Source organism: Muscardinus avellanarius (genome assembly GCF_963383645.1).
Source record: "Muscardinus avellanarius genome assembly, chromosome: 1".
Taxonomy (NCBI): Eukaryota; Metazoa; Chordata; class Mammalia; order Rodentia; family Gliridae; genus Muscardinus; species Muscardinus avellanarius.
In genome coordinates, this window is record NC_137786.1 from 176675906 (window position 1) to 176747203 (window position 71298).

Here is a 71298-nt window from a genome sequence, read left to right on the forward strand (position 1 = left end):
CCACCTCTAGCCGTGCCCCCCGGGCCCCACCAGCACCGCTCCAGGCTCACTGCCACTCTGAAGGATGGAGAATGGCATTGAGGCAGGATCCAGGGCCCAGAGCGCAGGAAGAGCGGGCTCTGCTCAGCAGATAGAGAGGAGCCAGCTGTGCCACCAGGGACAGATGCCAGGAGCGAGTGTCAGATGGGGCCCCTGCAGAGTCCCACCACCACTGGCCGCGTGTCCTAGGGCAATGGACACGCTGCCCCGTCTGTGCATGGGGAGAGCTTGAAGAAAACCTCCCTTGGCTGTTCCCACAGTGCGGCCCAGAGAACTCACTTTCCTACCTCTGCAGGCTTGCTCAGGAAGGCCCCTGTCCACATTGCATTCTGGTAAAATCCGCCCTGTGTCCCACCCCTCGGGACGCTGCCTCCAGGAAGCCTTCCCGGTGCACCCATGGGCTTCGTGCCTGTCTTGTGGAGGTTCCCCCTTCCTTGTTCCTGGAGCGGCCGCTGCTGCTCGCACAGGCCTTCTAGGTTCAAATGTGAGCCAGCTGCAGGGCAGATAGGTGAGGTGAGGGAAAGATCCAGCAGCCCTACATCCAAATCCCAGCTCGGCATCATTGGCTTTATGAGAATTCAGTGAAACGTTCTCACCTTTTTAGTAGGTGAGAGAGCAGATGCTCAGAGAGGGCAGGTGACTTGACCAAGGTCACCCAGCAAGTAAGCATCAGAGCGGGGGTCGGAACTCAGATCCACCTGATGCCAAAGCTCTTTCGTCTCCCTGCCATTGCCTTGGGATTTCTCTTCCTTTCACAGACCCTACACTGGTAAGCCTCTGCCCCCTTTGGGCACTTCTCCACTGGCTCCAGACAAAGCAAGCTGTCCTTTGGGTCCGAGTGACTGGGGAGTGGTCAGAGATAGGAGAGTATTTTACTCCCAGACTGCACTGGGCCTTTCCTGTGCCAAGATCTCAGGGTGCCAAGAACCAGATGTGAGCTGGCCTAGACTCTATCATAGGGTGCCAGGCATTTGATGCTCAGTCTGGTCCTGCCCCTTTCTGGGACTCAGTTTCTCCATCTAAGCAGTAGCTGGAGGAGTTGGCCCAGGTCACTTGATCCAAAGGGATCAAGTTGGGGCTGATAAGCCTGGTCTCTGGAGGGAGCAGTTGAGCAGAGGCCTCTCTGCCAGTCCTGGGCCTCCGGTCAGTACTGCAGAGTGGCTGTCTCCAGGGTGCCTGTGGGGTGGCGCTGCTGCCCCTCACTGGCTGCAGCCCAGGACCTAAGCATGATGCTTGAAATGATAGCGAGTAATGCCCACCTGGGTGCTCCCTGGGGATAGGACCTGATTTCATCCATTCCCGGGGACCCCAAGCCCAGCCTAGGGACCAGCAGAGAGGGGGTGGTGGGAAAGACTCCATGCATGAACTGTCCTCCCGCTTCTCCATGACCCTCCCTCCCTCCTTCCAACCTTTCCTGAAGGGAGGGGCCCCTCCCTCTAAGAGCTTCCAGGAAAACCAGAGAGCCACAAACACACATCCCGCAGATGACAAAGCCGAAGCTGGAAGCAGTTGGCCAGCACAGAGCAAGGGGCGGCCCTGGCTGCCCCGCTTGGGGTGGGGGTGGGGCGGGGCGACGCACATTCCCGGAAGGCAGAGGACACTGCGCATGCATGCAACAGCGACTGGAGCTGGCAGGTCTGTGGGGACAATGAGCTGCCTGGTGCCTGTTCATCTGAACAGAGGAGGTCACTGGGCAATATTGCTGAAAATTAAGCCAAAGATGCTGACAGGTTCATCACAAAGAACTTGTAGGCCAAGTTAGGCATACGGACTTGTTTGGGGAGCTATAGAAGGTATGTGAGGAGAACAGAGACCATGCTCTGGTAACCCAGAGAATCTGTGTCTTGGGAGCACTCATCGTAACCTGCTCGTGTAAGCAACTGGCATGAGTACAGAGATCCCCATGTCCACTTTACAGGTAAGGAAAATAAGACCCGGAGGAGCCGTGTCCTGGCCCAGGCCACATGGCCAGTCAGCACAGAGCGGGGGCTCACCCCACGCCCCTGCGGGAGCCTGGGCTCTCCGGCTCTCTCTCCTGAGGAATCTGTGCTGAAGGCTCCTGTGTGTCCAGCCTGTGCCCGGTGGACACGAGCTCCCTCCCCAGATCCCAGGGCTTGTAGACATTTTCTTGGGTGACCTTGTGTCTGGGAGCTAAGTCTTACCCAGGACTGGACACTCCTGATACAGAGCGAGGTTGGATGATGAGGCCCCTTAAGGAGTCAGTTTAAGCCCACTGAGCCAGGAGCTGGGTCATGGGGCAGAGGGACCGGCATGACCTTTGGCCCTCTCGCCTCCTATCTCTGAGGCTCGGCTCCTTGTTTTAGGGCTAAGGAAACTGGCTGGGTGCTCTGTAGACTCAAGGTTCACCCTCCCCTGACCCTGATCCCTGTGTTTAAGGTCATCATGGGTCTAGATAGAGTAGCCGGGGCCAGAACTGGGAACAGAAAGTCCCAGTGCAGGGTCTCTGACCCAGCTCGGAAACCACCAGAAAGTGTCTCCCCCCCCCCTATCCTGCTGGATCTCCCTCAAAAGGCAACAGCTGGACCTCAGACATGCTGTTGTCCTCTTTGGCGGACCACCCAAGGGTTCTGCCAGAACGAATTTCCCCAAAATGATAGCCAAGCTCAAGGCCCTCCCGGAGACACCCTCCCCTCACCCCCACCTTCGACTCTCTCCTCCACAATGCTATGGGCCCTGTTAAACTGGAGCCCTTGGGGCCCCACTGCCCGTGCACCCCATGCCCACCACGCAGCCCTCACCTCTAGCCCACGCTCCGGCCTTCTCATCTCCCTCATTGCAGGTTAGCTCAGTTTGACCACCAGCTTCCCGTCTGGCCCAGGCCTTGGAAGATAAGTGGTTTGCTGGGGAGATGGGACGTGCAGGCCATGGGTACAACATGTGCAGAGGCTTAGAAGTGGGGGAGAATATGATGAATTCAGGGAACGGCATGAATCTCTTAAGGCCAGAGGATAATATTCTCTGGGGGTGGGTAGTTGAAGCCCCAGTATCAAGATCCCCAGATCTTGAGTCTGGGGTGTCAGGGCTCCATGTGGCACAGGGGCGGGGGAAGGAGGGGCAGTAGGCCTGCAGTGTACCAGGCTGTGCATTCTCCTTCAGTCCTATCCAGACCACTATGAGCAGGAGGGGGTTAAAAGGCTGCATGAGCTCCCAAGGACTCAAGGCTCAACCTGGTAAAACAAATAATTGGTTCCAAAGTCTTCTGACCCTGAAGGTTTGGGCAGGACCTGACCTAATCCATCAGGATAGGTGGACCAGGTGGACAGGACAGTCCCAGCCCTGGAGGAGTTTGCCACCTTATCAGGCCCATAAGAGAAGGACGGAAACAGCAAGAGAGTGGCCCATTGCAGCCTAGGAGAAAGGCTGCAGGAAATGGCCTGGGAGGGGCGTGTTATAGAAAGAGAGGTAACTGAGCAGCCGCAGAAGCTAGGCAGGGAGGGGGCTGCAGGCCCAGCCAACATAGGAGATGGGGCTCAGGGAGCCCTGCTGGGAGTGCGTCCCTTCCCAGGCTCATGTTAGGGCTGGCAACTTTTCAGAGACTCGGCCCCCTCTCCAACCTTGGCACCCGAACTACATCCTCAGCCTATTTTTATTTTGAAACAGGGTCTCACTAAGACATTGTACTCTGGCCTCAAACCTGCAATCCTCCATTCTCAGCCTCCCAAGTACTGGGATCATAGACATATGCCACCATGTCTGGCTACACTCTTTATACTTCCATAGTTCTGCCCTTTTCTCTGATGTTTCTTCTTCCAGGAATCCTCCAATCCAGAGTAGGATCTTTCTGCTGTGTGTCCATAATAGCCTTGACATACCCAGAGTCACAGCGCCGAGTATCTCTCACTGATTTTACTCTCCTCCCACCCCAGCACACACTAGAAGCTCCCCCAGAGCAGGGGCCAGGCTGCTGGGCTCTGGGGGCTGTCAGTGTATGTGGAATGAATCTTCACCCCCACTTTTAGAACCAGCCCAAGCGTCAGGTCTGTCCCTGCTGTGGTGATATGGCGCAAGTTATGGGACTGGAGCAAGTTATTTTGAAACAGTGTCTCGCTAAATGGGCCTCTTTAGCCCTCTTTCTTTACCTTTCTACGTGGTCATCCCAGCCTGGATTCCTGTCCAGGAGACTCTCCAAGCCCTGCGGGTGGCAGTCAGGGAAGCCGGCAGGCAGGTGAAGAGGGAAAACAGTGGGCAGTCACTCCTGCCAAGAACAGTCCCAGCACCTCGGGCCAGCCGAGAATTGACATATGCGAATGCAGACCCAGGGCTGCCAGACTGCTCATCTTTGAAGTAAAAAAAAAAAAAAAAAAAAAATGAAGTTTTATGTGAAATTTCCTGTTTTGTTTTAAATGCTGGCAACCAACTTAAAAACACTCAGCAAAGCTGGGCGTGGTGGCGCACGCTTGTAATCCCAGCATTTGGGAGACTGAAACAAGAGGATGGCAGTTCGCAGACAGCCTCAAATACTGAGGCCCTCTGCAACTCAGTGAGACCCTGTTTCAAAAATAAATAATAAAAAAAAATAAGTCTGGGGGTATAGCTTGGAGGTAGAATGCTCCCGGGTTCCAACCCCAGTACCTCAAAAACAAACACAAACAAAAAACACTCAGTGAGCCAGCATTGGGCAAGCCCCCCAAACAGATCAAGGGCCAGATGTGTTCTCTGGGGGGACGATCCCAGAGGCGCCGCACACTGTGAGGTGTACAGCCCTGGTACACTGAGGCCGGGGCAGAGGGCTTGGACCAGAGTCTCTCTCAGGTCCCGTTGATGGCCTGGCACAGAGTGGGAGGGACGGGTTGGGGAGAGGCCTTTTGTCTTCTTGCACAGGAAAATTAGGAAAAAACAAAGAAGTCCTGGAATGCAGCTGCTGAGGACCAGGCAGGGACTGGGATGGAGTCAGGACCAGAAGGGAAAGGTGGGGAGGAACCAGGAGCCGGCAGAAGGAGGCCTTCCGGACCGGGGCTGTGAGAGCCACGCTGTGCCTGAGCCCCCCACAGGAAGGAAAATCAGTTATTCTGAGGTCTGTTGGCAAGACCTGCAAACAAATGCCCTGGTGAGTTTGGGGCAAAGGCTGACAAAGCTTGTCAAAGGTGCCTTGGAGTTGACCAAGGCATCCTTCACGAGCCGTGGGTGGCGAGGCTCGCTATTCCTCATTTAGGCTCAGAGGGCTAATTGCTCTCCCCACGGCATGCCAGGTCTGAGGTCCTAGGTCCTGCTCTCTAGGCTGGGACATTCTGGAGAGAATGTCCCAGAATGTCCCTGAATGCCCTCCTTGGCTCTAGTCCTCCCTCTCCAGGGGCTGACCTGGGGTCATCCTCACATTCTCTCTACACTCTGTCTTGCCATTTCTCAGCACCTATTGCCCCATTTCTCCTAAAGGTTCAAATCCTGGCCTGGGCTGGGAGTCCTGGGCACCCTTCCATCGTGGTCCCCGCGCCTGGGGGCCACATGTCCTTCTTGCCACCTTTTCCCTCTCAGTACTTTCTGACAGCGCTCTCTCAGGCCGTGAGAAGAGTGTTGACTGACTGGTGAGTGGAGATGCTAGCTGGATGGTGGGTTCCCAGGCCATCACTGTGATGATTCACAGGTAGGAAACTGGAGCAGAGTGAGAAATGGCCACTCAGGGATTCTCTTTACATTTGTTCTTTGGTCACCGGTGCAGCCAGAACCTCGTGGTTGCCATTAGGGGCCCAGAAGTCAGACAGAACTGAGTTCCAGTCTAAGCTTTGCCATTAACCAGCCCTGGGACCCTGCGAAAGCCTCTTCCTCCCTCTGATCCTTGTTGACTCATAGGATCGGAGGGTCACAAAGTCTCAGCAGCACCCTCAAAGGAGTGCTAGGAGGTCAGGCTTGGTGACACACAATAACAGTACCTGTGAGGCTGAGACAGGAGGGTCACAGGTTTGTGGTCAGCCTCAGCAATTTAGTGAGATCTGGTTTCAAAATAAAAAATAAAAAGACTAGGAGTGTAGCTCAGAGGTAGAATGTTAGTGGGTTCAATCCCTACCTCTATTCCCCTCCCCAAAACAGAGCTCTGAGAAGATGTGTGTGTGCCCAGCCTCGCCCTGCACACAGTGACCCTGGATCTATGGCGGTGGCCCCCACTTCTCCTCAGATCCAGATGCCAGGACCAACCTCCCCATCTGGCCTGCTGTTGGGGACACTACTGTAGGGGTGAAGGAAGCCAGGAGTGCTGCTCTCGGCCAGCGCCTTCCTTGACTTCCCTCCCCTTTCATGGCTCATGGCTGATGTACTTTTGCCCAATTTTCTGGTTCTAGATGTGGCAATGTTTGCTGATGCCACAAAGCTCATGTGGAAGCAGGTGTAGACAGCTAACAGAAGTCCTGGCTGCCTGACAGGAAAGGGGACGATATTTAGTGGACACCTGCGGTGCCTCGTGCTGCTCAGATGTGACCAACCAACCTGCTGACCGGGCAGAGTTGATTGCTTGCCGTAACCAGTCACTGCCCACTGCCCACAGCACTAGTGGTGTCTCAGCCTGGAGGTAAGGTCAGTATTTATGGAGAATTGGAAGTGTGTTTTGAAGTCTTTCAGTACAGCAGGAAAGAGGTAGAGGAGTCTTGGTTACAAAGACTTTTGAGATAAGAATCTCAAAAGGGCAGTTTGGAATTGGTGGAAACTACAGCCAGGGGAAGCTTTTGCAGGGAGGAACTCAGAATCTGAAGGCCAACACTCTATTGATGGTTTCCTTGAAGAGTCTGTCTGTCTTTTATGAAACTCCCTGAGCAAGTTGGACTGGAAAGAGACAAAAATACTAATGAAAGCGGTAGGATAGCAATGCCATGTTAATGTGGATGGTAAGGAGCAGTTCAGGGGCCCTTGCCGAGGCCAAATGCCAGGGTGATGGTTTCAGTCTGGGTGGATGCTCTGCACTGGAGAGGAGGGATGACAGGCCCCGCGTAGCAGGTGAGCAACCTAAGGTGTCACCCATTCGGCTAACCAAGGCCGCACACCAGGGCTGCCACTGGGTCCTGGCCCTGAGAGCTGGGGAGTGTGCTTGGAGGAGAGGCTTGGGTCCTTGGATCCCAAGGTTGACTGGGGCTTGGATGAGAGAAATGATATCAGAACAAAAGAGTTCCCTTGGAGGAGGACCACGTGTGTGTGGAAGGGGATGGCTACTGTTGGACAGTGTTACCTGGGGGGCGCTTGAAGATTTCTCAGAAAGGGGAGAGAGATGGGGTCCCCTCTATGCGCCAGGTGCCCTGCCTGCTTCGCCCCCTTAAGGCAATGCAGAAGGGGAGAGAGTTCCTGTCCTCCTCCCCTGCTAGCTTCATGGCTGAGGCATCTATATCAAAAGATAAATTGCCAAGGGAAAAGTATACACAGTTATTTAGTATAAATTTTACATGATATTCTCTCTGTATTTCCTCCCTTGGTGTTGAATACCTGAAGAAACAGGGATATCCGTATATTTTACTGGATTTCATAAAAAGTATATAATTGTGGAAAAATAGGATTGGACAAAGAGATGATGTAATGGTTATGACTTGAAGAAAACTTAGTAAAACTTGTTTGTTTGGGTTCTATGGTGACTTCAAAGATAAGAACATTCCTTTTCCTGTCTATAGGAAAGATATCTTTCTTCCTTTTTTTTTTCTGGTGTGGTATTGAGAATTGAACTCAGAGGCAGTCTACTACTGAGCTATGGTCCATCCCTTTCTTATTTTTTTTATTTTAAAAAAGGTCTTGCTAAGCTACTGCAAGTGCTGGCCTCAAACCTGTGATCTTCCTATACTGGGTGGATCCAGCTTCCCAAGCACTGGGATTCAGGCATGCGCCACCATACTCAGCTGGGTGAGCACTTTTCAAATGAGGGTTTTATGCTTTAAAGGAGAAGGACAGGAGAAGGGCAGAGAGTGACCTTCATAGGTTTTATGACCTGCTAGAGGAGAGAACAAAGAGAAGAAGAATAAATATTCTGCCCCTACTCTTTTCTCAAATGCCAAGATGCCCTATTTGGAGTAGTGTGTCTTATATTCCATCAGTAGATCTTGTCATCCTCACCTTACAGGTGAGGAAACTGAGGCTGAGAAGGACCAAGGGGCAAATCCAGGCTCACACAGTGAAGCTAGGAGTCCAACAGTGCCTGAGGACAGAATGCCTATGCTCAGCTTTATTTTTCCCAGGGAGTCATCTTTTGTAGCCAGGAGGTAGATGGGAAGATAAGGTCCTGCGCCTTCTCAGCAGAGAACAGTCAAAGCAGAGAGGTCCACCCTGTCAGGCTGGTCTCTAAACATTGCCCCTCATCACCTGGGCCCAGATGGAATGAAACACACCGACCACTGCTTGAGGGGCTGCCTTGTGGAGGACTCTGACAGCCCAGGAAGCCAGTTTGCCGCTGGCAGAAGCTTGGGTGATCTCTGCCCAGTGCCTCCTCCCCTTCCCAGAAGCTTCCGCTGTGGACTTTGTTTTCAGAAACAGCCATGTCTCTAAAGGAGAGAGGAAGCCTTTGAACCTTAACAGAAGAAGCTGAAGTAGGAGCCTCAGGAAGGCCAGGAGTGAGCCAGGGAGAGGGTGGGGAGGGGTGGCCATGACTGGGGCTCAACAGGAGAGAGCACAGGGAGGGTGGTCTCCGGTGAGCCCTGGTGACCGCATGTGCCTGCCTGGCCCATTCCTCCTCCCACTACCATCCATTCCCTGAATTTGCTCAGAACTGCTGCTTCAGGTCATAGACCTCTGTGCTCTCGGTGCCAGCTCCAGGCCCGTCATCTGGTTGGCCTGGCCCGTTGGTGGGCTGGCACTGCTGCCTACGGAGTGACCTGGTTAGGTTTGCATGGGGCAAGACAGAGAAGAGCACTGTGCTTCTTTCCCCACAAAACCTGTACTAGGAACGTTGAGGGATGTTGAACTTAACACCCGGGCTTGCGCCCCTGGACAGTGTTAACGAGCAGAGGGAGGCTCCTCTGAGCCTGGCTGTCCTTATCAGCATAGAGATGATATAATAAACTGCACAAGGGTTGGAGCTGTGAAGAAGGTTCATGCATGTAAAGCATGTGGCGTGGATCTTAGATGGTAGTGGGTGACCAGTCTCTGCCAGCAAGAGGACCTGAAGCTCGGAAAGGTCCCCTCAGCCTCTCTAGGAGCGCTTGCTTCCAGCTCCCTTACCTTCTCTTCTCCCTCAAGTGACCTCCACAATTCTCTTCCCCAGGCCAGCCCCTTATGTCCCCGCCAGTGTCTGTGTCCCTTGATTCCTTTCAATACTGATGGAATTCTTCCCTACTCATAGGCTCTTTCATTTCTTCCCTCAAATCCCTAGAGCTACTTGGCAAGACATGGTGACAGAGAGTTACACAAGTAGCCAGTAAGCACATGAAAAGATAACTGAAGGTCTGGGAGGGGGAAAGAGGGAAACTCTAAAGCACATGTTGTACTTAAACAAACATATCAAAGTCATCACTAAGCCAAGCATGGGAAGGAGGGAATGGGGTGGGGATTGGGTAAGGGCTAATTGGGTGTGTGTACATGTATGTCTCCACCATATTTTATCCCATTAAGATGTATGACTACAATGCGCTAACAAAAAATTTTAAAAATAACAATAAAAAAAGAAAAGATACCCTCATCTTTAGTCCAAATACACTAAGATACCACGTCACACTGTCACCAGAATGAGGTCCTAAGGAAGTCCCCAAAAGAGAGGTGGACCTCAACTCAGGCTATGAGGGTCTTTGATGTCATCACAGAAAGGAATTTCAGGATGTGTCGGGTGAGGTACAGACTGATTTTATTAAGAGAAGGAAAGATGTACACACTCAGAGACAGGGCTAAAGGAGAATACACTGGCCACATCTTAATGAGACACATTCATACATGTAAAATCTATACTCTAGGGACATGTTCTAAAAGGACGTACTCAGAGTTCCTGGATGCTGGATATATTATTATCTACTAAGGGTTGTTTTCATTAGTGTTCTTGTTGAAAAATATCTAGCGCTTTTCCCATCTGGGTGTTTTGTTGTTTGCTTTTTGTGAACTTGGTAGTACATTGATTTATTATTTTTTTCTTTTTTTGTGGTACTGAGGATGAAACCCAGGGGCATTCTACCTTCAAGCTACACCCCCACCCCAATTTTTTTACTCTTATTTTGAAACAGGTTGTCCGTGAACTGTGATCCTCCTGTTTCAGCCTCCCAAACCCTGAGATCGCAAGAATGCGCCACCACACTTGGACAGTAGTATATTGACTTAACATGGACTGTTTGATCAAAGGTAAAACACACAGGTGCAATAATCACATAATCGATGAATAAATTCTAATAACTAATTTAATTGTGATTTTTGTGACCAGAGTAAACTGTGTGTGAAAGTGAACTTTGAATCTGGACTTTGAATCATGGCCGTTCTTGTTTCAACCCTCTTGTGTCTTTTCTATCTATCCTATGTCTTTTATCTTACCTCACACCTACTAGGGTGACTACTAGACAGACAGTAAAAATATTAGCAAAGGTGTAGAGAAACTGAAACCAACATAAATTTCTGGTGAGTAAAATAGTGTAGTCACTGTGGAAAACAGTTTGGCAGGTTCTCAAAGAGTTGAAATAGAGAACTACCACTGATACAGCAATTCCACTCCTAGTTATAAACCCAAGAGAATAAAAAGCATGTCACATAAAAGTGTGTACGTGAGCCAGATATGGTGGTGCACACTTAAACCCTAGTAAGTGGGAGACTGAGATAGGAGGATTGAGGACAGCTTCAGCAATTTAGAGAGGCTCTCAGCAACTTACAGAGACTTTGTTTCTAAATAAAATATAAAATAGGGCCGGGAATACAGCTCAGAAATAGAATGCCCCCAGTTTTTATCTCTAGTAACACACACATACACACACACACACACACACACACACACACACACCACATACACACACACCTCACCACACCACACACCACACACACACACACACACACACACACACACACACACACACACACACTGTGTACTGAAATAATACCTGAAATGACCCAAATGTTCATCGACTGGTGAATGACTAAACTAAATGTAATCTAACCATACGGTGAAGTATTATTCAGCCATAAAAAGGAATGAGGTTGTTTTGGTCAACATTTTCACTTTTCCCTGCTGTAATCCAAAAGACCTGACCACATACAACTTAAAGGAAGGAATTTTTATTTGCTCACAGTTTTGGGATACTTCAGAGGCTGGGTCTGTGGAAATCAGGGAAGCAGAAAGGAGAGCATAAGGGCTCTGCTCTCACAGAGAGGCTGGACGCAAGAGAGAGAGCCGGGGAAGGAAGGACCTCAGATAATCTCCTAAGCCACATCTCCGAGGACTCCTCCTTTAGCAACGAAACCCCACTTCCAACATTGTTGCCTTGTTTCCAGGAGAGCTAGGGGGACATTCTAAATCCAAGCTAGTACAGAGGTGTTGATCCGTGTTACAAAAAGCACGAACCTTGAAGACATGCTAAGTGACAGAAGCCAGACATAAAAGAGGACACACAAAATATGATTTCATATTTGAAAAGTCAGAATAGGTAAATCTATAGAGACAAAACATGGATTAGTGGTCCCCAGGGCTGTAGGGAAGAGGAAGAGAAGTGATTGCTAATGATATGGTACTTCTTCCGAGGGTAACGGAAATGTTCTGGAATTAGATAGTGGTGATGGTTGTACAACTTCACTTTACTAAAAACCAGTAGATTGTGAACTTTTATTTTTATTTTTTATTTATAGCTTCTGTCAAATTTGGAAATGCTTTTTAAAATTTTTTTATTGGTACATTGTAGTCCTGCATCTTAATGGGGTACAAGATGGTAGAGGCACACATGCACACATCACCCCATTAGCCCTTACCCAATTTCCTCCGCTTTTCCTCCTTCTCATGTTTGGCTTAGTGATTGACTTTGATATTTTTGTGAATGTACATCATGTGTATTAAGGAATTTCCCTCTTCTCCCCTTCTATCCCTTCAGTTTGGTCACCTTATTTGCTCATCTATAGTATCTCCTTCTCCGTTTAGAGTTCCTCCAATGACCCATTTTCTCCCTATTAGGGAGAAAATTTCTCATATTAGGGAGAGCATCTGATTTCTTATTTTTTGTGACTGACTAATCTCACTTAGCATAATGTTCTCCAGTTCCATCTATTTCCCCAGCTGTGAACTTTTAAATGCATTTTATGGTATGTAGATTGTATCTCAATTTTTTAAAATAGTCCTCAGGCTCCCAGGTACCTTGCGTGAAGGACACAAAGCCTGGGTTTGCATGGTTTCTGGGCCTCGGTGTCCCTCCCCGATTGCCTTCCGAGGCTGAAGAGAGCGTAGGAATGTGTCCCTGGGGCCAGTGGTGTCCTCAGGTCGGTTTTCAGGCCCAGAAGCACTGTTGAATGAGGGGAAACTCCAGCCTGTCGTGAGGGGGCGGGACACAATGGAAGAAGCAGGCCACAGGAAGTGCAGCCTCAGAGGGAGGAAGGCCCAGAGTCTCAAGAGGCAGGTGGTCTCTGTGTAAACCAGCAGGCTGAGCCTCCCAAGGCTGGACTTCCAGGCTCCCCATGGGGAGTCAGCGCCAGGAGACCCTAGGAGATGCCTCTGAAGCTCCATCTCCTCTCACTGCAGAAAGAGAAATAGTGACTAGTTACCTTGGAGACTCTGCCGTGTGTGTGTGTGTGTGTGTGTGTGTGTGTGTGTGTGTGTGTGTGTTATTGGGAATGGAACTCAGGGGCATTCTACCTCTGAACTAGCTACACCCTTAGCCCTATTTTATTCCTTTATTTTGAAACTGGGTCTCACTGGATTGTGGAGGACCTCACTAAGTTGCCGAGGCTGGCTGTGAACCTGAGATCCTCCTGCCTCAGCCTCCCAAATACTGGGATTACAAATGTGCGCCACCATGCCTGGTAGCAGTTCTGCCTTCTAAATGCTCATCCCACTTGGGTCTCTTTTGCCTAGAAGGAGGTTGAACGGGATGGGCTCCAGGGTCTCTTTCGGCACTGACCGATCTTGGGAGTGGACTGATTGGCTCTGTGACGACACACAGAATGATGCCCTATTCCGGGGAAAGGAATGGGGTACATCTGTCCCAAAATACACCCAGAAAAAGCCTTCACTCCCTGATTCTGGCCCTAGAATTGACACCACACCTGGCCCCAGACTCCTGATCCTAGAGCCAGACAGACCCAGGGCCAGACTTAGTCTCCAAGAACTCAGAGGACCTCACAGCTGGAGTGCCAAGGCTGAGAGACTGGGCGGTTCATCCCTGTGCTGGGGCCTGGCTCCAGGGTCTGCTGTGTGAAGGGCAGCAGCTTCTCCTTAGGAGGGAGCTTTGTGCTGGGAATGGAGCCAAGGTCCCCGGTGGGATCTGGCCAGTAGCACATGGAACATGCCCTTCTTAGGTAGGTCCCTCCAGCACTGGGGCCTAGGGCCAGGATGGCTGAGGGGGCGTGATCCTCAGATGTTCACCAACCACCAAGGCCCCTGCCCCTGAAACACCTAGGTTCTGAGGCCACCTAGGTTAGGAGCGCTCTAAGATTTTGCCTCACTTCCTGGCTGGCTGTCCTGCAGGACCGGCAGGAGAGGGGCCCCAAATGCTCGACAAGGACACCAAGGCCACTGTGGGCATGGAAGACTCGCCTGGAGGCGAAGCCAGTTCAGAGCCCAAGAGCTCACGGCCGCGCGTGTTCCACAGCCTCAAGGTACCTCCGGGGCCAGGCAGGGCGGGGGCTTCAGAGCCAGAGAGCAGCGGCATGGTGCCAGGCAGGCGTCTGCCCCCTCTGTTTTGGGGCATACAGAAGGTGTCCAGGACACATTCCTTCCTAAAAAGATGAAAGACGGGGGCTGTTCTATGGGCAGAAGAGGACGAGGCCCCCTGCTTCCCATTTCCCTAAAGACTGCAGAAGTGCCCAAGGATTCTAAACCTATATGAACACCGGAACCCCTGCTCCACACCCTAATCACCCATCATCCCCAGCACTCACGCCTGCTGGGCGCCAGCCCTGCACCACCTGCTGCTCATACGTGATTTTATTCTTCTTTTATTTTTGTGGTTCTGGGGCTGAAATCCAGGGACTATCTCCATGTGCTAGGCACGCACCCCGCCCTGAGCTGCATCCCCTGCTTCCACGATCTACTAGTTACAAAACCCTAGGAGTTAGGGAGAGCCTCTATTCTTACACGGATGAGGAAACGGAGACTCCAAAGAACAATGGGAACATATTAAGTTCTGACATAAGCACTCTATTTTTTTTTAATTATTTGCAGCAAGTTTTCTTGGGAATCCTGCCAGTTTTTCAGGAGGAGGACCACAAGCTGGCTAGGATGCTTGGGGTGGGGTGGGTCTGGAAAGCTTGGTGATTAGGGGGTCTTGGGGGCAGCTCTAGGAGAAAAGTAGGATGGAATGGGGTGGGGGAGAAGTTGGGTGAATCTGAGAGAGCTTCCTGTACACGGGGGGGCGGGGGGGCAGGGTAATGGAACTGGGAGGAAGGTCCAGGCCAGTCCCCGGGAACGCTGAGGATCAGAAGGGGCTTCCTCCATGGCTAGCCCCATGAAGACCTACTCTCAGTCATGTCTCTGGTAGCCCTAGACCCTTGGGGAGTGCCCAGGAAGCTTTTCTGGTGTTTAGGCTTCTGCCAGGAGCCATGGGCTACTCCAGTAACTAACCTCCAGCCCCTCTTTGTTCCCGGTGGCTCTGTTTTTCTATTTTTCCCCCTCTCTCTTCTTCCACCCATGTGTCCACCTCCTCTGACTCTGTTTCCCTCCCATCCAAATGCCCTGCTCTTCCTGCAACCTCGCTGTCCCTCCATTCCTGACTTGATCTGTCTCCTCCACCACCACCCACCTCCGGCCATGTCCTCCTCCATCCACCTGTCCCTCCACCCACGGCCACCACCATGTTCCTCCCGCAGTTCTTCGTCCTGTGCCACTGCCTGCTGCAGCTGTCACAGCTCATGATCTCCGGCTACCTAAAAAGCTCCATCTCCACCGTGGAGAAGCGCTTTGGCCTCTCCAGCCAGATCTCAGGGCTGCTGGCCTCCTTCAATGAGGTATGGGTCCCTGCCCAGCCACGGGGGTGGGTGCCGAGGGAGACGCCCCCTGCCTTCCACCATGCTCCTCTCTCACTACCCCACCACGACCCCTCCCTTCTCAGCCCCCAACACCCCCTCCCCAAGCCTCCTTAGCAGCTCCTCCAAGTGTCCTGGAAGCCACATGCTCAGGGCGGAGGCACAGAGAAGACCCTCCCTTCCTGGATCCTCAGTGTTTGCAGCTGTCTTGTTGCTCCCCGGGTTCTGCCTTTGGGAGCACTTTGGGGGACATAGGACATCCTTAGAAGGGGGTCCCCATGTGCGTCTGCTCTCCTTTGTCTCCTTGGCCTTTTCAGACACCTAGCTATCGGCTGTCTCAGGAAGGAATCAGAGATTCCTTCCACTGTCTCCACTGTCTCAAGAGAGGCTTAAATTGCACCCAGGGCACTCTCTGACCTTGGATGTGGGGGTGATATCTTGGAGAGTGTGTCCTCACAGTGGCTCTGGGATCTGCATGCCTCAGCCTGCAGCCCGCAGCCAGACAGGGAGGAGTGGAGGAGTCCCTTTGGGAGGATGTGGAGATCAGATTCCAGCTGTGCCCCTCCTGCCCCCCCCCAGATGTTTTCACCCTCAGAAAAGGAAGCTCTCTCTTTCTCCCCCTGCCCTGGCAGATTTCTGTGAAATTCTCTCCCCTTGGGTAATACGTCACATTCCTCCAGACCCCAGGCCAGCCAGGCAGCCGACCAAACAGTGTCCCAGATGAGCCCCGGCACTCCACTGCCAAATCTCAGAAGGGAAAGGCAATCCATCTATCCAGTGGGGAGCGGCTGTCTTTCTCAAGATCAGTCCCCCCACCAGCCCTCTGATATAGCCCCAGAGCCCCACCAGAGCCAGCCAGGAAGCAGAAGAGCAGAGGCATCCTGCCCCACAGGCTCCCAAGTCCCTGATGCCACCTGGACCCCAGGATGGCGATTCCAAGGTGTGACATTCCAAGTCTTAATCCTCTGGCTTCAGATGTCTCCATTTGTGCCTCTCATGCGTGACATCCCTGAATCCCCAAATCCCTTTCCTCCGCTGCCCATGCGACTCCATGATCCAAAATGAAATTGACCCTCCAGCTTTGTCCTCGTTTCTCTTTCCTAAAAAGACAATGAGAATCTTCCTAGAAGGACCCAGAATCTGTATTAATCGGAGAGGCGTAGATGGTTCTTAGGCAGCCATCCGTTACACAGATGGGAACGCTGAGGTTATCGATAAAGAAAGGATGGTACAGGCCCTTGGCCCTGGGCTTTGCTCCACCTCAGTGGGTCACCGCATCCCCTTGCAGGTGGGGAACACAGCCTTGATCCTGTTCGTGAGCTATTTCGGCAGCCGAGTACACCGGCCCCGTATGATCGGCTGTGGGGCTATCCTGGTGGCCCTGGGAGGCCTGCTCATGACTCTCCCGCACTTCATCTCAGAGCCGTACCACTATGACCACAGCAGCACCGGTAAGAGCAGGAGAAGCTGGGCAGGACACTAACCTGGGGCATTGCGGGCTGCGACTGGGGCCCAGCGCAGGCTTGTGTTGTTAGGATGGGTCTTGCTTCCCAGGTCCTAGTCCTCCCATTCCACCCACTCTCTCTCCGAGCCCAGCCCAGGTGGGTCTTTCTAGAGGAGGGACAGTGCCAGGAGAGAGGGGTGAAGCCTTCTAGGCCTCTCTCGCTCATGGGCCACTGTGGTTTCCTTGAGGAGGAGGTGGTCTGTGTGACAAACCTTCAGTGCTTCCTTCTCTGTGCCTGGACCCTCTCAGGGAATTCAGTCCTTGCCTTCAAGGAGCTCCCAGGCTGAGGAAGGAAACAGGCAAGCAAACATAAAAAGCCCGTGCGTCAGCGGTACAAGGAGGGAAGCACAGGGGTGAAAGGAGCCCAGGGAAGGAGCACAGGCCCCAGCCCAGCATCAACAAAGGTTTCCAGGAAAGAAGGACTCAGAAAGCATCCTTCCAGCCGGGTGTGGGGCGCACACTTGTAATCCCAGCATTCAGGAGGCTGAGACAGGAGGATCGGGTTTCCAGCCAGCCTCAGCTACTTAGTGAGGCCCTTTGCAGCTCAGTAAGACCCTGTTTCAAAATAAAGAATAAAAAATTGGGCGAGGGTAGAGGTAGAATACCCAGGTATTGGAGGTAGAATGCCCCTGGGTTCCATTCCCGATACTGAAAAAAAAAAAAAAAAAGAAAGAAAGAAAAAGAAAGGAAGGAAGGAAGGAAAGAAGGAAGGAAGGAAGGAAGGATCCTTTCTACACTGAACATGGTGGCACATGCTTGTAATTCCAGTACTTAGGAGGCTGAAATAGGAGGATCTCAGGTTTGAGGCCAGCTCTGCACGTAGTAAGACTTTCATCAAGTTAGTGAGACCCTGATTCAAAATAAAATAAAACAAGTATGGGAATGTAGCTTGGAGATAGAATGTCTCTGGGTTCAATCTCCAGTACAAAGAAAGAAAGAAAGAAAGAAAGAAAGAAAGAAAGAAAGAAAGCCTTTCTTTTTTACCCTCCACCCCAACAGCTTCCACCTCTGAAACTGCTTAAGGCCAGGGATGGAAAAATAAATCAGATATGCCCCAGTAAGGTGGGGGTTAGAGTGAGCACGGGCGATTCTGCAGCAAGTTATAGAGCCCAGCGCCTTGGAGATGGCAGAAGGAAGTGTTAGGGGCCTGGGTAGCAGCTGGATGGAGCTGCAGATGTTGGAGGCGGCGGTGGAGAAAAGGTGGGCATCCCAGGTGGAGGAGTGGGGTACAGGCAGAGCCAGAGAACCGGGGAAGTGCTGAGCGTGCTTGAAGGAGACAGAGACCGAGGACAGCTGTCAACAGGACTTCTTGGAATGCTGAACGACAATACTTCCTCACATTTCTTTGCCCAGAATTTCCACTTTAACAGATCTTTTCTGTGCAGAGGCCACATGTCCTGCTCTGTCCTCACTGCCAACCCTGAGCCAAGCCCTTTTCACCAATCCACGTTCACAGCCCCACAGGGCAGGTGCCAGCATTATTTCTTCACTGGTGAGGACGCTGAGCTTCAGAGAGGAGGAGCTTCCTCAGGCCCACAGCTCCAAAGCCACGCTAGCACCCTGCTCTGAACTGCGGAATCGCTCTGCTTCTGAATTCCTCATTTCCAGAGTCCCTCGTTTCTAGATCTGTTGGAGAGGTGGGGTCAGAGGGGCTGGGGCTTGTGTCCAAGTCACACAGCGGGGCCTGGCCAGTCTTGTCAGAGGCTACTAAATCCACACTCCTGGCCTTGTTTCCCATGGCTCTCTGCAGTCCAAGGGAGTGGCTCTCTGGGCTGGGTTGGCACCCAGAGTCCCAGTCCCACAAGGAAACACTGCAGAGAGGCCACTTCTGTACCCACATTTGGGATAATAATAGTGCAAGGGTCTCCTCAAGTTTGCTCACCAAATATCGGCAAGCTAAAGAAATGAACCTCTAGTACTAAATTAAGAACTACTCCTTTCCTGCACACTGTCTGTGTCTTGAGATGACAGGGTTCCCTTACCAAAATAAAAACCAAGGGCACCAGAGACCTCCACTGTTCAGCTCCCACATCCCTCCTTTGCCTGACCCACCATTCTGAATTTATTCTGCTAACAGTGTTCCCTTTTGAGGCCCTGAGGTTTGCCTGTACTGTGACCTCTCCCTGGAGCACCCCTCCTTCTATCTCTTTCTGGAAAATCTTGTTTGTTTTTCTGGAGTTCAAACTCTACCTCTTTTGGCCACCTCCCCCCCACCACCATCGCATAGCACTTCTAATGCCTCTGCTCAGAAAGGCGGTGGCACAGGGCAGTTTAATGGCACAGTGGTACACACTGGTAAGCCCAGGACTTGGGAGGCTGAGATGGGAGGATCGCAGGTTTGAGGACAGCCTCAGCAACCTGGTGAGTCCTTGCTGCAAAACAAAAATAATCAAATAGGGCTGGGGGTGTAGCTCAGAGGTAGAATGCCCTGGCTTCAATCCCCAGTACTGTGTGTGTGCTCACACACACACACACACACACACACACACACACACACAGCCAGATGGCCTGGGGTGCAGTCCTGCCTCTGCCCCTTGCTGGCTGCTGGCTGGATTTCAGTTTCCTCATCTGAGATGGGGTAATGAGAGTGTCCATCCCTCGGGTTCATCGGGTCTCACATGATTGCGATCCACAGCACTCCTAGAGCAGCGCCACGCATCTGGTCAGTGCTATGTCTTAACTAGGATCATGGTTTCAATATCATTTCAGAGGATGTGCAGCAGAACTTCGAAGCTTCCCTGTGCCTGCCCAGCAGCTCAGCCCCAGGGCCCGCTCCAAATGACAGCTGCTCCCGCTCCACAGAAACCCAGCACCTGACCGTGGTGGGCATCATGTTCACAGCGCAGACGCTGCTGGGCGTGGGAGGCGTGCCCATTCAGCCTTTCGGCATCTCCTACATCGATGACTTTGCCCACCACAGCAACTCTCCCCTGTACCTCGGTGAGGACCAGCCCACCCCTGGGGCCCTGAGGCTCAGGCCAGGCTCAAAGAAGAGGAAGAGAGGAGGGTGGGGGCTGGGAGTTGAGTCTTGACCTCTGCCCTATCTGGCCAGTAAAGGTCCAGAAAAGCCCTGAAGAGTTCCCCAGCCTGTTAGGGGAGAGGAACAGCTCTTGCCTGTTGAAGACGGGACCGGCTCTGATCTGCCGAGCAAAGCCGGGACCTCAGGATCCTAACGAGGCTCTGTGTTGCAGGCTTCCTCTTTGCAGTGACCCTGATGGGTCCCGGCATTGCCTATGGGATGGGCAGCCTCATGCTACGCCTTTATGTGGACATCAATCGGATGCCAGAAGGTGAGCCTCTGAGTGTGTGCACAGATGCTAGCTCACTGACTGCTGTGCTGGCCCTGACACTGAGGCAGGGGATCTAAGCTCAAACCCAGCAGCATCACTGACCCTGGACCAGCCTCTTATCCTCTCTGGGCATCTGCTTCCTCATCCTTGAGATACTCCTGTCCTGTCTCTCTCCCAAGGCTGCACCCAGAACCCAGTGAGGGAGGGAGACAATTGTAAAGTGCCATTAGATGAGGGCTTGAGCTTGTCACGACCTTTACTGCAAGTCTTCGCCCTGTTGCACACCCACCCTCCCAGGGGCAGGCAGGAGAGCACACTCGCTTGGCTGTAGGGATTCCTGTGTGTAGTGCAAGACAAGCCTCAGGCAGAACAGAAGAGACAGTGGCACACTGGGGAGAACGTGGAGCAGGACTTCATGACTCCTGTGTCACTGTAGGCCTCTCGCAGGTGGGACGTGTACTGGGGGACCTCATGGCTCCTCCTGGCCCTCACCATCTCAGGGTCTGGAAAGCTCCTGGAGGCACCATTTGGAGAGTGGTGGTCTCTGATCCAGCTAGAAGTCAGAGCAGGCTGGGGAGTGGGCCAGAAGCTTGGTCTGAAGATGGCCAGGATGGGGGAGTGTTGGGGCCCAGAGCTCTGGAGTCCTGGAGGGGGAGGGGAGAGAGAGGACTCTCATTAGAGCATGTCACTGAGGCTTCTCAGCTGCCTACTTGTCACCTGGGCAGCTGTGAGCCCCAGATGTGCCTCCCAGCTCCTGCGACTCAGAAGTCCTGTCCTCCACCTGGAGATTTTCCAGCAAGTCCTAGAAGGCTTCATGCATGGCTGGATGGACATTCTCCAGCTTTTGCTTATATGGGTGCCTCAACCAGGCAAGGTCTGGGGACCTCTACAACAGTCACTAGGGACAGCCCTGTCCAACCTCCCTGAACGCTGGGCCCTGAAGCCATACCTGGGCTCTGGCGCCAACCCCTCTCTTCCCTGGAAGCCAGATACTTCTCTGGTTTTCCAGACACGCCTCCACTGTGGTGAAATGGATGTGTTTTCTGACGATGTTCACATCACTCTTTCTGCAGACTAGCATGCCCCCTTCCGAATTCTTTTTTTTATGGGGGATTTTATAGAGTGGGCAGGCTCTACCTGCTGTAGGCACAGACTACGATGTGTGACCAGAGAATCAGGGGGATGCATGTGTGAATTCTCATCAGCCTGACACGGAGGCAAGGCGGATGACGAGCCAGGAGAGAAACCAGCCCTGTCAGTGCAAAAGCCACGCCTCCCCCTGGCTTTGCAGAGACATTAGCTGGGTGCCAGACGGTGTGTGCTGGCCCCAGCCCAGGGGCAGCTCAGGATGAAGCTCTGGGAACCAGCTACCCGCACTGGTGGTTGGTGCTATCATGCATTTATATTTTTAGAAAATACAAATGCTATGGAGATTAAAAGAGGAAGTCCTCGACTCCACCTTGGGCTTCAGATGTCTTAGGGCCTGTACATGTACAAATAAGTAACAACGAGTCCCACTATTATGTATAAAATCATAAAGTACTGAGAAGAAATAATGATGATAAAAAAAGAAGTTTCAGGTCAGATTTGTGCACTGCAGCCAGGGGGTATATACAAATTAAACCTGGTGTGGGATTAAAATCACCAGGGGAACTTGTTAAAGGTACACATTCCTTGGGCACCTTCCCACCCCACTCTGTGGTCATTCTGAGCGGGTTTTCAGTGAGGCCAGGTTTTTTGACGAGCACCCCTGGTGATTTTCACCCTCATGCAGATCCGAGGACCACAGCAGCAGTCCTGAACACTCTTTAGTTTAATACTAATAGTCCAATATAATAATCACAACAGTAGTCATAATGGAAGAAGAAAAGGAGGAGAAGGAAAAGGAACAAATGCCTATATAATGCATATGCTTGTCAGTGCTTGGCAGGTGTCACTTTCTTTTGGGGTAGCTTTTTTTTTTTTTTGGTGTATTGTAGTCACACATCTTGATGAAGTCCAGGGTGGTAGACACCTGTGCACACAGTGCTCCTCGAGCCCTCCCCAGTGCCTGCCCCATCCCCCCCCCCAGTGCTCAGCGCAGTGACTTAGGTGAGTTTGAGTAATGTACATCCCGTCCCCTGAGGTGTGTCCCTCTTCCTCCTCCCTTCTCCTCACTTAGGTCGCCTTCTTTACTCATCTCAAGTTTCTCCTCCTTTGTCTAGAGTTTCTCCTATGTTCCGTTTTCTCCCTAACTTCCTCATATTAAAGAGAACATCTGACTTTTCACTTTCTCTGACTGGCTAATCTCACTTAGCATCATGTTCTCCAGTTTCATCCATTTCCCTGCAAATGACATAACTTTGTAGGGTTGTTGTAGGAATCTTAGGAACTAATACACATATAGCTAAAAACTAAACATCCTTATAATATAAAACACTATGATATAAAAAACTACTATACCCAGCACTCTCCCTCCCAACTATTAATATTTGTATGTCACAGTGGAAAAACAGAGGCACAAAAAGATTATGTAGCTTGCCCAAGGTGGTAAGTTAGTAATAGAATCCAAAGTCCATGACCTTGACCACTACACTACATTGCCTTAGTAGTTGAAGAGCTAAGGCCCAGAAATGCTCAGGCCTTTCCCAAGACCACACAGGACACAAGTGGCTATCAAGACCAGAACTCATGTCTCCTGACTCCAAGTTCAGACTGCTTCATGTCTCAAAGGCTGGTCCCAAGGTGGTGGCCTAGAAGTGATGTCCACCTTAACCCTAAAATCACCATGGTTTTCTCTTCCAGGTGGCATCAGACTGACGCCGAAGGACCCCCGGTGGGTGGGTGCCTGGTGGCTGGGCTTCCTCGTCGCTGCAGGCATGGTGTTGCTGGCTGCCATCCCCTACTTCTTCTTCCCCAGGGAGATGTCCAAAGAGAAGCATGAGTTTAAGTTCTGCAGAAAGTTCTTGACAGGTGCGGCCTCACCTGTCAGCAAGGTAAGTCCTCCCCAGGTCTCCTGCCCAGCCCAAGCTCCAGCCCCACCCAGGTGTCTTCCTTGGGAACACTGAACTTCATCCCTCTGGGCCTTACACTTCACCACCTACCAAGCTCATTCTTGTCTGGGCTCTGTTGTGTCCTTCCCAGCATCCCATCTGGTTAATATCATTGGCCCCTTCCATAGCTGAGGACATCTAGGGCTGGAGATGGCCTGAAATGAAGGGACTTACCCAAAAAATGGCAGATCCAGCAAAGGAGTGCTAGGATAAGAACGCAGGCCTGAGTCCACGCCCTTCTACGCTAGGCATGTGGAATCTTGTAAAGCTGGGCGTGGTGACACAAAGACCTGTGATCCTAGTACTTGGGAGGCTGAGACAGGAGGATCTGAGGCTCGAGGCTAGCCTCGGCAGAAACTTAGCAAGACCCTGTCTCAAATAATAAAATTTGAGCCGGGCGTGGTGGCGCACGCTTGTAATCCCCGCTCTTGGGAGGCTGAGACGGGAGGATCGCACAGGTTCGAAGCCAGCCTTAGCTACTTAGTGGGGCTCTCAGAAACTTAGTGAGACCCTGTTTCCAAATAAAATATAAAATAGGTCTGGGAGTATAGCCCAGAGGTTGAAAACCTCTGGGTTCTACCCCCAGTACCACTAAATAAATAAATAAATAAATTTTAAAAAGGGCTGGGGAATATAGCTCAGAGGTAGAATGCCCGTGGGTTCAATCATCATTACTAAATAAGAAAAGAGTTTTGTAAATTCTGAGCAGACTATAGGAGTGCTAAGCACACAGCGGCTGTGAGTGGGAGCCCCAGGGATAGCTATAGGATGCCCTGCTCAGCTCCAGAGCAAGTGAGCCTCTTCTCCAAAGACACTGAAATCTAACCCGGAAGAGGTATTTGCTCAAGGTCACAAAGCTATAGAGGAACCTGACCGATGATTCTGAGCCAAAGGCCCCCAGCCTTCCAGGAACCCACAGAATATATGAGGCCTGAAAAACAAATTGACTCCAAATAAAAAAGAAAATGACCCCAAAATGCTCTTTTTCTCCCTAGTACTGAGTATAGAACCATGCTAGGCAAGTGTCCTACCCCTGAGCTACCTCCCCAGCCCTTTTTATTTATTTGTTTACCTTATTTATTCTTAGATATTAGGGATCAAACCCAGGGGCACTTTACCTCTGAGCTGCACCCGCAGCCCTTTTATTCTATTTTGGGACAGGGTTCTGCTAAGTTGCCCAGGCTGGCCTCGAACTTTCAATCCTTTTGCCTCAGCCTCCTGAGTGGCTGGGGTTTCAGGTGTGGACCACCGCGTCCGGCAAAAAAAAAAAAAAAAAAATGCCTTTTAAAAGTTTTATTTTATGTCATTAATGTCAACTTCCTTAAATTTTCTTTAATACTCATGCACATTTCATTCCATCCTGAAAATTTATGCATCAGATTTCCTCTTCTATGACTATGATGAAAAATCACAGTCATAAATTAAGTTACTAGTTGCTAAGTAATTCTAATTTCAAAGGGACAATTTGTAAAAATCTGGTTGGTTGAATATTTTGCAGCAAGAAGAATTCTGCTTAATATGGCGGGTTGGTGCACTGAAATATGTTTGCTCTGGTGTGGCATAGGACCTCCTTCTTAGAGCAAGAAAGTTCGGGCCCCCGGAGAAGAGCTGGAAAAGCTGGGTTTGAGCCCCAGTCTGTCTGCGCCTAGACCCAGCTACCTCAAGGGACCTCATAGGACCCCCCCACCCACCCAGCCTGCCCCAGGCTGGAGAGGTGGGTATAGACCAGGACCAATGAAAACAGCTTGGCCAGGACAGGAAAGGCCGTGACTGTTGGCTTCAAGAGCAGCAGGTAGCCTCGGAAGGAGGGTACGCTGTAAGTTCAGCCCCAGGCACAGGGTAAAGGAGGCAGGGAATGTGGAGGTCCAGGAGGTGGAGGAGGCAGCTGGGCAGTGGTGCGGGCAGGAAGCAGAGCAGGGACCGTGAGGGGTGGGCATGGAGGAGACTGCTTCCATGTAGCCGAGAGACGAGAGGGTTGGCACTGGTACTGGGTGCACTAGCCCAACGGCAGGAGAAGCAGGTGTGGCGAGGGCTCAGTTTTAGGGCAAGAGGATAACTTGGAACCTCAGATTTTTCTTCCTGCTTCTGGCTAGCTCAGGCCCCAATTCAGAGGAAATGGGATTCACGGAAGCTGGGGAGTGGACGTGGATGACGAGAGGCCGGGTTGCTGGTTTCAGATACTCTGAGTGGGGCCCTACATTTGAACAGAGGGCACAAGTAGGCGAGGGGGTGGGCAGGCAACGTGTGTGCTGGGCCTGGTCACCTGTCAGCCCAGTGACTGGAGCAAGTTGCTTGGCATTCTGCGGTGCGGCTCCAGGTGCACGTGAGGTGTGGAGGTCGGATTCCCGGAGCGGCCTCCGCGGCCTCAGATTCTGAGAACGTACGATTCCCGCGTGGAAGCCGCTGTGATCTGAGAGTCGGGTTGTAAGCGCTGTGTGCTCTGATGCTTTGCAAGCCTGGCTCCCCGCCTGTGAACCTGTCTGGCTGTCTGCATTTCTCCTGTCAGCACATTAGCATTGGGGAATGGGGAGGGTAGGGGGTGAGAGTTTCTTAAAAGGAACTGAAGCCTGAGAACATGATGATCTGCTTCCAGCAGCTCTCCGGCAATAAATATTGATGTGGGAGGGAGCGTTCCTCTGCCTCCTCAAGGCTGCCTTGGCCCCGGCTTGCAGTGACGCTGGCTCGCCTGGCCTGACCCACTAGGGCTGCCGATGGGGAGGGCATGGAGCAGGAGGAAAGCCCCAAAGAGACAGAAGTGGCTGCCAGAAAGTCCAGGTCCCCAGAAGAGGGACGTGTCTCTTCTGCAGGGAAAAGGGAAAGGCGATGGGCAAGGAGAGAAAGGGGGGCTGTTTTGGAAACCCTCTAAGCATCCCCTCCCAGGCTCAGGAGCCAAATGCCCTCCCAGAAATAGATGCAGTTTAAAAAGGTATCCAGGAGATAGAGATACATACATAAGGCTTATGTGTCCCAGAGAGGGTGTCTGGCCTCAGTCTGAATAAAAAGCAGATTTGACAAGGTCCGCCAGCTCTGCCAGGTTTGAGGTCGTCTCCGCTAAGTGGCTTGATGACTCTGGAGCAGCACCTGAGCGTTTTTGTGGGGAGCAGAGGAGTGCATCCCACATTCCCTGCCCCGAGGAGCTCTGAGGTAGTGAAGGGGATGCCTGATCCGAGCTCAGGTTTCAGGTCCTTTGCCTGGGAGAGGACTCTGTAGAGTCTGTGGTGCAGGGGCGGTGTCCTGGGGGCTCCTGACGGATCCTCCTTTCCCATCTGCCCCTGTGGGGTGGTGTTCCCGTTTAGCCGGCACCCCTTCTGAGCTACCTGGTTCTTCTGAGAGCCTGCTCTTGAGGCTGGGCCATGGGCTGGGAGGGGGCCCACCAGCTGCTTCCCAACTGGCAGGCTCTGTGTGGAGGACCCCAGCCCTGCCCCACCTCTGAGCACCGCTGAGACCTTCCCTTAGGTCATGTTTACCAGGACTTTACGTGTCTGTTATTTCTGGACACCTCTGAGAGCCTGGGATTCTAAAATTATACAGTTAAATGTTCTGTGTGTTTATTTATTTGTTTTTGCAATAGGAATTGAACTTAGGGGCATTCTACCTCCAAGTTCTCTACCCTCGGCCTATTTTATTTTATTTTGTTTTATTTTTGCAGTAACTGGGGATTGAACCCAAGGGTATTCTACCTCTGAGCTACACCCCCAGTCCTACTTTTTTTATTCTTTATTTTGAAACAGGATCTCACTAAGTCGCAAAAGGTCTCAGTAACTGCGGTTGGCTGCAAACCTGCGATCCTCCTGTCTCAGCCTCCCAATTACTGAAATAACAAGTGTGTGCCACCACACCTAGCTATTTTATTTTTGAAACAGGGTCTCACTAGGTTGCTGAGGGCCTTGCTAAGTTGCTAAGGCTGGCCTCAAACCTGCAATCCTCCTGTCTAAGCCTCCCAATCACTGGGATTGTAGATGTGTGCTGTGTTCTATTATTCTGACATTCTATGTCTAAAATAGTCTGTGGCTCCCCGAAATTCATATTCCCAAATAGCTACAATTTTAGATAAGAGTCTGCAAGTCAATGAAGCCTGTTGTCTCTCAGTCATTAATCTTGGTGTACTTGATTGGAAGAATGGTCAGGGATGGGGACAGGAGCCAGCAAAGGTGGCAAAGGTCCTTACAACCCGACTTAGCGCTGGCCTACCCGTGTTCCCTCTGTGAGTTCCAAGGTGAGGCAGGCTTCCCTTGTCCCCTGAGCCTCTCCCTTGCAGGCACTGCCTATATACCCCTCCCAGCGGATCTGGGCCCCTTCATGTCTTGCCCACCCCACAGTCCAGGCTGTGGCTCCATCTCAAAGGGGTCGAGGGATCATACAGCTTGGTGGCTCTCTACCTGTCTGTATGAAACCAGATTCTGTCTGTCCCCAAAGGGCTAAGAGGCCTGACCTGGGTACATAGAGCCTCCTCATGCATCAGGGATGGAGGACGCTTTGAGGGTAAACTTCTTGACTGGTTTCCAAACTGTACCCCACAAAACGTCAGGGATGTTAACCATAGGGAGAATGAGGGTGTTCCCAAGCCTTTTACCCCCCCCCAACACACACACACACACACTTCAATCAGAGAAGTTCTGCTTTATGTGTTTTTATACCAGATTTTCTGGGTGTTTTTGTTGGTTGGTTGGTTGGTTTTGTTTTGTTTTCCTGTGCTGAATTGGGATCTCACACGTGCTAGGACAAAGCTCTGTTATTCAGCTACACTGTCAGCTCCCTATACCAGTCTTTAGAACAACACTTAGATTGGGGAAAGAATTCTGCCGCCCAAAATGAGCTGATCTAGTCCAATGAGGCTAGAGAAGGGAGATGAGAGGCCGCGGGTCTCACTGTGCCTGAGGTCCCGGGCAGGAGCAGGCAGGGTCAGCCTGGCGGGGTGGACATACGGCGTCTTCACCGTCCGGCCCACCTCTGCCACTTACTAACTCTGAAATCTGTATCATGGGTATGACCACACATTTGCATCTTGGGAATTTTGTAAAACAAAATGAGACACAGTGTGGAGGTAGGTGGTTCAGTGTCTGACACACAGGCTTGGTCAACAGGAGTGCTCATTCTCAGCATCTTTCTCTGATCAGGCCAGGTGTGTGTGTGTGTGTGTGTGTGTGTGTGTGTGTGTGTGTGTTCGTTCCTGGGGATTGGACCCAGAGGCATTCTACCTCCAAACTACATTCCTAACCCTCCATTATTAGTTTTGTTTTTTTTTTTTTTTTTAAAGAGGGTCTTGGTAGGTTGCTACGAGAGCCTTGCTAAATTGTGGAGGCTATTCTTGAATCTTCCATCCTCCTGTTTCAGCCTCCCAAGTATTAGGATTACAGGTATGCAGCACTACTCTCAGCTCAGGCCAGCTCTTAAAAGGGGAGGGCAGAAAAACTGCCTTTTTCCTCCTAACATTCTTCCTAAGTGCTTTGATTTTTTTAATTTTTAATATAATTGGAAAGTAAAATTACACATATTTATGATATACCAAATGTTGTTTTGATAAATACATACATTGTGGAATGGTTAAATCAAGCTATATAACATATACATTAATAAAGAAAAAACAACAAAAAATAACATATACATTACCTCACATGCCATTTCTTTTTGTGTGTGTGTGGTATGGGGGATTGAACCCAGGGGCATTCTACCTCTGAGCTACACCCCTAGCCCTACTTTTAATTTTTTTGGTTGTTTTTGTTTTGTTTTGTTTTGTTTTGTTGTGGTACTGGGGGTGGAACCTGGGGCTTTTCTACCTCCGGGCTGTACTCCCAGACCTATTTTATACTTTATTTGGAAACAGGGTCTCACTAAGTTGCTGAGAGCCTCACTCAGTAGCTGAGGCTGGCTTCGAACCTGTGCGATCCTCCTGTCTCAGCCTCCCAAGCGTGGGGATTTCAAGCATGCACCACCATACCCGGCTTGTTTTTTATTTTGAAACAGGGTCTCACTAAGTTACAAATGGCCTCCCTAAGTAGCTGAGACTAGCCACAAACCTGTGATCCCCTGGTCTCAGCCTCCCAAGTACTGAGATCACAAGCGTGTGCACCACCACAGCCATCCTTACATACCAGTGTGTGTGTGTGTGTGTGTGTGTGTGTGTGTGTGTGTGTGTGTAGACTTAAAGTCTCTAAGTAGACTTCAAATCTACTCTCTGAGCGGTTTTCAAGTATAGACTATCATGTTAGTAACAGTAGCCACCGCGATGTGCAGTAAAGGGCTTGGACTTCTCCCTCCTGTCTACCTGGGGCCCATTCTCTTTGATGACGTCCCTCCAGCCCCTGGGAAGCACCGCCACTCCCCTCTGCTGCCGCCAGTTCCACTTTCTCAACTTCCACATATAAATGAGATCATGCAATGTTTGTCTCTCCGTGCCTGGCTTATTTCACTCAACATAATGTACTCCAGTTTCATTTGTATGATCACAAATGACAGGACTTGCTCTTTTTTTAAGAACAGCGCTCCATCATATATACAGACTACACTTTCTTTATCCATTTACCTGTTGGTGGACGTAGCTTGGGTCCATCTCTGGTTACTGAAAATAATGCTGAAATAAACAGGCGTGTAGATTCAGTCTCCCGCTCTCTCTGCCTCTGTCTGTCTGTCTTTCTGTCTCTCTCTGCCTCTCTGTCTGTCTCTCTGTGTCTCTCTGTCTCTCTCTGTCTCTGTCTCTCTGTCTCTCTGTCTCTCTCTGTGTCTCTCTGTCTATCTCTCTGTCTCTCTGTCTGTTTCTGTCTCTCTCTCTCTGTCTCTCTCTCTGTCTCTCTGTCTCTCTCTCTCTCCCCCCACCCTTCTCTGGCTTAAACAATAACCATGCATTGCTCACAGTTCTGGGAGTCAGGCCTCAGGGTGCCAGCATGGTCCGTCTCTCTCTGTCTCTGTCTCTCTGTCTCTCTCTCTCTCTGTCTATCTCTCTCTCTGTCTCTCTCTGTCTCTCTCTCTGTCTGTCTCTGTGTCTCTGTCTCTGTCTCTGTCTCTCTCTCTGTCTCTCTGTCTCTCTCTCTCCCCCCACCCTTCTCTGGCTTAAACAACAACCATGCATTGCTCACAGTTCTGGGAGTCAGGCCTCAGGGTGCCAGCATGGTCCGTCCTGGTTCTGATGAGGCTCTTCCTGGCTCACACATGATGCCAGCTCCGTGTCCTCACATGACAGAACCAGATGTCTCTTTAACAAGCTAATTTTGTTTCCTTTGGAAATATACCTAGTAGTAACTGAGATGGCTGGACTATGTGGTTTTATTTTATTATTATTATCTATTTTTTGAGGCATCTGCATACCGTTTGCCATAACAGCTGTGCTGATTCACATCTGTGCTGATTCACATTCCCACCAATGCCACAAAGGTATTCCCTTTTCTCTCCACATTCATCAGCATTTTTGTTGTTGTTGGTGGTGGTATGGGGGCTTGAATCCAGGTACATTCCTTTCTACCTCTGAGCTATACCCCCAGCTCTATTTTATTTATTTATTTATTTTTATTTTTTATTCTTTGGTGGTACTGGGGATAGAACCCTTTTACCTCCGGGCTACACTCCCAGACCTATTTTATATTTTATTTTGGAAACAGAGTCTCTTAAGCCAGTGAGGCTGGCTTCGAACCTGCAGGATCCTCCTGTCTCCACCTCCCAAGCACAGGGATTACAAGCGTGAGCCACCACGCCAGCTAATTTTTTTTATTTTTTAAAGAGGGTCTAACTAAGCCGGATGTGGTGGTACACGCTTGTAATCCCAGCATTCGGGAGGCTGAGACCTGGAGGATCACAGTTCGCGGAGAGCCTCAACTACTTAGTGAGGCCCTCTGCAACTCAGTGAGACCCGGTTTTAAAAAATAGGGCAGGGGGTGTAGCTCGGGGAGGTCAAATGCCCCTGGGTTCGACCCGCAAAAAAAAAAAAAAAAAAAAGGGTCTAACTAAGCTGCTGAGGCTGGCCATGAACCTGCTATTAATCCTCCTATCTCAGCCTCCCAAGCACTGGGATTGCAGGCATATACCACCATGCCCTGATCATCTTTTTTTATAATATCTATTCTAACTTGAGTGAGATGAGGTGTTATTTTACTTCTTATGTGCTTTTCTATATCTTCCACTATATTTCAGAAAGCATGAGAGCAGACACCAAGCACAGGTACAGCATTAGCAAAATAGTATGGATCAGGCTACCATTTATTATTTTCTTCGAACCAGCACTGTTCTAAGACTTTTATATGTAATGTTTTATATCGTCCTCATAACCCACCTATCCAGTAGGTACAGATATTACATCCATTTTACACCTGAGAGAGCTGAGATTCAATCCTAGGAAAACACGTTTCAAGACCCATGCTAAATCAATCTATCAAGACTGAGGAAAAGAAAAACTATAAATAAAAGCCAAAGACTAATGGAATGAGAGAGAGTAATGTAAATGCATAGACTGTAAAGATCAGTCCTGTTGGCATAATTATACCACTTTCCACTTCTGAGCTTGGAGGGGGCAGGTCTGGGACTAGAACCCAGGGCCTCACACATGCTAGGCAAATGCTCTACCACTGAGCTATACCCCCCGGCCCTTTTCACATTATTTCCAAACAGTGTTTCACTAAGTTGCTTAGACTGGGCTCGAACTTGGTTGGCATTTTCCTGCCTCAGCCTCCCAAGTACTGGGATCACAGGTGTGTGCCACCATGCTTGACTGATTCTGAGCTCCCTGATAGCCACAGAGGAAAGTTGCATGAATCTCACTGAAAGAAAGCAGGAGGCTCAGTTCATTTTTCACAGAAATTCAGATCTCCAGTTGCTCTGCTAAAAAACTCTCTCCCCCACAGAGGGCTACAAAGTCTTACAGAGAGCCCCATCCCCCTGGCTGCTTCCCATGGTGACCTGGGGTAGAAGCTGAGAGCTAGTGGGAGGTCCATATCACCTGCCATACCAGCCCAGTTCCATGGGAGCGGAGACCCAGCCCCAGGACAGAGCCTTCTGGGAGCTCAGTTCCCTGCAAGGATAGCCCCAGCACCCCTGGCGGCCCTGCGGCCATAGGACTTGAGTGGGGAAGGGGGAGCACACACACAGCGTGCCGTGTCCACAGTCTTGCAGCAGTCAGCACAGGACCCAAGAGCAGAAGTCCCAACAGGCTGGGCCCAGGCCTGCTGACCTGAGCAAACCGCAGCCCAGCTGGGTCACACTCCGACCCCTGTTCTGAGCAGCAGCACAATGTTTCCTGTTTCTGGGACCCACTATTAGTCAGCAGTCCTCAAAATGGATGAGGGACAAGAGGCAGAAACCTCCTGAGAACATAGGACAGAGCTAGGGACACCTGGGCTCCTGATTCTCACCGAATAAAGCTCCAGTCCCTCAGTCTGACCCCCAAGCCCAGGTCTGGCTCTGGTCCACCTCACATCCCAGCTGCTGTCCTGGTGAGACCCATGCTATAGTCAGCTTGGTGTCCCTCTCCCACAGCCCCTCCTACCAGCCTACAGTAGTTCATGCTGTGACCTGCTTCAAGTCACCTCACCTTGCTGTCAGTCCAACCCTCACTCCTCCCTGACCCCAACCCCTGCAGATCTGCCTCCCAAATAAAACCTTGTGCCCCTTTTTTGGTACTGGTGATTGAACCCAGGAACAGTCTACCTCCAACTCTTTTTCTATTGTTGTCGAGGCCAGCCTGGAACCTGAGATTCTCCAACGCAGCCTCCTGAACACTGAGGTCACAGGCCTGCACCACCACGCCCGGTTCCCGTGCTCTCTTTAACAGTCGGAGACAGGGATATCAGAGAAGCTGGCTTTGAAAGCCCGCACTACCAGTAACTGCTGGGTGGCATTTGCCCTCTGGGGCCTCAAGTCTTTTCTTCTGTAAAATATGTGCAGTGATACCAGGTGTGGTGGCGCACGCTTGTAATCCCTGAGCTTGGGAGGCTGAGACAGGAGGATCACACAGATTCGAAGCCAGCCTCAGCTACTTAGTGAGGCTTTCAGCAAGACCCTGTTTCCAAATAAAATATTTTTAAAAAGGTCTGGGAGTAGAGCCTGAAGGTAGAAAGCCTCTGGGTTCCACCCCTAGTACCACCAAAAAGTGTGTGTGTGTGTGTATATATATATATATATATATAATAACATATTATATATTATTATAATATATTATATATATTATATATTATTATAATATATTATATATTATATATTATTATAATATATTATATATATTATATATTATAATAATATATTATATATATTATTATAATATATAATATATATTTGCAGTGATATTGCCCACATGAGACAGACTGCTGTGGGAATTAAATGGCGGGGGGATGTGAAGGGCAGCGTAGCCCTCATAGGTGAGGAGGGCAAATGACCTTGTGGTTATTTGGACTGTTTACCTGAGAGCAAGGAACTCACAAGATTCTGCTTGTCTCTCAAGGGTGAGCCTGCCCTCCCTGAAATGAAACCTGGGGTAGTTTCCAGGCTGTCTCCAGCCCCTCTTGTTTTCTTCCTAGGGGCAGCACCCTACTCCTAGCACCTTCTTCTTTAGCCACGTAGGCCTCTCAGCCCACTGCAGCATCCCTCCTGGAGCACTCTCCCACGGCCCAGGACTGAGGATGGAGCGAGAAGACTCACTAATTCTCTTTAAGGCAGGATGGCTGAGAGACATATCCTATATGCCCCATAAAAAGTTTCAAAGAGCAACCTTCAAAATCAACAGAAATTAATTTAATAGTATATCTTATTAAACCCACTATATCAGAAATAATTTGAACTTTGGCATATCTAAAAAAACTGATGATGAAATCTTCAACATATTTATACAAAATCTTCAAAATCCAGTGTGTCCTGGTCTCTGATGACACATCTCAGTGTGGACCAGCGTATCTCAGGTGCTCAGTGAGGTGTAAGTGAATCATAGGCAAAGGTGCCTCACCCGAAGAAAACTTAAATGGTGAGCCTTCAGGGTCCTTTGAATCACACTACGAAGGTGCCTCCTAATTCTGCTTATCCTGTGCCAGGGGCGCCAGCTCCTAGGTCTTAGGAGGTAAAGCAGGAGCTTTCTACCCAGGCAAGCTTGAGCCCAGGTCTTAGCTGTGCCCATTCCTAGTTATGTAGTGTTGAACAAGTCATCTGGGTTTGCTCACGAGAAAGCACATAACTCCTTCCTTTGCAGGTCCCAGGCTTATGGACATGGGCCGTAAGCTCACATACCCATGCCTGGCAGGTACTGGAATCTCAGTTCTGCTAACCCCTGGGGCTCTGTGTGAAGCCTTTGCCTGTCTCTGAACATTAGCAACCCGGCAGCTCCCTTGTAACTTGATAGCACCTCCTTTTGATGGTCTCATTTTTCTTCCAGGAGCCTTGCACTGGCTTCTGCCACCACTGGGTAGGAACCCTCTCCTGTACACCTTCTTTTTTCAAGGAAATTGATCAGATACTGACTATTTTGCCCCAGGCCCTGTGCTAGGCATCAGAGTTTCAAGAGAGAATAAAATAAACATGAGTCCTACTCTCCCAGAGCTCAGAGCCCAGAAGGAAAGATAGACACAAAAGAAAGTTGGACTCTAACCTAAATGTATATAAAATACATACATATATATATTTTTTTTCTTTAAGAATCAACTTAATTTCTACTCTGAATGCCCATCCTGCCAAATCATCCAGAAAATGGACCGCAGCCTTTCTCAGGGTCCTCCCACCAGAGTGAAGCCAAGGTCCTGAGGTCTTAAGTTGGGCACCAGGGAGACCCCACCCAGAAGGCGCCAGTATCAGCCCCCCTTGCTCACTACAGCCCTGCTCTCCCTGGCCATTCTGGCCTGTGGAGTGCCCCTTCACATGTGTGTCAGTCTACTATTTCATCGGCCCAAATAACCAACGAGAACAACTGAGAGGAGAAAGAGATTATTTGGCTCATGGTTTCAAGAGTTTAGTCCATAGTTGGCCAACTCTAAAGCAGAAACTATGGCAGCAAGGCGTGGCGGAGAAAGTTCATTAGGACGGTTCATGGTAGCACAAAAACAGAGAGCAAGAGGAGGAGGCTTACAGAGTCCCCGAGGCGCTGCCTCAATGGCCCACCTCCCTCCAGACATACCTCACCTCTGAACCTTGCTGCATTGGGAACGTGAGCTTTCGAGAACATTCCAGAACAAACCCATACAGCATACTTGGAGCAGAGGCGTCTTGGTGTGTCTAGCAACATGGGAGCCCAGCCCCCAAGGCCAGGCTGCAGCCTGTGCAGAGGTGAACTGTCCCCACTGGCCCTATCTGAGAGGTCACATGTTTACAGAACCCACTAACCCAGACACTACCCCAGCCTCATTTCCAATTTTTAGTTGCAAGGAGATGGCATTCTGTTCCCCTCCATCCTCTCAGGCCTCCATCTCCTGTCGAACGCACTTCAACACCCCACGGAATCCCCTCCAGAGCTCAAGCTTTGCCAACCAAAGCTAGAAAGGAAAACCCTGCAACCCATTAGTGTTTTCTACCCTGCCAAAAACCTCCCTTGAGGCCAGGCAACCCAAAGCCTCTTCCCCGATGAAATGAAAGAAGAGAAATGGAAAAGCCCAAGAGAGAGAAACACATATGAATTAATATTTGAATGAATTGCCCTGCAGGAGCAGGACAGGCTTTTAGCCAGCCAGCCCAGGAAGCAGGCGCAAGAAGGCCAGAAGCGAGCATCCTCTGTCATGAGGGTTCTGAAATGCGAGGGACCCCAGCACTTGCTTCACGAGGCTCCCTAGAAAACGAGGTGGGAGGAAGAGGATGTGTCAGGCTCCAACAGAGGGCAGAGCCAAAGAGACCTCGAAGAGAAAACACGGGGAGAGAAAAGGCAGAACCAAAGAAGTTCATCTGCCCTCTCGAGGGACCCGCATCCTGGGCCACACGCCTAGGTAGAGGGAGCTAAGTCTCAGGGCAGCCCCTTCCAAACCGCCCTTCATACTGGCCTTTTGTCTCCTTCCATGGAGTTTGGTGATTCTAATTCTGACCTCAGGCTGCGTAGAAAAATGTAGCAAAATCAGACCCCATGTGGTCACTGATATGCAAATGACCCTACACCAGTAAAGTCTTCTCTTAGGCTTAGTTTCCTCATCTAAATACTGGGTATGGTAAAAAGCACCTGGCCGAGTTTGTGCTGGAGGAACACAGGTAGAACCGCCTGGCACTAGGTAATCTGGGGACCTTCCTCTAGGGAGATCCAGCTCCGTGACCAGGCTCTGGACCCGAACTGCCTGCCAAGGTCCAACCCTAGCAGGCCCACTCACCAGTTGTGTCACTCAAGGAAATTTACTTCCTCTCAATTTTGTCACCTGAATAATAGAGAATTTGTTTTTGGTGCTGGGAGCTGAATCCAGGGGCATTCTATTTCCAAGCTACAGTCCCAGCCCCTTTTATTTTTTTATTTTGAAGCAGGAACTGGCTAAGTTGCCGAGGGTCTCTCTAAATAGCAGAGGATGGTCTCAAACCTGTGATCCTTCTGTCTCAGCCTCCCAAGTACTGAGATTACAAGTGCGCACTACTGTGCCTGGCTCAAAGGGATTTTAACGGTATGAACTCTAGGAGTCGTTGAGAGAGCGCAAAGAGTTATGCACGAGTCATTAGGACAGGGTAGTGAGTATGTCAGCAAATGCGTAGTAGGCATTAACTACTGTTTGTCATCATTTCCTTCCTTCTTTCAGAAGACGGTGATGCGTTCCCTCATATAAGTCTTCTCTTCCCCAAATATCTCCTTCAGGAGTTGCATGGAGGCCATTATTTATTTTTTTTTAAAGCTGGGGACTGAATCTACAAACATTCTACCCCCCCCACACACACACACCTTTTTTTATTTATTTTGAAGCAGGGTCTTGCTAAGTTATCGAGGCTGGCCTTGATCCTGTGACCTTCCTGTCTCAAGAAGCTTCTCAAGAACTGGGATTACAAGCATATGCCACCACTCCCAGTGCATGGATGCCATCCTTACCCAGGTTGGAGGAACACACTTCACCATGTCTGTAGCCATCTTCTTACCATGGAACCAGAGCTAAGCACATTCTCTGGGTGTGGCTGAATTTTCCTAGAGAAAATGGGGGCTGTTGCCTCTTGCCTTCCCCCCAGCTCCCACTCTGTCTCAGCAGACAGTACGAAACAGGATGCACCTGTAGACCCACCTACATCACTCCCGCCTATTGGTAGGCACAGCTCACTGGACACTCCAGGCGATGACAGTCACAGGCGATGGACGTAATAACTGAAGAGAGAGATGTGGTCTTCATCAGGTCGATGATGTAGATGGTGCCAAGAGTAGTAAAGGTGCTGTCACTGGGGACAGGGACTGGTGATGGTGGTTGGGGTGGGGTAGGTGACACTGGTGGTAGTAGGAAGAGTGACATTGGCAATGATGTAGGGAACAGAGATGTTGCCCATGACAGTAGTGATGGTGATAGTATTGTGAGATGGGGAAGTGGTGGTGATAGTGGCAGTGGTGATGGAGATGAGGTTGGCAACACTGATATTGATGGAGATACTGGGGGGGGGGGATGATGATGTTAGATACAGTGATAACCATATTGGTGATTCTGACCATTGTGATTGTGGAGGTGATTCTGAAGATCCAGGTAACAGTGATAACAATAGTGATTATATTGGTCAGAGTGACCACAACAGAGACACTTATAGTAAGTTATCATATCCTAATCATTGTGAATAAATTGATCATTTATTAGGATACTGGTCATGTGAAGGGTGATTTTTAATATACTTTCATTGACACATTTTAATATCACATCATAGGGTAAATCATGTTGAAGTGACATACATGCACACAGCACTTGGTGGGCTCCCCGGCTCCTTGCCCTTCTTCCCCATGCAGGGTACTGAGATTGACATTGGTATTTTTCCCATATGAATTCCTTCCTTGATTCTCTCTCTTTCCCTCCCCTTCCCCTAGATCGCCTCCTTGGATCAACTGAAGTTTCTCTTCCATTGTCTGGAGTCTCTCTGGTATCCTGATCGCTCCCTAGTTTCCACATATAAGAGAAAACATATGATCCTTCACTTTCTGTGACTGGCTAATCTCATTTAACATAATGTTCTCCAGGGCCTTCCGTTTTCCTGCAAATGACATAGTTTAGTTCTTCTTTATTGTTGAGTAGAATTCCATTATGTGGACATCCCGTAATTTCATTTATTATTTTGTGTGGGGGGGGGAGTCTGGGGATGGAACCTAGCAGCATTCGACCTCCAAGCCACACCTCTTGCCCTATTTTTTATTCTTTATTTTGAAACAGAGTCTCACTAAGTTGCAGAAGGCCTCACTAAGTAGCTGAGGCTGTCCGTGAACCGCGATCCTCCAGTTTCCTGAATGCTGGGACTACAAGCGTGCACCACCATGCTTGGCATCCCATAATTTTATAATCCATTCATCTGTTGATGGGTACCTAGGTTGGTTTCATAATTTGGCTACTGTGAATTTTGTTGATATGAATATGGATGTGCATATTTTACTGGTTCCTGTCCCTTTTGAAAGGGTTCCCGTCCCTTTTGAAAGATACCCAGGAATGGTATAGCCAGATCAAATGGTGGATCCATTCCCAGTTTTCTGAGGCATCTCCACACTGATCTCCATAGTGGCTGAACTAATTCTCAATCCCACTAACAGTGTAGAAGAGTTCCAATTTCCCCATATCCTTACTAACATTTATTGTATTTTTAAATTTTTTATTGGTGCATTGTAGTCATACATCTTAATGGGATAAAAGACTTGTGGAGACAGACATGCACACATCACCCAATTAGCCCTTACCCAATTCCCGCCCCATTCCCTCCCTTTTCCTCCTCCCCATGCTTGGCTTAGTGATTGACTTTGATATGTTTGTTTAAGTACATCATGTGCTTTAGAGACTTTCCCTCTTCCCCCCTCCCCTCCCCTCAGTTAGGTCGCCTTATTTGCTCCTCTATAGACTCTCCCTCTTCATCTATGGTTCCTCCTGTTGCCCATTTCTCTCTAGCTTTCGCATATTAAGGAAAGCATCCAATTTCTTATTTTTTTTGTGACTAATTTCACTTAGCATAATGTCCTCCAGTTCCATCCATTTCCTTGTAATTGTGTTTTTCTTTATGGCTGAGTAAAATTCCATGTGTACATCTCCCACAGTTTTGTAATCTATTCATCTGTTGATGGACATCTTTGGCTTCTTGATGACTGAAATTCTAATTGGAAATTATTATATGGAATCTCAGTGTAGTTTTGATTTGCATCTCCCTGATTGCTAATGATGTTGAACATTTTTTCATGTATTTATTGGCCATTTGTATTTCTTTCTTTGTGAAGTGTCTCTTCAATTCAATTGTCCATTTCTGGATTGGGTTATTTGTTATTTCAGTATAAAGTCTTTTAAGTTATTCATATGCCAGGCATGGTGGCGCACGCTTGTAATCCCAGCACTTGGGAGGCTGAGACAGGAGGATCGCACAGGTTCGAAGCCAGCCTCAACTACTTAGTGAGGCTCTCAGCAACTTAGTGAGACCCTGTTTCCAAATAAAGTATAAAATAGGTCTGGGAATATATCCTGGAGGTAGAAAAGCCTTTGGGTTCCACCCTTCAGTACCACACACAAAAAAATTTTAAGTTATTTGTATATTCTGGATATTAGTCCTCTATCAGGGGGATAACTGGCAAAGATCTCCTATTCTTTAGGTTTCTCTTTAGACTCTTGATAGTTTTCTTTGATGAGCAAAACATTTTTAGTTTAATGCTACCCCATTTATTAATTCTTGTTTTAATTTCCTGAGCTTTGGGGCTCTTGTTAAAGAAGTTTCTATCTGTGCCTATATGTTGGAGAATTGGACCTATGCCCTCCTCTAGTAGCTTCAAAGTCTCTGGTCTGATTTCTAGGTCTTTGATCCATTTCTAGTTGATTCCTATGCAAGGTGAGAGGTAAGGCTTTAATTCCAACCAGTTTGGATTAACCAATTTCCCAACACCATTTATTGAAAAGGCTTTCTTTTCTCTAATGTATTTGTTTAGCAATTTTGTCGAAAATCAATTGGCTATAAGTGTGTGGATTTGTTTCTGTATCTTCTATTCTGTTCCATTGGTCTATGTGTCTGGTGTGTGTGTGTGTGTGTGTGTGTGTGTGTGTGTGTGTGTGTGCTTATACCATGTGCTTTTTATTACTATAGCTCTATAGTATAATTTGAAGTCACATCCCTGAGAATTGCTTTGGCTATTCAGGGTCTTTTGTTTCTTCATATGAAATTTATGATTGATTTTTTTCTAGGTCCATGAAGAATGACACTGGTTTTTTGATAGGAATTGCATTGACTGTGGAGATCGCTTTTGGTAGAATGGCCATTTTGATAATATTTATTCTGCCTATCCAAGAGCAAGGGAGATCTTTCCATCTTCTAAGATCTTTAATTTCTTTCTCTAATATTTTGTAATTTTTATTGTAGAGGTCTTTTACCTCCTTGGTTAGGTTTATTCCTAGGTATTTTATTGCTTTTGAGGTTGTTGTAAATAGAATTATTTTCTGGACTTATTTCTCAGTGGATTCATAATTGGCATATAGAAAAGCTACTTTAGTTTGAGTTTATATCCCCTTACTTTTCTTTTTTTTTAATTTTTTATTGAACATAAATAGCATACATTTAAACTATATTTGGTGCCTTCTCCCCCCCCCGCCCCCGTTTTCCCTTCCCCCCTCCCACCAATGGTTGTCCAGGTTAACCATGTCATATTCACAATTTTACACATGTTCAGGTGTAGACCCTCATTAATCAAGATCGGCCTTCCTCCTCTCCTATCTTTCCATTCAAACTTAGCTAGTATTTCCCCTCTAATATCTGGAGTCCCACTGGTATTCTTTGTGTTTCCTAGTTTGGGCATATTAGAGGAAACATATGTATCTTCTCCTTCTGTGCTTGGCTGACCTCACTTAACATAATGTTCTCTAGGGCTTTCCATCTTCTTGCAAATGATATAATTTTGTTCTTCTTTATGGCTGAATAGAATTCCATTGTGAGTATTTCCCACAGTTTTGCTATCCATTCATCTGTTGATGGAGATCTGGGTTGGTTCCATATTTTGGCTATTACAAATTGTGCTGCTATGAACATAGGTATGCATATGTTGCTGTATTTCTCTGAATTCAACCCCTTTGGAAAGATACCCAGGAGTGGTATAGCTGGATCATATGGTGGATCTATTCCCACCTTTCTTAGTAATCTCCACACAGATCTCCATGGTGGTTGAACTAGTTTGCATTCCCACCAACAGTGTAAAAGAGTTCCTCTTTCCCCACATCCTCGCCAGCATTTGTTGTTGTTTGATTTCTTTATGCTTGCCACTCTGACTGGTATCCCCTTACTTTTCTGAATTGTTAATCACCTCTAGTATTTCAGTTGAGTTTTTTGGGGGTGTTCTAAATATAGGATCATATCATCTGCAAATAGAGATAATTTTAATCCTCCTTTTCCTACTTGAATTTCTATGGTATCCTTTTGAATTATTGCTCTGGCAAGAGTCTCAAGAACTATATTGAAAAAGAGTGGTGATAGTGGGCATCCTTATCTTCTTTCTGATTTTAAAGGGAATTCTCACAGTTTTGTCCCCATTCAATATGATGTTGGCTTTGGGTTTATTGTATATTGCCTTAATGATGTTGAGGTAAGTTCCTTCTATTCCTTTTTTCTGTGGTGTTTTTAACAAGAATTAGGGTTGGATTTTGTCAAATGCTTTCTAGCATCTATTGAGATGATCATGTGATTTATTTTGTCCTTAGTTCTATTTGTGTGATAAATAGCGTATTGGTTTACATATCATGAACCAGCCCTGCATTCCCGGGATGAAACCAACTTGGTGATGGTGTACAGTTTTCTTGATGTAGTTTTGAATGTGCATAGCTAGTATTTTGTTTAGGATTTTTGTGTCTATGTTTATCAGTGATATTGATTGGTCTATAATTTTCTTTCCTTGGGGATCTTTATTCAGTTTGGGTATTAAGGTGATACTGGCCTCATAGAAGGAGTTTGAAAGAATTTCATCTCTTTCTATTTCACAAAATAACTTGTTTAGTTCTTCTGTAAAGGTTTTGTAGAATTAACTAGGAATCCATCTTGACCTGGGCTTTTCTTCAATGGAAGGCTTTTTAATTGCTGTTTCTATCTCTTTGCTTACTATTGGTCAGTTTAGGTTTTCTATATCTTCTTAGTTTGATTTAGGTATGTTTTATGTATCTAGAAATCTGTAGATTTCTTCCACATTTTTACAATTTATTGGGATATTTCCCCACTGTCTATGGTGATGTCTCCTATTTCATTTCTGATTTTAATAATTTGGGTTGATTCTTTCTTAGTTGGGTTGGCTAAGGGTTTTGCCAACCTTTTTAATCTTTTTAAAGAATCAGATTTTTGTTTTATTGATCATATATATATATATATTTTTTGTTTGTTTGTTTGTTTGTTTGTTTGCAGGTCTGGGGATGGAACCCAGGGGCATTCGACCTCCGAGCTACACCCCCTGCCCTATTTTTTCTTTATTTTGAAACCGGGTCTCACTGAGTTGCAGAGGGCCTCACTAAGTAGCTGAGGCTGTCAGTGAACCGTGAACCGCGATCCTCTGGTCTCAGTCTCCCAACTGCTGGGATTATAAGCATGTGCTACCACGCCCGACCCAACCCTTTTTATTATAAGGTGATAGGAATAATGATGGTGGTGATTATGGTAGCAATTTTCTTTTTTTTATTTCTTTCATTTTTTGTTTTTGGTATGGGGCATTGAACCCAGCAGCATTCTTCCTCCAAGCTATTCCCTCAATGTTTTTATTTTTATTTTTTATTTTGAAATATGATCTTGCTAAGATTTTTTTTTTTTTTTGGTGGTACTGGGAGTGGAACCCAGAGGCTTTCTACCTCCAGGCTATACTCCCAGACCTATTTTATATTTTATTTGGAAACAGGGTCTCACTAAGTTGCTGAGAGCTTCACTAAGTAGCTGAGGCTGGCTTCGAACCTGTGTGATCCTCCTGTCTCAGCCTCCAAAGCGTGGGGATTACGAGCCTGCGCCACCACGCCCGATGATCTTGCTAAGATTCTAAGGGTCTCACTAAGTTACTGAGACTGGCCTTGAACCTGTGATCCTTCTGTCTCATCCTCCCAGTACTGGAATTATAGGTATGTGTCACTGCATTCAGCTTATGGTGGTAATATTTATGGTAGTGTTGATGATACTAGGATATTAATGATGATGGTGACAAGCTTTAACCACAGGAATTTTATTCTTTCTTTCAAAGCCCCTCTTTAAGTACCTACAGGACCAGGAGCCAATGGAATGCTGCTGGCCCCTTTGCTCCCCTCCCTGACCTCTCCTGCCCAGCTCACAGCCATCTCTGAGTAGCATTTCTGGAACCCACCTGACTGCCCTTGGTGTGTCTCCCCAGGGTGAGAATCCCCCCCGTGAGCAGAGCCCAGAGGAGTCCCCAAAGAATCAGGATGGCCTAGCCCAGATTGCACCAAACCTGACGGTGATCCAGTTCATCAAAGGTAAGTGAACTCAGGCTAGGTCGGGAAGAAGCTAGACAGAGGTACCCCTGAGACTGTGTGGGACCCAACCCCAGCTTGCCTTCCTTGATTCATCTTATACATCTGCATACCCCTCCTGAGCACCATCCATTCCTTTCAAGTCTTTGTTCATGCAATCCTGTCTGTGATGTCTCTTTTTATTGTTACCTATCAAAATCTTTCTTGTCTATCTAGTTTAGGCCACCCCCAAAGGCCACTGCTATCTCCAGCATGCCTAGTTCTCCCAGTGAGCAAAGCTGTTTCCCTCCTTCCTCCAGGCTCTCAGAATCCCGGGGGCTTCTAGATCAGCTCAGATCTATTTCGTGTGTTTGTCTAGCCCTTCCCCTAGTCCTGAAGGTCAGGGTCTGTGCCCTGTGTCTCCTTTTCCTTCCCCCACTGAGCCTGCAAACAGGGGGTCCTCAGCAAATACCTGTTAAATTACCAAGCAGTGGCATGGGTAAAGGAAGCTCTAGGCTGAAATCTAGAGACCCAACCTTTTGTTCTGGGCCTGTTTGGCTTCTGGGCCTCAGTTTACCCAGTACTGTTTCTCAATACAGTGAGAGGTAGACTCAATGACATAAGAGTCATACAGCTCTGATCCTGATACTATAAACTCAAACAGTAACCAGAGTGTGCATGGTGACCAGGTATCCCTTTCTAAGGAGTCCACTCCCAAGCCAGGCACGATGGCCCACATCTGTAATCCCAGTACTTGGAAGACCAGGACAGGAAGATCACAGGCTCAAGGACAACCTCAGCAAGTAGTAAGCTGCTCATCAACTTAGTGACCTTATTTCAAAGTAAAAATAAGCTGGGTGTGCTGGCATATGCTTGTAATCCTAGTACTTGGAAGACTGAGACAGGAGGATCACAGGTTCACAGCTAGCCTCAACTACTTAGTAAGGCCCTCTGCAATTTAGTGAGACCCTGTTTCAAAATAAAGAAGAAAAAATAGATTTTGGGGTATAGCTCAGAGGTAAAATGCTCCTGAGTTCAATCCCCAGTACCGCAAATTAATTAGTTAGTTAATTAATAAAAATAAAATATATCTGGGAGTGTAGCTCAGAAGTAGAATGTCCCTGGATTCAATCTTTAGTACCACCAAATATAATAATAATAATAATAATAATAATAATAATAATAATAATAGAATATATATTTCCATGGACATTGATTGAGTGCCTGCTCTATAATGGGCTCCTGGAAAGCCCTGGAAGGCAAGTTAGATGACCTGGATTTGAGGCTTGTCCCCCTGCTGATTGACCACTGTAAAATCTTGTAGTAGAATAAGCCAGATGTGGTGGTGCACGCTTGTAATCTCAGCATTTGGGAGGCTGAGACAGGAGGATCATGGTTCGTGAATAGTCTCAGCTACTTAGTGAGGCCCTTTGCAACTCAGTGAGACCCTGTTTAAAACTAAAGAATAGGCCAGACATGGTGGTGCAGGCTTGTAATTCCCACACCTGGGAGGCGGAGACAGGAGGATCGATCACCCAGGTTCAAAGCCAGCCGTGCTGGCTTAAGAGACCCTGTTTCCAAATAAAAATATAAAATAGGTCTGGGAGTGTAGCCCGGAGGTAGAAGGGCTTCCAGAAACCCCAGTACCACCAAAAAATAAAATAAAATAAAGAATAAAAGATAGGGCAGGGCATGTAGGTCGGATGTAGAATGCCTCTGGGTTCCATCCCCAGGACCATAAAAAAAATAATCTGATAGAGTTATTTTCCTTCTCTGAGTTTCCTCAGCTGAAAGATTGGGTGGATAATCTTTGCTCTGCACTCTCAAGGACAGTTAGGATAATCAAATGGGATAATGACTGGAAAGCCCCCATGGACTGTTTTTAAAACTGCAGTAACATAAAGTGTGATTGTTTGCATGATCACTCCCTTACCATTGGGGTGTGTGTGTGTGTGTGTGTGTGTGTGTGTGTGTGTGTTACCAGGGATGGAACCCAGGGGTATTCTACCACTGAGCTACACCCCCAACCCTATTTTAGTGTTTTATTTTGAAGCAGGATATCACTGGTTGTGGAGGGCCTTGCTAAATTTCTGAAGCTGGTCTCGAACCTGTGATCCTTCTGTCTCAGCCTCCCAAGTACTGGGATTAAAAACATGAGCCACCATGTCCAGTTTACTAATTTTATTCTGATCATGCCCTATGCTAGTAAAAGAGGCAAAAGCAGCTGCCCATGGCTTAAAAGGGCATTATCCACAAGGGTTGAAAATTTCCTCACTAAGGAATTTTCAGCAGGAAAGAATTGGGCCCAACTCTTAGAAAGAACTTTCTAAAACTTGATGTTGGGGTATCAGTAATTTAATCCCCTGTTCTCCAGCATTCTCAGAGAAAGGGAGAGAGAGCCATGGGGCCAGGCCTAGGGGTAGAGGTCTGGCCTCCCTAACCTTGGGTCACCCTGCTGCTGGAAAGCTCGGCACACTGCACCATGGAGGAGCTTATTAATCACTGCTCTGGCTCCTGCCCAGAAAGCAGTTGGAGCCAGCTGCTGAAATTGAATCCTAGAGTGGGTGTTCAGGGCCAGCTTGTCTCTGCTAGTTTCTGCTTCTACGTGAGGTTAGCTAACCTGGTTTCTGGGCTGCTGCCGAGCCCTGGAAGGGCGAGTCTGACCCTAGAACCTCATCTTGACTGCCTGGGTTTCCATGGGGGAAGTAGAGGAAGGGGAAAACATGGTCCTTTCACTGTAAGAGTCCTAGACTCTTGGGAGAAGAGAGCCCCTGAGCTGGAGGATGCTTCTGACAGAGGACACATAGTCTCTGAACAGAGAGAGCGCCTGCCTTGTCTGATGGAAGAGACCTGACCTCTATGCTTGGAAATGCCCCTGTCTGATGGAAGAGACATAGCTCCCAAGCTGGGGGAGGCTTCTGTCTAATGGGGGAGCCATTGACATTGAATTAAGGGAGACCCCTGACTCACGGACGGAAACATAGTCCTAAACCAAGGAGGACCTGTCCCCTTTAAAGCAGGTACCCGACCTCTGAGCTGGGCGAGTTCCTGGCTGGTGAGGAAGACACAGTCACTTAGCTGAGGGAGGCCCCGCTGTGTCCGATGGTGGAGGCGCGTGCAGTCTCAAGGTGAAGCTGGCCTCTGAGCGGAGGCAGGCCCGGGAATTCCCCCCCAGGTAGTACTACATGAAAGGCACAGCCAGACCCTCCAGGAATTTTCTGTCTGTTCTGGAAGAGGCTGTGGGGTGTGAGAAGAGATTGAGGACATGCACACTGAGATAGGGGTGCACTGTAGTGGTTTGTGCAAGAGAACAGGATGGCAGCCATCAAGAGACAGAGCTGCGGAGGCCAGGCTGCCAGAAAGGACAGGAATGGAGAGGAGGTAGGAGGAGAGAGGAAGGGGGATGGCCCTGCACTGGCCTTTCTGGATGAAGCTGGGCCTGGACCTGCCCCTGCTCCACCTTGCAGCAAAGGCACTTAAACAACTTGGATCAAATCACATTAAAGTCCCCCGGTACATACAGGACCTCGGGTGCCTTAGCAGGGCAGCTCACAGAGGGAAGGAGGAAGGGAGGCTGTAGCAGCTACCTGGGGCGAGGGCCAGGGCCACCCCACCCCATTCCAAGTGCTTGCTGAATGCTTTGTGCGTGGCAAGGATCTAAGCCCAGGAGGCAGGCTTGGGATGTGAAGCAGGGGGAATTCCACAGCCTCAGCCCCCGCCCACCTGGCCTGGATTGTTTGTCTTTATTTTCTGGCTCCTAAGAAAATAGCTTCTGGTCTGGTCCAAGGGGCTAGCGAACCAACTGGCTTGGCCATACTCTGAGGTCTGACAGAACTCAGCTTCCATGACAGAGATCCTGGTACTGCTCCCTCAGGAACAAAAGGGGTCTCTCCCCTGGCCCAGAGGACCTCCATGGCCTCCTCTCCTCACCAGTCCAGCCTAAAAATTGGTTTGCATCTCTTCCTAGAAAGGACTTTGCCTCTCCTTCCCACCCTATGTCTAACTTCAGTCTTGCCTACTGCAAGTGAAACGCAGCTCTCCTCTTTTGTTGATAGTGAAGAAAGGTTTACACATATCAGAAAAGAAAGTGCATTGGACATCCTCTGGGCTGCCTACTGTATCCAGAAGGGAAGTGATTCTGCCCATCAGTACAGGCCTTGACTTCAGCAGACTTACAGTGAGGCCAGCAAGCTGTGAGCTGGGCACTCTCTTAGAAGCCTGGAGATTGGGGCATTCTTCAGTGCCCCAACAGCCCCTCTGTTCTGTTCACAAGCTTGGGCCATGGCTGTGCCCCTAACCAGAATTCCTTTTCCTCCCAGCTGCACCTCTCCAGGAAGCCTCTCAGAATGGCGCCTTTTCTGGAGGCCTTAGATTCAGACACTGACATTAGACCACATATTAATCTATATGTCTATTCATTCATTCCTCCATGCATTCCACAAATATTTATTGAATGCCTACTGTGTCCAGTCTCTGGAGGTTTAACAATTAACATAACAGTAAAAAGAAAACTGTCAAAAAATAAAACCGGTTGGGATGATAATAAAAACAGCTAAATGAAATGTGTAGTCTGTTAGGTAAAAAGCTCGAAAGAAACACAATCTAGGCACTGGGATATTAAGGTAGGGGATGTGCATTGGAGACACAACAGGGCAGACCAAGGCCTGAGTTGGCTTGTAAAGAGCTGTAGAAAAGCTAGACAGAAAGTTGCTGAGGCTGGCTTTGAACCTGCAATCCTCTTTTCTCAGCCTCTCAAGTACTGGGATTACAGGCATATGCTACCCGCCATGCCTGTGATCTTAGGACAGTATAGAAAGGGCCTAGTGGGAAGGGAAAAATAGGGATGATTAAGCAAAAGAATGAAACGAAATGGGATGGGGTAAAGAATGAAATGGAATTAAACGGGATGACACAGAATAGAACTGTTTGGAATGGGATAGAATTGAATGGAAATGAACGCACTGAATAAAATGTGATCTAACTCGACGGAATGGAACAGAATTTCAAAACTGGAATAGAATAGTATCAAGTAGACAGGAGTCAGACGATAGGGTAGAGAGGGATGCAGTCAAGCTGAATGGGATAGGACGGGATGTGGGGAGAGATGGAAAGGAAGAGCCTGCACTGAACAGGTGGAGCAGCTGGCCCCGCTCTGACCTCCCCGCTCATCCCAACAGTCTTCCCCAGGGTACTGCTGCGGACGCTGCGCCACCCCATCTTCCTGCTGGTGGTCCTGGCCCAGGTGTGCATGTCCTGCATGGTGGCGGGCATGGCCACCTTCTTACCTAAGCTCCTGGAGCGCCAGTTTTCCATCACAGCCTCCTATGCCAACCTGCTCATTGGCTCCCTCAGCATCCCCTCGGCCATCATGGGCATCTTAGTGGGGGGCGCCCTGGTCAAGCGCCTGCACCTGGGCCCCGTGCGCTGTGGCGCCCTCTGCGTGCTGGGGATACTGCTGTGCCTGCTCTGCAGCCTGCCCCTCTTCTTCCTCGGCTGCTCTACCCACCAGATTGTGGGCATCGCGCACCGGCCTGGGTGAGTGGGGGAGAGGGTGGGACAGGGGAGGGGAGTGGAGCCAAGCAGAAGCCAGGTTAGCAAGGGGCAGCCCTCCCCTGCCTCCTCTGTGGCTCCATCCCTCACACTCAGCCTAAAAGCCCTCTATTCCAGCCCTTCCTTGGTTCGGGCACAGGCAGGGGTGATCTCTTTGGAAGGCTCTGGCAAAGGCGGCAGGGACCGCTAGAACAGGAACAGATGGACTTCAAGGGAAAGGAAGCTCAGGCCTGGAGAGGGTGGGGCCTGGGGAGGGACAAAGCACCAAGGAATGGCAGCTTCAGAGTGGCCGAGCCCTGTGCCCCGAGGCAGAGGGATGGAGGCCACGTCGTAGGAGGCAGGACCTAACTCAGCAGAGGAAGGCTTTTGCTCCGAGCCAAAGGTGAGGCCTGCCCAGAAAGAAGCAAGTTCCAACCCCAGGGGCTGAGGGTGGGAGAGAGGATGAGGGTGGATGGCCCCTATCAGGGTGTTATAAAGGGAACTTTTGCCCTGGGAAGGGGTGGACTGGAAACTCTGGGATTACTGGTTTGTAGAACCCAGAAGCTAAAATTCTGTTGTCTCATGATACTGACATTCCAGAAATCTTTGTCCAAGTCTGAGGCGGCATGTCCCCACCCTCCTGCAGGAAGGTCCCCGAGGTCTGTGGGAGGCCCCTCCCACTTCCTTCGCTCCCCCATCAAGCGGACCCTCTCCCCTTGGGAGCCTTCTTGGAATGGTTGTTAGAAGTTCCATTCCGGCCTCTTTCCCGGAATCATCTCATTTTTCCTGGAAATTGCTCCAGGATTAGGTTGGCCTAAGATCCAGAGAGAAATCCCCACCTCCTCCTCCTTGGCATCTCCTGCCTCCACCCGGGGCCAGTTTCCCTCACCTGGAGCTTCTGTTCAGGGTGTCTTCTCAGGGTCAAGAACTCCAGGTCCTACCTTTACGACCTCTCCCTGCCTCCCTTCCTCCTCTCTCCCTTTTTCTTTCCCCATGGGAAGCCCTGGGGCTGAAGAGGGACTCATGCTCCTTTCCATAATTTTTTGGAGAAAAAAAATCAAATGGATATTTTATCACAACTTTTTAAAAAGGAAATGGAAAGGCCAGCCCCTCCCTCCTGCCCTCCCTTTCCTTCTCCTTCACTCTCCTTGGCTTTGACATCTTAGCTCACCTGTGTTCACATCAATATTCTTTCAATTTGGTCACCAAGCTCTGGGTTCCAATTGAGTGGAGATACTTTCTGGGACCAGCTGAGCAGGTGGAGGAAAATTGCTCACACTCTTATGCAGCAAGTGACATGGAAAACTGCCAAGAGCTGAGGGTCTACACCAGCCCAAGGGAAGTCCAGCACCCCCATATTATGTCTCGTTGAGTCCCCATAGTAACGGGCCCTATCATTGTGCCCATTTTACAGGTGAATATAGCCAGGCTGAGAGAGATGAGGTCACCTGGCCAGCTGGGATAGGATGCAAAGCATCATTCTCCCACCACAACAATGAGCTCCAGGTCAAGGAGAGAGGAGGGCCCGGCTCTCACCTGCTCAGCCTTCAGCTGCTGGCAGAAGGTCCTGGGAAATGCCTCCCCTGGCAGATTCCCATGGCACAGCTTCCTGATGCATCCTCAGCTCAGATGGTGCCAGTCTGCTCCCCCTCCCACGGGAGATATGCCAAGACAGTCAGACACAGGAGCGAGCCTGTGGGACAGGGAAGAGAAGAAGTGTGGCGAAGTCTCCCACTCAGGGAAGACCGCCCTTAGGGAGGGAGTAGCTCACCTCTGCCCTGCGCCCCACGCCCCCCAGGCTTTCCAGGGCATCTCAGAGGGTGTCCCTCTCCTGGCCTCCCCAACCAAGCCAATCCTCTTCTGCATGGAACTGGCATTACACTAAACTTGCCTGGCCTGTGATCAGCTTGGGTCTCTGCCCACCCCCACCCAAAGCCCATTAGGGAGACCTGCAGCGTCCTGCGGGGGCCCTCCTTGGCAGCCTGCACACAGCACCAGCCATTCTGGGCTTCTGTTTCCAAGCAGGCATGCTCTGCTCCCCCTAGCACGAAGCCAGGCCACAGCCTGCATCGCAGGGACCACCTCCCTGGAACCCTCCCAGACCTCTGCCCTTTGGACTCGGCCTCTTTCTCACCTCCTGACCCTCCCTGTCCATTCCCACCTTGCCCAGGCCACCTGGGGTGGGGCACCCTGGGAACTTGGGAGCAGGCCTTCAGGGGGGAGGTAGGTGCAACTGGACACAGTGAGCAGGTAGGGAAGCGAGTAAAGAGATCATGAGACAGAAACTGAGGCCCAGCAGGAGGCAGGAGCAGGCCCGCAATCCCACAGCTGTCTATTCTCCCCACCTGTGGCTGTAATTTTCAGAGAAAAAGAAGCAATTCAGCTCCTCAAGAAAAAGGCCTCTCGTCTGATACTTAATTCTGGGAGGAATTTTCTGTAGAAGGGCCCCTGAGGGGCAGAGATGTTTGCAGAAGCTCACAGATGTATAGGATCTAGGGCAGCAAAGAGGTTCCAAGACCTCGAGCCCCAGCTCCCCACTTCTCCCCTTCCAGGAAGCCTCCTGAGCTTAGCCTCCTCCCTGCTCACACACCCCTGCAAGGAGCTGGCCAGCCCCACTGCCCCACCGTGGAGCAGCAAGCACCTTGACACTGAGGACCTCAGCTGCGGCTCCAACCTCTGGCCTTTGCTGTCAGGGGTAGGAGCTGCTGAGGCAGCCCCGGCATGTGGCCAGGCTCACCCTTCTCTCCCTCAGCACCCAGCCTGCGGTGTTTCCAGGCTGTGCAGAGCCCTGCTCCTGCCCATCAGATGACTTTAACCCCGTCTGTGACCCCAACACCCATGTGGAGTACGTCACACCATGCCACGCTGGATGCACAAGCCAGGTGGTCCAGGAGGCTCTGGACAAAAGCCAGGTGAGGTGTGCCCCTGGCAACCTCTGCCCCTTGGGGCCTCTGCCTGTCCCTGTCACCCTCCACACTTCTAAATGTTCTTGGCCTCTGGCTGTTTGCCCTCCGCGTCTATCTGTTGGTCAGTCTATCTGTTAGCAGATGTAGAATATTACTTTCTCAAGAAGGCAGTTTGAGCTGGGCGTGGTAGCGCACGCTTGTAATCCCAGCATTCAGGAGGCTGAGACCAGAGGATTGCGGTTCGCAGACAGCCTCAACTACTTAGTGAGGCCCTCTGCAACTCAGTGAGACTCTGTTTCAAAATAAAGAATAAAAAATAGGGCAGGGCATGTAGCTTGGAGGTCAAATGCCACTAGGTTCCATCTCTAGACTCCCCCCCTCCAAAAAAAAAAAGCCAGTTTGGGTCCAAGGAGATGGCTCAGATTTGGTCCCAGCAATCTTTTCAGGAAGGATGCAGAAGGAAGTAACTCCTAGGAATTCCTGGGTGCTGGTGGGCAGAAGTGGTTCCTTCAGTATATACCAGGATGGGGTCCCAGGCTTCAAGGGAGGTGCATCTGTGCCAGATCTTCAAGGATGAGTGGCAAAATTAGGACTTTGGATGGAGGCTTTCCAGACAGGGGGAGCAGCATATGCTAAGATTTGGAAGAGCACATATGCACGCTGAGGACTTGTGTACATGCGCATGCACGCAGTGTTTCAAGTAACTATGAAGAACTTGAAGAAGAAGCATAAAGGGTGATAGAGAGAAAGCAAGGATCAGACAAGGAAGGGCCATGAATGCAGGAGCAAAAGTAGAGACTTTATCTGCAGAGCAGTGGGAAGCCAGCGTGGGTTCTAAGCAGAGGAGTGACAGCGTCGCATCTATGCTCAATCACCCCTGCGTCCGAAGGGTAGAGGAAGGTGAGCGGAGTGCTGATCGGAGAAAGGCCGGTGAGGAGGCGGGCACAAGCAGACCAGTCAGTCAAGAAACCTTTGTTGAGCCCTTCCACTATGCCAGGACCTGAGCAGGGGAGAGGGAGGCTGAGGACCCAGAGCCAGGGGCCCAGCCTCCAGAGAGCTCCTGGTGAGGAAATGAGGGCGGTGTGATCAGCAGCCTGTATGAACCTGAGAAAGGCCACCAAGACCAACTGCTTCCTCTCCTCTTTTTCCTTGGCTCTTTAAATGACAAATGGGGCCAGCACCCCCATTCCTTTGGCCCCCAAGCTGTATTCTAGCTTGGTGGTGGTGATAGGCGCATTTCCAGGCTGGTAGTTATAACATCGCCCTCTCTCCAGAGCCCACCTCCTCCTGCCCGGCTCCTCAGGCCAGTTCTGCTCCAGCAGCCTGGGGGCCCTTGGCCTCTCCGGAGCCTTCCCAGGCCTCGGGCCCCTGACTGGCTGCCTGCCCTGGGGGCTCCTGAAGACCCTTCTTCCTCCAGGTCACCTTCTACACCAACTGCAGCTGCGTGGCGGGGGGCGGCCCACTGCCTGCGGGCTCCTGCGACTCGGCCTGCAGCCACCTGGTTCTACCCTTCATGCTGCTGCTCAGCCTGGGGTCGGCGCTGGGCAGTGTCACCCACACGCCTGCCTTCATGCTCATCCTAAGGTGAAAGCAGGGTGGGCAGGGTTGGGTTCCAAGAGGCCCTTCGCCACAGCCAGGACTGGGAACAGAGGGAGGGGTTGGAGGAAGGCAGCCAACCAAGTGTCCTGGGCCCCCACAACAGACTGGGCCCTCCTGCCCTGTCTCTATCCCCTGGCAACCTGCTACCATGGGGTTTTCTCCCCATCTTGTGCGTAAGTATACTGAGGCTCAGAAAAGCTCCGGAGCTGGCCCCGGGGCTATAGCATGTGTAAGGGGAGTAGGGCCAGTGCCCTGGCCAGAGCCCAGGCGTCTCCTGGAGGAGAGGCTGGATAAGGAGACTTCAGAGCAAGATAATTCTGTTGTGGTTAAGCTGGGGTTCTCTGATTCACTATCTGCCTTCTAGAAAATTAGAAGGGAATGGACCCTCTCTGGATATTAAAGTGGGACTCAATGCCCCACTCATACCCAGCATACTCAATTGCTGGGTATGGTGGCACAGGCCTATAATTCTAGTACCTGGGAGGCTGAGACAGAAGGATTGTAAGTTCAAGGCCAGCCCCAGCAATTTAGCAAGATCCTCAGCAACTTAGTGAGACCCTAGTTTAAAAGGAAAAAAAAGTCTGGGCTTGGAGATTGGAGGTAGAATGCCCTAGGTTCACCTCCTAGTAGCAAGAAAAATGAAGAAGAAAGAGAGAGAAAAGGAGGGAGGGAAGGAAGAAGGAAGGAAGGGAAGGAGAGAGGAAGGAAGGAAAAAAGGAAGGGAGGGAGGGACAGGTTAGGGAAGCCAGGGTGGGGATTCTCCCTCCCTAGTGCTGGGTAGCCCTGGGGGCTGGAGCGCTCTCAGCCCTCATGTCCCATGCCCGTCTTTAGGGGAGTGAAGAAAGAAGACAAGACTTTGGCTGTGGGGATACAGTACATGCTCCTGAGAATTCTGGGTAAGGAGCCTGCTTGGGCCATTGGTGGTGGTCCAAGGGGTTCAGATGTGCCTATGGCCAGGCCTGGAGGGCACAGGCAGGAGTGGATCCGCGCCTGACATTGGGGCTCGCAGGTGCATGGGGCAGCAGGCTGGAGCCAGGTGTGGAGCTGGGTGTGCAAGTAGAGGTGAGGCCGCCTGATGGGAGGCACCCTCTGTGCATGGTACAGGGAGGAGGCAGGAGCCAAGATCCACCTGCCATGGCAGGGTGGGGTGCTTGGGAAGTGCCGACTCCGCCATCCCCTGAGCGCCTCCTCCCACAGCCTGGATGCCCAGCCCTGTGATCCACGGCAGTGCCATCGATACCACCTGTGTGCACTGGGCCCTGAGCTGTGGGCGGCGAGCCGTCTGCCGCTACTATGACCACAACCTGTTCCGAAACCGGTGAGACCTGGGGCAGGGCTGCGGGAAGGGTGCTGGAAAGGCCCTTAGGATCCCAGCAGGGCAGCTGCAGATCACGAGTTCCCAGGGAAGTGCACCCGCTAGTGACAGGTGCTGTATCCAGGGCTAAGTGCCTGCATCCTGGGAGCTGGACACTGAGGCCTGTTTTATTGGAGTTTGTGTGTGTGTGGTACTGGGGGTGAAACCCAGGGGCTTTTCTACCTCCAGGCTATACTCCCAGACCTACTTTATACTTTATTTGAAAATGGGGTCTCACTAACTTACTGAGAGCCTCACTAAGTAGCTGAGGCTGGCTTCGAACCTGCACAATATTCCTGTCTCAGCCTCCCAAGTGCTGGGATTACAAGCGTGCGCCACCACACCCGGATATTATTATTTGTTTTTAGTTCACTTAAATTGCTTTTTAAAATTGCTTTTGTTGCAATGTAGTTATGCATCATAGAGTGATTGAAAGTGATACAAACGTCCATGCTGCCTGTTTTATAAATAAGGAAAATGAAGCCAGGCATGATGGTGCATGCTTATAATCCCAGCATTCGGGAGGCTGAGACCAGAGGATCATGGTTTGTGGACAGCCTCAGCTACTTAGTGAGGCCCTCCGCAACTTAGTGAGACCCTGTTTCCAAATAAAGAAAAAAAATAGGGCAGGGTGTGTAGCTCAGAGGTTGAATGCTCCTATGTTCCATCCCCAGACCCACAAAAATAAAATAAAATAAACAATAAGGAAAGTGAGAGCTAAAGGAAGTGCCCCGAGGTCACACGGCTACCCACTGGCAGAGCTGGGCCTTGCCCCCAGCTGTCTGACCACAGAGGATGCAGGAACTAGAGAATCAGGAGCACTGGGTATGAGCCGGGCGAGGGCGGGGCTGGGAGAAAGCCCTGTCCACTGTCCCTGGGGCTCAGACTTCCTGACTGTACAGTGGGGTGCTTTAAGGAACCTGAAATCCCAGAGGCTGCTGGCCTGGGGCAGACATGGGAGGACTTGCTGGCAGGTAGGGGCAGGGAGCTGGCCGCTTCCAGTTCTGAGGGAAACACAGTTCCTATGGGCTGGGACGGTGCAGGGGCTGCTCCCTAGGGGAGGGAAAGTCAAACAAGGGCCTTGGCAAGTTTGACAGGGAAGGGGGGTCCTGTTTTCCTTTGGGGGACAATCCATCATTGTGCAAGCCCTTAGAGAGGTTCAGAGAGAGGCAGGGCCAGCCTAGGTCACTGCCATGGAGGAGCCTAGAGGACGCCCAGTCTTCTGTCCCCACTTCTCCTTGTGCAGAACGTTCCACCTCTTCTGAGGAAGAAGCCCAATGGGAGTCAGAGTCCCCCCCATGCAAGCCTCAAGGTCCCCGACTGCACGAGGGGTAATGTCTGCTGACTCTACTCTGGCATCCAAGCCCTGGATCCAGGGCCCCTGAATTCAAGGCTGTCTTGTTCTTCCCCCAGGTTCATTGGCCTCCAGGTCTTCTTCAAATCGGGCTCCCTGGTATGCTTTGCCTTGGTTTTCGCCATCCTGAGGCAGCAGAACAAAGAAGCAGAGGCCAAGACAGCTGTATCCAGCCTTGGCCCAGAGCAGCATCTGTTAGCATCAGGGCCAGAGAAGAAGCCAGAGGACTCCAGCGTGTGAGCTGTCCTGAGGCCTCACCCTGGCCAAGAGATGCAGCCACAGTGGTACCTCCTCTGAGTTCTTTGCCCAGGACTGGGTATCAGGAGCACTATGTTTCAGTTTGGGCTCCTCCTCTAATTTGCTGTCTGACTTTGGCAAGCTACTGGCCTTCTCTGGGCCTTTATTTGCTCGTTGGCAGACAGGAATTATTTGGTGGTTTTCTATGTTGGCCACTTCTGAAGTGGGAGGGTCTTCCCTGATCCTCCCCTTACCAGATGGCTGGCCTGAACCCAAGCCTTCTGGGGTGGAAAGACTCCCTCTCTCCCCGGGCCTTAGAGTGGGGAGGCAGATTGGAGGAGACCTGACTGTCTCCACAGGCAGCCACAGCCCAGCTCTGCCACTCACCTGCAGCCCCCTGAGTCTCAGCCCCTTCTTCTGTCAAGTGGGAATGGACTCACCAGCTTTCAGGTCTTTTCAGCTGTGACCACCCCTGTGGTCAGGATAGACTCTGGACTCTTTCCCAACCCCAGGCCACCTTCCAGATGTGTCCATTTGGCGCCCCCTGGAGGCTGAGCTAGGAGCTGGTCTCATACTCAGGAGGCCTCCGCTTGGTCTGGCCTTCAGGAGGCCGGTGGGTGCGGGAAGGGAGCTTGTCCAGCCTTTGTCCTCAGGGAGTCACAGCTTAGGGGTGAGTTAAGCCCCTGACTTAGGGTGCAGAGGGAGAAAGTACCGCACTTGGGTACTTTCCAACTTCAGAGACCAGAGGCGCGCTTAGATCCTCACTGCTATCTCTGCTCTGTGGAGACCTCACACACTTGACAGGGCCACCAAGAACCCATAGCATTTGTGACTAGAATCCTAGTTTCCCCATTTCCTCCTTGGGCCCTGAGTCTATGCCACTAGGCTAGGTGGATAATGTCTGCTCGTGACCCTTTCGGGCCTGTCACGCTGGGAACAATGACGCCCTGCTCTGCGCCTTGAGCTACACCACGTGAGCCTGCTCGTCAGCCAGTCAGCCCGTCTCCTGCCTTATCTTGCTTTCTGCCCAGTCTCATCTGGCCTGGCCACTTCCCAGGAGGAGGAGAGCATCTCCTGTTCTGTTCCCAGCCACTCTGTTGCCACCACAAGCCAGCCTGGCTGGGACCTGCCGCCGGGGGCTGGGGTGGAGGCACACAGGAGCCGTCGGCAGTGGCTGGGAGCAGGAGGGCGCACATGGCTCTAGTCCTCTGAGCAGCTCCTGGTGCCAGGCCTCTGGGACTTTCCCACATGAAAGAAGAAGAGGAAGTATGGAAGTTCTAATTCCTGTCTTATTCTACAGGTTGACTATACATGTTTCACAAATATCTGAGCCTGAATTTATCAATACCAAAAATTTCCAAGTCTCCTGCAACAAGATGAGGCTTTTAGTGTGTTTATTTTCCTTCTTCCCTCCTGTTGCCCAGGTTTTTCAGAAGTAATCTGGAATTATAGACACAGCTTATTATTAAATTTGTTCTTGCATGATGTCTTTTCTATTACAAAAATCCTTTTTTATAAACTACATTAGGGGTTTGCAGCAACCACATTATTTCCAGTTATTTAGGTTTAAGTTTCACTGGGTTCGTTGTGCCTGATTATTTCTGGTATATTGTCTCTTCCTCTCTCTTTGTATTTTGGTCTAAGTTGTATTTGGCTGGCTTACTTCCTCCAGTCATGGTTTAATCACTGTAGTAAGGTCATGAGCCTGTCTGACTCTCACCTGTCCAAATCACCATTCACATCTTACAGGAGAGGAAACTGGCTCAGAAAGAATAAATGACTTGACCAAGAGCAAACAGAAAATACATGGTGGGGCCGGAACTCGTGATAACTGAAGTTATTACAATTTGAAGAGACCATTTTAGGAAAAGTAATGTAAACTGAGTGTGGCTGCACACAACTGTAATTCCAGCACTTGGGAGGCCGAGACAGGAGGATCGCAGTTTCATAGCCAGCCTCAGCAACTTAGTGAGGCCCTTGGCAACTTAGCAAGACCCTGTTTCAAAATAATTAAATAAATAAATAAAGCTGGGCATGGTGGTGCGCACCTGTAATCTCAGTGAGGCTGAGACAGGAGGATTACAGGTTCGAAGGTTTATGGCCATACTCATCAACTTAGTAAGATACTGTTTCAAAATAAAAATAAAATATGGCTGGGATCGTAGCTCAGAGGTAGAATGCCTCTGGGTTCAATAAATAAATTTAAAAATTAGGGCTAGGGGTATGGCTCAGAGGTAGAGCACTCCTGGGTTCCATCCCTAGCACCACAAAAAAGGAAAGAGAGGGAGGGAGAGAGAGAGGGAGAGAGGAAGATAAGAGAGAAGAAAGAAGAAAGAAAGAAAGAAAGAAAGAAAGAAAGAAAGAAAGAAAGAAAGAAAGAAAAAAAGAAAGAAAGAAAGAAAGAAAGAAAGAGAGAGAGAAAGAAAGAAGAAAGAAAGAAAGGCAAAAAATACAAATACAGGTTGAACATTCCTTATCCAAAATGTTTGGTCTCTCAGATTTTTGGATTTTATTTTCAGGTTTGGGAATATTTGCAAATAATGAGGTGTCCTGGGAATGGGCCCTAATATAAACACAAAATGTATTTATGTTTTATGTATACTTTATACACAACGCCTGCATTTTGACGGAAACACATCACACAAGGTCAGGTATGCAATTTTCCATTTGTGTTTTGGATTTGAGAACATTTCAGACTTTGGAATTTTTAGTTAGGGATGCTTAGCCTACACAAGATTAAAAAAGAAGTGAATACTTCGGCCGGGCGTGGTGGCGCACGCTTGTAATCCCCGCACTTGGGAGGCGGAGACAGGAGGATCTCGTAGGATCGAAGCCAGCCGTGCTGGCTTAAGGACCGTTTCAAAAAATAAAAAAGTATAAAATAGGTCTGGGAGTGTAGCCCGAGGTACAAGGGCTTCCAGGAACCCCAGTACCACCAAAAAAGAAGAAGAAGAAGAAGAAGAAGAAGAAGAAGAAGAAGAAGAAGAAGAAGAAGAAGAAGAAGAAGAGGAGAATACTTAGAACGAGAGAAATAAAAAGCCAGATATGATGGCTCATGCTTGTAATCACAGGTTTGCCTCAGCTACTTAGGCCGTCTGCAACCTAGTGAGACCCTATCTCAAAATAAAGAATAAAGAATAAAAAATAGGGTTGGGGTGTCTCTTGGAGGCAGAATGCTCCTGGGTTCAATCCCTAGTACTGGGAAAATTAATAATAAATAAATAAATAAATAAATAAATAAATAAATAATAACAGTTCAGAAAATAGCTTTTTTTTAATTAACTAACTGCCTGTACAGCTTAAAAAATATTTTCCCCTTGATGGTTAGAAGAATTCCCCACAGACTATCTTCTGTTTGGGGTTTTTTAGGGTATTTTATTTTGTTTTCTTTTTGTTTTGATACTGGAGATTGAACTCAGGGATGTTCTACCTCTGAGCTATACCCCCAGGCCTATTTTTTTTTTATTTTGAAACAGGGTCTCATTAAGTGCTGAGAGTCTCACTAAATTGCTGAGGCTGGCCTCAAACAACCTGCAATCCCCTGTCTCCCAAGTGCTGGGATAATAGGTGTGCACCCACCAGCCAGAATAGCTTCTGGCCCTGTACATTTCAGACCTTGTTTCTCTTGTCTCTCCTCTACTGCCCATATTCTTCCAGGGCTGTGTCAACACCAACCACATCCCCATCAAGATATGACCTCTGCATGTGACACCTTAATTTTACAATGCCAAGTGAGGTGGACAGAGAGTAGGAACAGAAGCCCTAGAGGCCACTTTCTACCCAGAGATGGCTACAATAATCTATCTGTGCACAGAGATAACCGAGACCCAATAAACATATTCCAAGGAACCCAAATTCTTTTTCTTTTTCTTTTATTTTCCTTCTTTTTTTTTTTTTTTTTCTTTTTCCAGTACTGGAGATTGAACTCAGGGGTGCTCTACCTGAGCTACATGCCCAGCCCTTTTTATATTTTACTTTAAAACAGGATTTAACTAAGCTATCCAGGCTGACCTTGAACTTAAAATCCTCCTACATCAGCCTCCTGAGTAGCTGGGATCACAGGCCTGCACCACCGCACCTGGCGGACCCAAATTCAATCTCTCTCCAAGGTGACTCCCCTTGGGTGGGTCCCAGAAATGCCAACAGCCACTCAAGTGAGACCCAAGGGAAGTTGGAGTGGAAAGAGGTAGCAGCTGAACAAACCTGCAATCCTGCTCGTGGTTAAAGTGTCTTGAGTGTGTAGCTCAGAAGTAGAATACCCCTGGATAAAATCCCCAATACCGCAAAAAAAAAAAGTAACTAAACAAATAAACCAGGAGTGGTGGTGCATGCCTGTAATCCCAGTACTCAGGAGGCTGAGACAGGAGGATCGCAGGTTCAAGTCCAGTTTCAGCAATTTAGGAAGACCTTCAGCAACTTAGAGAGATATTGCTTTATTTAGAGAGATACTGCTTTATAAAAAAAATAAAATAGGGCTGGAGGCCTAGCTCAGAAGTAGAATGCACCTGAATTCAATCCCCAATACTGGAAATAAATAAGTAAAAATTTAAAACCCACGCCTGCAAGTGTATACAGAATTTTGTGCACAATTTTGGTGAGTGAGAACCCTCTAAAGCCCAGGTGTAGACCTCCTGAGAGCCCAGGTCTCAGGCCAAAAACCTTCGTAGAGTGAAAGACCACAGTGCTAGAGACGGATTTGGGTTCAGACCTTGAGCTTCACAGCCTGACCCCGAACACATAACTGAAGTCCTCTGCGTTCGGCGTCCCCTCCTGTACGGGGAGGTTGATGAGCCCGTCTCCTGTCTCCCACAAGTTGTGCAGACCAGATAAGGTCCTGTGCAGGCTCACAGGCAGGGCACCTGATGATGGGGATTTGCAGTGTCCTTCGTACCCGGTGCCTGAGAGGATTTAATGAGCACATGGAGCCGGGCGTGGGGGCGAGGCGAGGGGCAGCGGGAGGAGGCGCGCTCCCTTTGCCCTGCCCTGGCCACAGCTCTGCTTGCCCCCTAATCTCTCCTCCGCTGTCAGCCAGGGCTCAGCTGGCCCAGTCTTATCTCTCCCCACAGCCAGCCCTGGGACAGCTTTTCTCCACCAGATTTACATTTTTATTGATTTTCTTTCTCCCTTGTAGTTCAGTCCCTTCCTTCTGCTTCCCCCTTTGGCTATAAAATGGGCTTGCCCTGGGAAATAACGTTTCTGGGGCTGCTGAGAAGAGATGGTCCAGGGATGGATTCATTACCCATTCATTCATTCACTCATCCATCCATTCATTCATTCACCCACCTGACCAGCCAACATGTACCAGCCTGTGCTGTCAGTGCCCCGGTGCTGGCACTGCTGGGGCACAGTCATGTGTCAGATACAATCTGCACCCAGGAAACTCCTCATGTAAGAAGACAGGTGACAAACCGTAACCAAAGCAAGAGCAGTCACATAGGAGGGAGAAGAGGAAGTGATGGCTCTTCCTGGGGCCAGAAGGAAGGCTTCCTGGAGGAAGGTATAGCCAGGTTGGCCTTAAAGACTGGGCAGAAGGCCAGCCTAGTGGCACACACTTGTAATCCCTGGGCTTGAGGGGGGTAAGACAGGGGGATCATAAGTTCAAGGCCAGCCTCAGCAATTTGGTGAAGCCCTCAGCAACTCAATGAGACCCTGTTTAAAAAATAAAATGGGGCTGGAGGTGTAGCTCAGAGATAGAATGCCTCTGGGTTCAATCTCTAGTACTGCACAACACACAGAGATAAATCAGGACCTCCCCAGGTGGAGAAGATGGGGATGGGCAGGAGAGAAGGAACAGGATAAACAAAGATTACGAGCAGGTATGCCTGTGATATGGTGACAAGAGCGATGTGGCTGGGGTGTTACTGCATGTGTGCAAAGAACAATCAGGAGAGAGGAGACAGTAGAACCAAGCCCTGAGCTCCAGCTGAGGGCTTTGGATGCTTTCCTAAGGGCAAGGAGGAGCCCTTGAAGCATTGACTGATGGATTATTCCATTGATGGGTTATTTTAAGCAGGGAGTGACATGACAGGATTTGTATTAAAGGGCCGCTGGGTGCACCACAGGGGCTCTGAGTGGGAGAGGAGCTGGAGGCCAGGAGCTCAGGCAGGAGGCTGGAGCAGTAATCAAGAGAAGCAGGAGGCTTTGAACCAGGTCAAGAGCAGCATCTGGAAGTGGGACATCTAAGCCGAGTCTTGAAAGATGAGTAGGAACTCACCCGGTGGAGAAGTTGGGAAGGGTGTCCAGGCCAAAGAAACTGCAGAGAGCAGAAAGCTCCTGGCAGGCTGGGGAAATTTCCACTAGTTCTGGGGCTGTGGCGTAGCCTGAGAGAGAGGGCATGATGAGGATGAGGTGGAGAAGTGGGTCGGGTCCCTCGATGTCGTTCAGTGTTCTCTGTCCCCTGAGCCTAGACACGCAGGAGAGAAGAGGGCACCCTCACCGCCTGCACAGAGGGAGCTGTGTAGGGCCGAGAGCCCTAGGTCAGGAGTGCTTCTTCCTCAAAACACCCCTTCCCATGTTCACAACACCATACATGGTTCTGCTGGGGAGGAAGACAGAGAAGGATTATTCTTTCTATCTAGTAGATAAAGAAACAGGTTCAAAAAATGCCAGAACCTGTCCAAGGTCACTCAAGAGCTTCAATATCCCCATCTTCAAGTCCCCATGATGTTTCTAATAAGCCTACTTGCCCCCGAATCACAACTATAATAGATGTAGTTGGTGCCTAACTAATTTGGCTGGAATTTTTTTTAAAAAGGGGGGGCTGGGGAGGAAAACACATGTCTCCATTTCTTCAGCCTTTACACTGGAGCTGGGGATATTCCAGGTGAGAAAACAGAACCAGGATCCCTCTGCATTAGAATCCAGTAGACAGGAGGGAAAATCCTATCTCTGACACTTATGAGGCATGGGAAGTCACTACACTGACCTGAGCCTTGTTATTATTATTATTTTTAATCCCAGTATTTGGGAGGCTGAGATAGGAGGATTGCAGATTCCAGGCCAGCCTCAGCAACTTAATGGGATCCTCAGCAATTTAGTAAGACCCCATTTTAAAGTAAAAAATAAAAAGAACTGGGATATATCTTGGAGACAAAATACTTCTAAATTCAATCCCCAATACAAAGAGAGAGGGAGAGAGGAGAAACTAACCATCAGATGTGTTGTGAGGGTTGAATGTAATAATGTAGTAGTTATCACTGCTGAGTAACAAATTATTCCCAGATGTAGTATCTTAAAACAAGTATTTATTGCTGGGCGTGGTGGCGCACGCTTGTAATCCCCGCACTTGGGAGGCTGAGACAGGAGGATGGCACAGGTTCAAAGCCAGCCTCAGCTACTTAGAGAGGCTCTCAGCAACTTAGTGAGACCCTGTTTCCAAATAAAGTATAAAAAATAGGTCTGGGAATATAGCCCGGAGGTAAAAAAAAAAGCCCCTGAGTTTCACCCTCAGTACCACAAAAAAAAAACCACAAGTATTTATTATCTTGTACAATTTTTTTTGTAGTAACAGGGATTGACCCTGGCAGCATTCTACCCCGAGGTATATCATTGGCCCTTTTAGTTTTTTTTTTTTTTTAAGCAGAGCCTCAATAGGTTATTGAGAGTCTCACTAAATTGCTGAGGCTGGGTCTCCAACCTGCAATCCTTTCATTTTAGCCTCCCATAGTAGTGTAATCCCCCTGGGATTATAGGCATGCACCACCACACCCAGAATCTCTCACAATTTCCAAGAACCTGTGTGTGGATTAGCTTGGAGGTGCTGGTCCAGGATCCCCACTGAGTTTGCAACCAAGTATAGCCAGCTGGTGGACCCACCTGGAGCTCACTCTTCTCCTCAGTGGTAGTTGGTCAAAGGCTGTGGTTCCTTTTCACATAGGCATCTCCATAAACTGCTCATTACATGGCAATTCACTTCCCTAAAAGTGAGTGTCCCAAGAAAGGAAATGTGTGCTACAGAGATGGAAGCCATGGTGTCTTTTATAATCTGATCTCAGAAGTGAAATGCTATAATTTTATACATGCTATCAGTCATACAGACTAACCCTGATATAATGTGAGAGGAGAATTCAAAAGTGTGTGAATCCCAGAAGGTATGGATCATTGGGAGCCATTCAGAAGATAGATCCCACAAACCCCAAGAACAATGCCTGGCACACAGTAGGTACTTATTCATTAGTAGTTGTTATCACTCTCCCAGTGATCATAGCCTGGCTGGGAAGATAAGATTTAGACATGAAAAATGAGAAAAGTTGGCAGAGTGGACTGCAACTTGAATTGGGCAATGCTCAATCATGTGGTCGAAGAGGGTGTGCTAGACATTGGGATGGCAACCAGGGAAGACATCTACCTTCCTGACAGAGGTGGAGAAGAAGGGGAGGGCCGTCCAGACAAAAGACAAAGGGATATTGTGGCAGGCATTATTGCTTGCCTTCCCATGGTCAATCTCCTCTTCCTCATTCTAATAGCGAGGTGCCCAGCTATAGGGATAATCTAAGTCAGCACTAAAATGCCTTCCCCTTTACCAGGGAGTGGTCTGAGTAGGCATGGCTCATTTTGGTCAATGAGAAAAAATGAAATAGTCTACTGGAAAAACTTTCCTCTCAGATAAGAAAATGATGGAGAGGGTACCATACCCTTCCTCTCTGCTTGGGAGGATGTGGCATTTGATGTCACATCAGCTTTCATGTGGCTCTGAGGGGAATACTCTCCAAAGCTTAGAATGGGAAAAGTCTAAGTCACTAAACTAACATTGGTACCACCTTCCTCTGGCCTCCTTGCTAAAGAAACAAAAAGTTTAAGCCTCTCTAGGGCAAGATGATTCTTCTTAGAGAGAGAGAGAGAGAGAGAGAGAGAGAGTAGAGAGAGAGTGTGTGCGTGCATGTGTGTGAGAGAGAGAGAGGGAGAGAGAGAGAACTCGAGAGCATTCTACTTCTGAGCTATATCCTCAGCCTTACTTTTATTTTATTTTTGCAGTACTGGGGATGGGACCCAGGGGCATTCTACTTCTGAGCGACACCCTCAGCCCTACTTTTTATTCTTTATTTTGAAACAGGGTCTCACTCAGTTGCAAAGGGCCTCACTAAGTAACTGAGGCTGTCCTCAGTAACTGAGATCCTCCTGTTTCAGCCTCCCAAATACATTTAGTTTAAAATAGAATCTCACGAGGTTGCTTGTGAGAATCTCACTAGTTTCTGAGGCTGTCCTTGAACATACCACTCTCCTGTCTCCGCTTCCCAAGTACTGGGATAACAGGCATACGCCATCACACTCAGCTTCTTCTTTGCATCTTAGCTGACTCAGTGAGCAAAGTGCCCCAGTTTCTTCTGCGGTTCTTTCCTTTTTTCTTAGGGGAGATAAAGAGTGGAGTGGGCCCTGGGCTAGGAGGCAGAAGTCCTTGGTCTAACCCCAGCTCTGCCTCTGAGTCGCTCTGTGATCTTGAGCAAGTCCCTGCCCCCATGGGGCCTCCAATAATTATAGCTAATATTTATTGACTGCTTGCTGAGTGCCAAGCTCTCTGCTAAGAGCTTCCCTTGCATTATCTCGTTTATCCTCACATCAACTCTATTGTGTCACTATTACTACTCTCTTTATTTTATGAGTAAGGAGACCAGGGCCCAGGAGACATGTGGTTATACTGAAAGTCAGTGCTGGATCTCTGCATCCCAAATTCACACTCATCTCTCAAGTTCAGGCTCCCAACCATAATGCTATTCTTGCCTACTGGTAAAAGGAAGTCTGTAGACAGGGTGACCTTGAAGGGCCTCTCCAAATATCCTTTGATTTGCTGTTCCATTTCTAGTTAGATGATCAACAAGCCAGCTTAGCCTAGAGAAGAAAGAAATAAGGGCTGTCTTTAGCCATCTGAAAAGCTGTCATGTGAATGGGAGATTAGACTTGCTCAGTGTAGCTCAGAGGACATGAACTGGACCAGTATGGAAACACTATGGGGGAGAGTCCACTTATATAAGGGAGAACTCTCTCACTGCCACTTGACAGGGGTTAGAGCAATGCCCAGATATAATGACCTCCCTGTCATAAAGGTTACACAAGCCTGTGTTCGACAAATCTTCATCAGAAGTCTGGCATTGAGCATCGATGGAACCAAATGCCTGGAGACTTATGGTAGGGATTAAATGGGATAACATATGAGAATAGTCCCAGCACTATAATTGGTACAAATAAAGGGGTCAATAAATCATGGAGGTATTTTTCTTTTGACACTGAAATTCTTGGACTTAAAGATCTCTAATATGGATGTTTATATCTTTGACTCTAATATTCTGCAGTTCATTCATTTCAGCACACTGTGATTTTGACCTGCTAAGACGCTATGATTTTGATGCTCTGACTTTCCATGATTGTGTGACTCCAAAAGCTGAGATGTCTATTATTTTTTACTTTAATAGTCTTTAGTGTGTGTGTGTCCATGTGTGTGTGTGTGTTGGTTACTAGGGATTGAACCCAGGGGCATTTTACCTCTGAGCTATATCCCAATCCCTATTTTATTTTTTATTTTGAAACAGGATCTTACTAAGCTGATGATAATCTCACTGTACTAAGCTGATGATAATCTCACTGTTTGCTGAGGCTGTCCTCAATCCTCCTGTCTCAGCCTCCCAAGTACTGGGATTATAGGTGTGTGGCACCCAGCTATCATTAGCTTTAATAATATAAAACTCAGTAGTGTCTCTTACCATCTCCAGAAACATGAGGCAACTGCTCCAAATGCTATGCTTTAATTGGCCTGGGAACAGATTAAGCTGCTCCCAGCCTATCATTCCTGCCCATCCCTCAGCACAGCCTTGGGCCCTCCATCCATCCAAGGGTTCTCCTGGATCCCTGCCCATCCCCACTGGGCTGTCTCCCAACACACCAAGTGGGTACATTCACTCCCTGCATGATGGTGTGGATCATTAAACAAGAGTCTTTGCAGTAACAAAGCTTGATTTTATTCCAAAGGGTATATAAGAGAGTTAGAAGCCTTGGTCAAGGTTCCCAAAAGGGTCTACGAGCCCATGTCTTTTGCTTTTCTTTAAACCCAACTCAAACTCACCTCTACCAGGAAGACTTCCATGATTAACATTAGATATCCAACAGCAATAACCTCAATCACAAATGTGACACTCACAGTTCTTTGGTTGGTTATTGTGCACATCTATAATTAATGTGTATCCTGTCTCCGTATTTACAGGTGATATTTCCCCCTAAGTCAGGAGTATGTCTCCTCAGCCAGATTGCGAATTTTCCAGAAGAGACCATGTCTTCCCTCTCAGACTGGAAGCTCCCTGTAGACATGGGCTGTGCCTCCCTTTTTATCATATTTGGATTACAGTTGGAGACTGAATGATTCTCCACCAGATCAATAAATTCCCCAAGGCAAGTTTATATCTCTGTCCCTCGACTGAGGACTGCATAAAAGAGGAAGCCACATGTTCCCTTAAGATAGGAAAGTTCTCAAGGTCAAAGACTGTACCACAATCCTCAAATTGGGCTAGCAGTCTCCCTGACAGCAAGAAACCTAGGGCTCTCCTCTCTGTATAGCTCTTCAGTTCCAGCCCAGGACTCTTGCCATAAGAGTCCATGTTTTCCCTAAAGCAGACAGATAACTTAAAAGGGGAAGAATCAGGAAGCAGAATAGAAATTAAGCATCCCACACCATACACAGACCCTCTCTTGGTCTATACTGCACCCTCTCCTAGAAGCTGCAGTCCCTTCCCAGGAATGGTCCCCTCCCAGCTCCTCCCGGGAACTCAGAGCAAGTGAAGATGTCAGCACCTTGGACAGCGCCCAACCCATTAAGGGACTTGAAGCCAGCGGAAGCAAAGCTCTCCAGCTCCCTCCGCCTCTGGGTGATGGATTTCCTCATTTCTCAATTTGATTAAAGCCCAGTAGATAACCAGAGCGCCTTGTTCCTTTCTCTTCTCCCTTCCTGATGAACATAATTAACTCCGTTAGGCTGGGGATACTTGCTCTTAAATACTGACTGCCCAGCCCCCATCCAGGGATGAATCAGTAGAACATTTGGAAGACTCACATCTTTCTTCCTGGAGACAGGAAGTTGAAGAGAAAGTTTTCTTTGAGATATGTAAGGGTTGTGAATGGAGGCTGAAATGTGGAGACTGAGGGGGGGGACCTCCTCCTAAACTAGAACTCAGATAATTCAGAGTTTAGTCCTGGCTTTGCTGTTAATCTGGAACAAGTAGCATGCCCATTTTTTCTGAGCCTGTTTTTCCATTTGCAAGATGAGGATTTTGTACTGGACAATCTAAACTTCTGCGTTCAGTGCTAATATACTACGAGGGAACCTTTAAAACAGAAAGGGAAAGGGATTTGCCCACGGTCACACAGCAAGCTTGTGGCAAAGCCGGGCTTGAATTCATGACTTTCTGCCTCTAGCCCAGTGCTAATTACTTTGCACAGAACTTACCCCTTCGTCCACATCTGACTTCGTACCTGGGAATAGAGGCTTAGAAGTTCAAGACAGGTGGAATTATTTTAATTTGTACCAAAAAAGTACCAAAAAATAAAATAACATTTAATATATGTGGTAATGTATATCACCTGGGAGGGTGGCTCAGGGGTAGAGTGCCTGCCTGGCATGCACAGGATCTGTCCAAATGCTGATCTCTATGAAGAGAAGAGATCATAGCACGAGTACCTAAGAGTAGAGGAAAAGCACCACCTGATACAGACAGAAATTCAACCTCAGACTCCAGAAATATCGTGGGATTTTCCCAAAGCCATCCAGCAAGGCAGCTGTAGAATACTCATTAAAAAGAAAGAGTTCTTATCCTAATCAAGTATTAGGAGGCCCCCTTCAGAAGAAGGGAAAAGCAGCATCAGTCAACAAGTCTGTATCAGACTTATACAGCATATCCAGCTCTCTGACAGGCCTCTTGGCAGGGATATGCAGAATAAGATATGAATTCTGCTCTCTAGGCACCATATCTTTGATGTGCTCCTTCTACTTGGAACTATTTCTAATGTACCCGTGTATCCAAATGTTAATGTTCTATCAAGGCCCAGACCAAATGTCTTCCCTGCCAGGAAAGCATCTATAATCGCATTCAGGTGCCTCTTCTTCCCTCTCTTAATATGCAAAGTATATTTTTGTTTCTGTTTCCTTGTGGTAGATAGCACCATTTACTTTACCTTCTCCTATCCCCTCCCCTAAGAATAGTGATGAAGGAAATAAAGAAACAGAATGTATTTGTTTAACTTTGAATTCTTTGAAATACTCAACACAAAATTTGACTTGCAATAAGATCTCAGTAAATCTTGGCTGAATGGACAGATGGCTGGCTGGCTGGATGGATGGATGGGTGGGTGGATGGATAATGAATAGTGATACATAAGCGACTGGAAGACAGAAAAGATGAAGGGATAAATATGTGGATAAGTGAGTGGGTATATGGGTGGATCAGGGGTAAATGAATGTATGGACAGAGGAAGAGGTACATGATTAGATAAAAGGATAGAAAATTGATGAAAAGTAAACGAATTGGTAGATGGATAGGTGGGTGGACAGGTGACTGCGTATACAAATGAATCATAAACAAATGAATAGAAGGCTATGTAGGTGGATAGCAGGGTTTGGAAATGGATGGATTAATATATAGTTGGATAGTTGTATGAGTGAATGAGAAGATAGATTATTGCAATTATTGTATAGGAAAGATAAATGGCAAGGGTAGGTGGAGAGAGAAATTACAGAGAGAAAAATCATGGAGATGTTCCTAATATTGCAAAGGTCTTTTCATGGAAATTTTTCATTGCTGGTGCCAGATAAATGACTATGGAGGTTTGCTGACTCTGTGCTTAAGCTGAGTCAAAAGTGTTAAGTGCTAGGGCCCCAAAGGATATTGAGCAATTTCAGGCTGTATCAATGAACGTCTAATAACGAGATCAAGAAGACTGATGGTTCTGCTCTGACCCAAGCTGTTCACACTGCCTTGGAGTCAGATCTGCTCTGTGCATCAAGACGGATGATGAGATTCATGGCTTCTGCACATTGGAGATACAGTAGTGAGTAATCTAGCCAGTCTGCCACACAAGGAACTAGTGAGAGCCAGTAGTGTTCATCATGGAGAAGAAGCAACTCAGGGATAATAGTCACCATGTCCCAGGATCTGGCTGGCTGGCCTAGGGCATGCTCTGTGGTCTCAGAGGCAGAGCTGGTTCTAAGGGAATTATTACACAGGAGGGTAAAGGTCTATTCTAAGGGGGTGACCTCCCCATTTCTGAAGGTACACAAGTAGGACCCAGGTGCCTTGTATCAAGGAAGCTGCAAAGTGATGATTGCTTGGTAAGGAAAGTAAACTAAGGTCTCTTCCTTCCCTGTAATTAAGTCCTCTGTTTTGCACTTCATTCATCCAACAAATTAGGTTTATCTATGTCTTTCCCTCGGACTGGGATGCGGAATCTCTATCTACAGATGGGGTTTCAGGGGGATCTGAGAGACAGATAGGGTCTTATGGGATCCTCAGCTTTCTCTACATGTAGTTAGGATCTTGAGGAATGAAGAGTTGCTTAAATGTGCTTTCATGCACCCAAATAACTGGGGGAGGAGAACAGGGCCTTTCAGAGCCAATCCATGACCCAGATTCCCTGTAATTAATGCACCTACGTCACCGATGTGTTGGCTCCTGATCAACACCAGCTCCTCAACCCCAGCCTAGCTCTCTGGAATGAGAAGATTAAATCAATTAGGAGGAGGAGGAGATCTGGCTGGCGCTGGTTGGGGACAGCAGATAATTCACTTACATAACAGGGGATTGGGGTTTGGACTTGGCCCTCGAGTAGTGGGGGTGGATCTCAGATCTCACACCCATTGCAAATGCAGGAGGGGAAAGGAAACCCTGGGGCTGGAGGGAGCAGTGAACCCACGCCCATCTTCCATTTCCTGCTGAGATCTAACTCCCAT

General features: G+C 49.0%; 1 protein-coding gene across 1 annotated transcript; it reads left to right on the forward strand.

Annotated features, from left to right (window-relative positions):
* Positions 1 to 13412: 13412 nt before the first annotated feature.
* Positions 13413 to 56378, forward strand: SLCO2B1 (solute carrier organic anion transporter family member 2B1; the record flags this gene model as incomplete). Its single annotated transcript, XM_080689343.1, has 14 exons — positions 13413 to 13425; positions 13595 to 13725; positions 14935 to 15072; positions 16379 to 16541; positions 19304 to 19534; positions 19786 to 19884; positions 22669 to 22859; positions 43318 to 43420; positions 48574 to 48931; positions 51678 to 51837; positions 53249 to 53415; positions 54262 to 54326; positions 54628 to 54748; positions 56198 to 56378. 14 exons carry the CDS (start codon positions 13413 to 13415, stop codon positions 56376 to 56378), a joined length of 2121 nt encoding a protein of 706 aa, XP_080545469.1.
* Between the last annotated feature and the right edge of the window lie 14920 nt (positions 56379 to 71298).